At 36.9% G+C, this 72,089-nt stretch overlaps 3 protein-coding genes and 3 pseudogenes across 3 annotated transcripts; all 6 read left to right on the forward strand.

The window, feature by feature from the left end:
• Positions 1 to 9,457: 9,457 nt before the first annotated feature.
• On the forward strand, positions 9,458 to 10,399 carry LOC147358713 (olfactory receptor 8K1). The gene has a single exon (XM_086342123.1). It carries the CDS (start codon positions 9,458 to 9,460, stop codon positions 10,397 to 10,399), a length of 942 nt encoding a protein of 313 aa, XP_086198249.1.
• Positions 10,400 to 29,199: 18,800 nt separating this feature from the next.
• Positions 29,200 to 30,131, forward strand: LOC147358714 (olfactory receptor 8J3-like; annotated as a pseudogene).
• A 6,268-nt stretch (positions 30,132 to 36,399) lies between these two features.
• On the forward strand, positions 36,400 to 38,562 carry LOC147358715 (olfactory receptor 8J3-like). The gene has a single exon (XM_086342124.1). It carries the CDS (start codon positions 36,647 to 36,649, stop codon positions 37,577 to 37,579), a length of 933 nt encoding a protein of 310 aa, XP_086198250.1. The 5' UTR covers positions 36,400 to 36,646; the 3' UTR covers positions 37,580 to 38,562.
• Positions 38,563 to 43,907: 5,345 nt separating this feature from the next.
• On the forward strand, positions 43,908 to 44,696 carry LOC147358716 (olfactory receptor 8J3-like). Its single transcript, XM_086342125.1, has one exon. The coding sequence runs from the start codon at positions 43,923 to 43,925 to the stop codon at positions 44,694 to 44,696; it is 774 nt and encodes a 257-aa protein (XP_086198251.1). The 5' UTR covers positions 43,908 to 43,922.
• Positions 44,697 to 55,796: 11,100 nt separating this feature from the next.
• On the forward strand, positions 55,797 to 56,713 carry LOC147358717 (olfactory receptor 8J3-like; annotated as a pseudogene).
• Positions 56,714 to 71,791: 15,078 nt separating this feature from the next.
• LOC147358718 (olfactory receptor 8J3-like) overlaps positions 71,792 to 72,089 on the forward strand; it is a 1,050-nt pseudogene continuing 752 nt past the window's right edge.

The raw sequence follows: 72,089 nt of genomic DNA on the forward strand, positions 1-72,089 counted from the left end.
AACCCTGACTCCAGGGAACTCCTGACTCCAAGGAACATTAATTGACAGGAGCTCATCAAATGCCTCCATACCTACACTGAAACCAAACACCACACAAGGGCCAACAAGTTCCAGGGCAAGACATACCAAGCAAATTCTCCAGCAACAAAGAAACACAACCCTGAGGTCCAAGATACAGGCTGCCAAAACTCACCCCAAAACCATAGACATCTCATAACTCATTACTGGACACTTCATTGCACTCCAGAGAGAGGAAATACAGCTCCACCCACCAGAACACCGACACAAGCTTCCCTAACCAGGACACCTTGACAAGCCAGCTGTACAAACCCACACACAGTGAGGAAATGCCACAATAAAGAGAACTCCACAAACTGCCAGAATACAGAAAGGACACCCCAAAATCAGCAATTTAAACAAGATGAAGAGACAGAGGAATACCCAGCAGATAAAGGAACAGGATAAATGCGCACCAAACCAAACAAAAGAGGAAGAGTAGGGAATCTACCTAATAAAGAATTCCGAATAATGATAGTGACATTGATCCAAAATCTTGAAATCAAAATGGAATCACAGATAAATAGCCTGGAGACAAAGATTGAGAAGATGCAAGAAAGGTTTAACAAGGACCTAGAAGAAACAAAAGAGAGTCAATATATAATGAATAATGCAATAAATGAAATTAAAGACACTCTGGAGGCAACAAATAGTAGAATAACAGAGGCAGAAGATAGGATTAGTGAATTAGAAGATAGAATGGTAGAAATAAATGAATCAGAGAGGATAAAAGAAAAACGAATTAAAAGAAATGAGGACAATCTCAGAGACCTCCAGGACAATATTAAACGCTACAACATTCGAATCATAGGGGTCCCAGAAGAAGAAGACAAAAAGAACATGAGAAAATACTTGAGGAGATAATAGTTGAAAACTCCCCTAAAATGGGGAAGGAAATAATCACCCAAGTCCAAGAAACCCAGAGAGTCCCAAACAGGATAAACCCAAGGCAAAACACCCCAAGACACATATTAATCATATTAACAAAGATCAAACACAAAGAACAAATATTAAAAGCAGCAAGGGAAACACAACAAATAACACACAAGAGGATTCCCATAAGGATAACAGCCGATCTTTCAATAGAAATGCTTCAAGCCAGGAGGCAATGGCAAGACATACTTAAAATGATGAAAGAAAATAACCTACAGCCCAGATTATTGTACCCAGCAAGGACCTGATTCAAGTATGAAGGAGAAATCAAAAGCTTTTCAAACAAGCAAAAGCTGAGAGAATTCTGCACCACCAAACCAGCTCTCCAACAAATACTAAAGGATATTCTCTAGACAGGAAACACAAAAACAGGATATAAATTCGAACCCAAGACAATAAAGTAAATGGCAACGTGATCATACTTATCAGTAATTACCTTAAACGTAAATGGGTTGAATGCCCCAACCAAAAGACAAAGACTGGCTGAATGGATACAAAAACAAGACCCCTACATATGTTGTCTACAAGAGACCCACCTCAAAACAGGGGACACATACAGACTGAAAGTGAAGGGCTGGAAAAAGATTTTCCATGCAAATAGGGACCAAAAGAAAGCAGGAGTAGCAATACTCATAATAGACAAAATAGATTTTAAAACAAAGGCTGTGAAAAGAGACAAAGAAGGTCACTAGATAAAGATCAAAGGATCAATCCAAGAAGAAGATATAACAATTATAAATATATATGCACCCAACACGGGAGCACCGCAGTATGTAAGACAAATGCTAACAAGTATGAAAGGAGAAATTAACAATAACATAGTGGGAGACTTTAATACCCCACTCACATCTATGGATAGATCAACTAAACATAAAATTAACAAGGAAACACAAACTTTAAATGATACAATAGAGCAGTTAGACTTAATTGATATCTATAGGACATTTTATCCCAAAACAATGAATTTCACCTTTTTCTCAAGCTCACTTGGAACCTTCTCCAGGATAGATCACATCCAGGGCCATAAATCTAGGCTTGGTAAATTCACAAAAATAGAAATCATTCCAAGCATCTTTTCTGACCACAATGCAGTAAGACTGGATCTCAATTACAGGAGAAAAACTATTAAAAATTCCAACATATGGAGGCTGAACAACACGCTGCTGAATAACCAACAAATCACAGAAGAAATCAAAAAAGAAATCAAAATTTGCTTAGAAACGAATGAAAATGAAAACACAACAACCCAAAACCTGTGGGACACTGTAAAAGCAGTCCTAAGGGGAAGGTTCATAGCAATACAGGCATACCTCAAGAAGCAAGAAAAAAGACAAATAAATAACCTAACTCTGCACCTAAAGCAACTAGAAAAGGAAGAAATGAAGAACCCCAGGGTTAGTAGAAGGAAAGAAATCTTAAAAATTAGAGCAGAAATAAATGCAAAAGAAACAAAAGAGACCATAGCAAAAATCAACAAAGCCAAAAGCTGGTTCTTTGAAAGGATGAATAAAATTGACAAACCATTAGCCAGACTCATCAAGAAACCAAGGAGAAAAATCAAATCAATAAAATTTGAAATGAAAATGGAGAGATCACAACAGACAACACAGAAATACAAAGGATCATAAGAGACTACTATCAACAATTATATGGCAATACAATGGACAACGTGGAAGAAATGGACAAATTCTTAGAAAAGTACAACTTTCCAAAACTCGACCAGGAAGAGATAGAAAATCTTAACAGACCCATCACAAGCATGGAAATTGAAATTGTAAACAAAAATCTTCCAGCAAACAAAAGCCCAGGTCCAGACCACTTCACAGCTGAATTCTACCAAAAATTTAGAGAAGAGCTAACACCTATCCTGCTGAAACTCTTCCAGAAAATTGCAGAGGAAGGTAAACTTCCAAACTCATTCTATGAGGTCATCATCACCCTAATACCAAAACCTGACAAAGATCCCACAAAAAAAGAAAACTACAGGCCAACATCACTGATGAACATAGATGCAAAAATCCTTAACAAAATTCTAGCAATCAGAATCCAACAACACATTAAAAAGATCATACACCATGGCCAAGTGGGCTTTATCCCAGGGATGCAAGGATTCTTCAATATCTGCAAATCAATCAATGTAATATACCACATTAACAAATTGAAAAATAAAAACCGTATGATTATCTCAATAGATGCAGAGAAAGCCTTTGACAAAATGCATCATCCATTTATGATAAAAACTCTCCAGAAAGCAGGAATAGAAGGAACATACCTCAACATAATAAAAGCTATATATGACAAACCCACAGCAAACATTATCCTCAATGGTGAAAAATTGAAAGCATTTCCTCTAAAGTCAGGAACAAAACAACGGTGCCCACTCTCACCATTACTACTCAACATAGTTTTGGAAGTTTTGGCCACAGCAATCAGAGCAGAAAAAGAAATAAAAGGAATCCAAATTGGAAAAGAAGAAGTAAAACTCTCACTGTTTGCAGATGACATGATCCTCTACATAGAAAGCCCTAAAGACTCCACCAGAAAATTACCAGAACTAATCAATGATTACAGTAAACTTGCAGGTTATAAAATCAACACACAGAAATCCCTTGCATTCCTATACACTAATAATGAGAAAACAGAAAGAGAAATTAAGGAAACAATTTCATTCACCATTGCAACGACAAGAATAAAATACTTAGGAATATATCTATCTAAAGAAACTAAAGACCTATATATAGAAAACTATTAAACACTGGTGAAAGAAAATCAAAGAGGACACTAATAGATGGAGAAATATACCATGTTCATGGATTGGAAGAATCAATATAGTGAAAATGAGTATACTACCCAAAGCAATCTATAGATTCAATGCAATCCCTATCGAGCTACCAACGGTATTCTTCACAGAGCTAGAACAAATAATTTCACAATTTGTATGGAAATACAAAAAACCTCGAATAGCCAAAGCTATCTTGAGAAAGAAGAATGGAACTGGAGGAATCAACCTACCTGACTTCAGGCTCGACTACAAAGCCACAGTCATCAAGACAGTATGGTACTGACACAAAGACAGAAAGATAGATCAATGGAACAAAATAGAAAGCCCAGAGATAAATCGACGCACATATGGACACCTTATCTTTGACAAAGGAGGCAAGAATATACAATGGATTAAAGACAAACTCTTTAACAAGTGGTGCTGGGAAATCTGGTCAACCACTTGTAAAAGAATGAAACTAGAACACTTTCTAACACCATACACAAAAATAAACTCAAAATGGATTAAAGATCTAAATGTAAGACCAGAAACTATAAAACTCCTAGAGGAGAACTAGGGAAAACACTCTCTGACATACATCACAGCAGGATCCTCTATGACCCACCTCCCAGAATATTGGAAATAAAAGCAAAAATAAACAAATGGGACCTAATTAACCTTAAAAGCTTCTGCACAACAAAGGAAACTATTAGCAAGGTGAAAAGGCAGTCTTCAGAATGGGAGAAAACAATAGCAAATGAAGCAACTGACAAACGACTAATCTCAAAAATATACAAGCAACTCCTACAGCTCAACTCCAGAAAAATAAATGACCCAATCAAAAAATGGGCCAAAGAACTAAATAGGCATTTCTCCAGAGAAGACATACAGATGGCTAACAAACATATGAAAAGATGCTCAACATCACTCATTATCAGAGAAATGCAAATCAAAATCAAAATGAGGTACCATTTCACGCCAGTCAAAATGGCTGCGATCCAAAAGTCTACAAACAATAAATGCTGGAGAGGGTGTGGAGAAAAGTTGGTGGGAATGCAAACTAGTACAGCTACTATGGAGAACAGTGTGCAGATTCCTTAAAAAACTGGAAATAGAACTGCCTTATGATCCAACAATCCCACTGCTGGGCATACACACTGAGGAAATCAGAAGGGAAAGAGACATGTGTACCCCAATGTTCATCGCAGCACTGTTTATAATAGCCAGGACATGAAAGCAACCTAGATGTCCATCAGCAGATTAATGGATAAGAAAGCTTTGGTACATATACACAATGGAGTATTACTCAGCCATTAAAAAGACTACATTTGAAGCAGTTCTAATGAGGTGGATTAAACTGGAGCCTATTATACAGAGTGAAGTAAGCCAGAAAGAAAAACACCAATACAGTATACTAACGCATATATATGGAATTTAGAAAGATGGTAATAACCCGGTGTACGAGACAGCAAAAGAGACACTGATGTATAGAACAGTCTTATGGACTCTGTGGGAGAGGGAGAGGGTGGGAAGATTGGGGAGAATGGCATTGAAACATGTATAATATCATGTATGAAACGAGTTGTCAGTCCAGGTTCAATGCACGATACTGGATGCTTGGGCCTAGTGCACTGGGACGACCCAGAGGGGTGGTATGGGGAGGGAGAAGGGTTCAGGATGGGGAACACATGTATACCTGTGGTGGATTCATTTCGATATTTGGCAAAACTAATACAACATTGTAAAGTTTAAAAATAAAATTAAAATATATATATATATATATATCATTCTTCTTGGCTCCAAAGCAAAAGCTCATTAAAATACACAGAGAAATAGATTGTTTCCTTTGTATTCAGTCCAGTTAATTTTCATACTTTAAATCTCAATGAAATCTCACTTCCCCACATTCCTTGCTGTTGATTCAATGTTTCCTTTAATGATTTCACAGAACCCTGAATCTATCCCAAAGGAAGCTCTTATTAAACTCTACCTAGTAAACTCTGTGGCTGTTTCTGTGAAGCTTTTTGCTTGTTTTCTAGCAAGGTGTCCTTTCAGCCATTTTGCATTGTATTTCCTGAACGTAAATGACTGTGTGCAGATCGAGTGAGTCTCTTACATACAGCAGACATTCGCATCGTGATTAAAAAAATCACTCTACTCATCTCAACCTTTGGGAAATTTAATCCATTTTCATTTGAGATAATTACATTACAAGATTTCCTGGATTGTGAGCTAAACAATCCGAGATCACACAGAACAGGAAGATATCAGTGTTCCAAAAAGCCAGAGAGTGGAATCCTCATTCCACACCTGAGCATCCAGTAGAGATCTCAGAGGTATAATAAAAGCTACTTTAGACTCACGTAGTTTGAAAACAAGTCTCGAAAGGAGCTAGTTGATCCTTGTTTAAAACATTCTTTTAGGAAGACAACAGGAAATTGCAGCACTTATTATTCTGTATTTCTTCACAGTATTTAGCATCTAGTCACAAATACTAGACGAATGTGAAAGCAGGAACATGTGACCCCCACCTAGGACATAATTAAAACAGATCCTGAAATGTCACAGAAGATATAATTAACAGGCAAGGACTTTAAAACGTATTATAAATATGTTCCATATACCAAATCATTTACTAAAAACACTAAACTTAGGAACAAAATATTTACTGAATGAGCATAACAGCATATTGTGTACTGAAAAAGAAATGATGGCTACACTTAAACACATCACAATAATGGTACTCAAAGAGAAAAGCTAAAACACTGAATAAACACCACGAAAATAGTTTCAGTGATCTATAGAACAACAGCAACCTAAGTACTGTATATTTAAGTGTAGGAAAGTGGAAAGAAGAGATTACATATGATTGAAAAATCAAAGAGAGAAATGTTGGCCAAATTTTTTTCCAAACATTAAAAAAGATAATCCTAAAATATAAAGAGCTCAAATAATTCTAAGCAGGATAAACAGAAAGGAAATTACACCAAAGTATGTCATGTTAAGTTTCTGAAAACTGAAGATAAAAGCATTAATAACATAGAAATGAAAGATACAGATGAAGATGAACAGATAAATAAAAGAGTTATCACTGATCTTTTTGCAGAAACAATATGTCATAAAACATTGTTTTGTGTCAACCTACAATTTTATATTCTTCAAAAACATTCTTGGTTAACGAATGCTATGTTATCAAATATTGCATAATCTTTTTCTACAAAGTCATTTTTCACTTACTCATACACCGTGTGCATGTGTAACATATCTAATATGTGCATTAAATTGTGTAACTGAGATGCTGACAAAAGTATATTTATGTTTTCCAATGTTTAGTGATATTGCATAGTTTGTTCAATTAGACCAGGGGATGAAATACTTTTGACTTTTCCTAATGAGACATTTGGAGGATAACTAACAGATATCCAAGGCACTCTCCCTAAGGTAATCATGTTCAATGTTTTTTATTTTTTTAATCTTTGAATCAGATCAAAATTTTAACAAAATGAGTCTCAAAGGGATAGAAAAACACTTAAAACCATTCTGCAATAGACAAGGAGGATTGAAACAGTAGGAAGTCGATGCAAATTCTCCAGTAAGGTAAGTAGAAAACACTGGTCTGCAAGTTTCTCAGGTCATACAGCTCAAACCCAATCATTACCAAAGATTGTGAAGGCATTGTGCTCTGCAAAACTGTTTCTTCCCTTTCAGTATACTTTTCTAATCAACAAGATTAACGTTTGGGACAGACCTTTTGTATGGACTCTGATGCAATGCATTTAGACTATCTTAGCTTTCCAAATGAACTTAAAGCTCTCCCATCTATTTTAACAAGGATGCCTCCCTTTCTCCATTTTCATTGCCTGTGTACTAAGAATGACCATGATAGAACAGAAGAATGCCATGTTTGTGAGAATATATTATGAAGAAAGTTAATTTTATTTGAATCCTAACTCTTCCAGTTATTGTCTGGGCAATCTTGATTAAGCTATTTTATTCTTGACATGTAAATGGACTATGGTCATATAATTGACCCTTGAACAACACGTTTTGGACTATATGGGTCCACTTATATGCAATTTTTTTTTTCCCTCAGCAACTACACCACTATGTTTACCAGTGATGGTTGGCCAAATATACAGATAGAGTATCCCCAGTGGATAAGGAAGGTGGACTATGAGACTTTAGCATCTGTAGATTTTGTTATCTTCAGTGGATGCTGGAACCAATTCCCCACAAGTACCAGGGACAACTGTGCTATTTATTTTCTAGAGTTATTGTGTGGGTCATGTGAATTAATACATGCAAAGTCCCTGGCAAATTATAAGTTCCATATCAGTGCTTGGTATTCATTTGCATTCTTCTTTCCAGTGGATCTATTTACATGGATCTCCATAAATAACCAGATTCATAAATAATCAGAATGATCAACCCTTTATTTTTCAGAAGAGGGATGTGTGATTGGAAGACCATTAGAAGTGATTCAGTTGTCAGAAACAATCAATATGGCAAATGAAGATTAAGATATTAATAGCAAAATTTGAAAATTAAGACATTATAACACTGGATTTTGTATTGGATAAACAAGCTGAGCTTATAATAAATGAGAAACATTGAAATTTATGTTTAATTATCAGATTTTCTACTCACCACATCATTCATCAGTCTACCAACAGAGAATCTTTTTATTATTCCTTGCAACTTTGAACAGATAAGACGATTGTCAATAATATAAGCTTTATTGTCTGAGTGTAGATGTTTGTTTTAAAAATTATCTGAACATTTTATAAAGTTCAAATATAATAGACAGATCTTTTGATATATTTTAAAAGACCATGTGAAAACAAGTAGGCCATAGAAGCTGTATCAAAGCAATCATTTCAAAATGTCTTGTCCCTTTAAAGCAAAATTTCCCAAAGTTTCAATGAATGTGCTTTGTGTTGGTCTCAGCCTGTTGATAGAGATCCTATCAGCGAGGACTTCCTGTGGGCACTCAAGTGGTCCCTATTATTTGTGGTGAGCTGCACAGACATTTCCCTGATTAAAGCCAGTGCTGTGGCTGGAAGATCACTTGTGATTCTTTTATTATTGCAAGATGCATCTCAGCAACAAGTATCAGGTAACTTTGAAAAACAAGCCTTGTTACATTCTGGAGGGTACGTGGCACACCCAAGGCCACAGAGAGAGGTTAAGGAGAGAAAGAGAGAAAGAATGAGAGTAAGAGAAGACAGCATGGTTCTGCCTTTGTTGTGATCAAGGATGGGGTGCCTACATTAAATTTTTGTTGGTTAATTTAAAACATAAGAGCAGGAGTTATAAAATTCAGAAAGGGAAATGTAGGGTCAATCAAGCTGGCAGTTACTTATATCATTCAGGGCTTTCTAAAAGGGAAATTTCATGGATAGGACAGCCCAGCTATTTATCTAAGTGTTTAGCTAGAAATATGTTTATTTGAGATTATATCTTTGAAATCTATTGTCTCAGCAATGAAAAGGTTAATATCAGAACTTACATAACAATTTAAAAAGCTGATCGTTATGCACTTACATTGCAATGTGAATATAGGTAGGTGTAGTCTTGACCTGATGAGAAGATGAATCTGTATTTATAATTTTAGACAAAGAAAAGGACTCACATATAATGTATTAAATTCTCCTAGATGATAGCACTGCAAGTACAAAGTATTGATTTTATACCCAGGTAACCAGGATGGACCCCATGGAGAAACACAATCATACTGCCATGCACAAGGTGACTGAGTTTGTTCTTACGGGGATCACAGACAGTCCTGAGCTGCAGGCGCCTCTCTTTGGGATCTTCCTGGTCATCTACTTGGTCACAGTGACAGGAAATCTGGGTATGGTTATCCTGACCCATTTGGACTCCAAGCTACATACTCCCATGTACTTTTTCCTTAGACATTTGTCAATTACTGATCTTGGTTACTCCACTGTCATTGGCCCAAAAATGATGGTCAACTTTGTGGTGCACAAAAATACAATTTCCTACAATTGGTGTGCCACCCAACTGGCATTCTTTGAGACTTTCATTATCACTGAACTCTTCATTCTATCAGCAATGGCCTATGACCGCTATGTAGCCATCTGCAAACCTCTTCTCTACGTGGTCATCATGGCACAGAAAGTGTGTTGGGCGCTGGTACTTACTCCCTACCTCTACAGCACCTTTGTGTCACTATTTCTCACCCTTAAGTTATTTAAATTGTCCTTCTGTGGCTCTAATGTCATCAGTTATTTTTACTGTGACTCTGTCCCTCTGATATCTCTGCTCTGTTCTGACACACATGAGTTAGAATTGATCATCTTGATCTTTTCAGGCTGCAATTTGCTCTGTTCCCTCTTGATTGTTCTTGTATCCTATATGTTCATTCTGGTGGCCATTCTCAGAATGAACTCAAGCAAGGGGAGGTACAAAGCCTTCTCCACCTGTAGTTCACATCTGACAGCGGTGGTCGTGTTCTATGGGACATTACTGTTTGTGTACCTGCAACCCAAGTCCAGCCATACTTTTGCTGTTGATAAAATGGCCTCTGTCTTTTACACTCTGGTGATCCCTATGCTCAATCCATTGATCTATGGCCTAAGGAACAAAGAAGTAAAAGATGCTCTGAGGAGAACTTTAACCAACTGATGCAAAATTCCCAACTAATATCTTAATACAAGTTGCAAATGTGGGTCCAAAATCCTTGTAGAAAGCTCTATCAGTCCAATGAAAGCATCAAAAATAAAAATGTTTTACCACATTGTTTCATCTTTTTCAGGATAAAATGCTTCCTTTCATATCTCCCAGGACTCTTCTCCACCTCACCTGAATAAACATGGTGTCAGATGATTAAGTCTCAAGTGATTTTCAAGATCATATTGGAACCTATGTTATTTAGAAAGAAGGCAAGTCATGCCAAATTTTTGGTCAAATTCAGACTTGCAGAGGTTAAAAAAGTATTTATCAGTCAAAATAGAGTACAATGGACCAAAAATTAGTGATATATATGTTAAAGCAGGGACTGTACTAAAGGTAAAGAATATTAAACCATGAATAATGTGTAGACTAGACAAGAGGCAAGGAAGTGAATAAGCTTATGATTATAACTGAACAAGTTATTTCAAGAACATATGCAATACAGAAAATAAAGTATACCTCTCAGAATTAAATTTTCAGTCAGATTGAGTTAATATTTTCTATCTCTGGGATACAGTGGAGATTTTGGAAGATATTTAAATTAAGAAACATGAGAAGCCTACTGGCTAACTCTGAGTCTCCCTTGACAGAGTCACATGCTATAGTTAGCTTTGGTTTATGCTAGCTTCCTGATAAACATGTTTATTTAGGATAGCAGATTCAAAAAAAATGAGTTATCCGGTCATTTTCTTGTGGTTGTTGTTGGTTTTCAGTGACTAAGTTGTGTCTGACTCTTTGACACGCCATGGGCTGCAACACACCATACCTCCCTATCCTTCACTGTCTCCCAGAGTTTGCCCAAGTTCATGTCCATTGAGTCAGGAATGCTATCCTACCATCTCATCCTCTGCCACCCTCTTCTCTTTTTGCCCTCAATCTTTCCCAGCATCAGGGTCTTTTCCATTGAGTCTGTTCTTCACATTAGGAGGGCAAAGTATTGGAGCTTCAGCCTCAGCATCAGTCCTTCCACTGAATATTCAGGGTTGGTTTCCTTTAGGATTGACTGGTTTGATCTCCTTGCAGACCAAGGGACACTCAAAAGTCTTCTCCAGCACCACAATCTGAAAGAATCAATTTTTTGGTGCTCAGCCTTCTTTATGGTCCAACTCTAACATCCATACATGACTACTGGAAAAACCACAGCTTTGACTATACAGCCTTTTGTCAGTAAAGTGACATCTTTGATTTTTAATACACTATCTAGGTTTGTCATAGTTTTTCTTGCAAGGAGCAAACATCTTTTAATTTCATGGCTGAAGTCACTGTCTGCAGTGATTCTGGAGCCCAACAAGAGACAATCTGTCACTGTTTCTACTTTTTCTTCTAGTTGCCATGAAGTGATGGTACTGGATGCCATGATATTTGTTTTTTGAATATTGAGTTTTAAACCAGCTTTTTTACTCTCCTCTTTCACCCTCATCAAGAGGCTCTTTAATTCTTCTTTCTGCCATTAGAGTGGTATCTTCTGCTTATCTTATCTGGGGTTGTTGATATTTCTCTCAACAATCTTGATTCCAGCTTGTAACATCCAGCTTGACATTTCACATGATGTGCTCTGCATAGAAGTTAAAAAAAGAGGATGATAATATGCAGCCTTGTCATACTTCTTCCCCAAAATTGATCCAGTCAGTTGTTCCACGTAAGGTTCTAACTGTTGCTTGTTAAATCTTATACAGGTTTCTAAGGAGACTAGTCAGGTGGTCTGGCATTATCATCTCTTTAAAAATTGTCCACAGTTTGTTGCGATCCACACAGTCAAAGGCTTTCAGTTAATCAATGAAGCAGAAAGAGATGTTTTTTCCTGGAATTTCCCTTGGCAATTTGATCTTTTGTTTCTCTGCCTTTTCTAAACCCAGCTTGTAATCTGAACGTTCTTGATTCAAGTACTGCTGAAGCCTAGCTTGAAGGATTGTGTGTATACAGTCATTTACTAAAGTGACATAAATATTTTGCAAATCCATAGCAATGATAACCTAGGTTAGAGACAATTGGTACATTCTAGGGTTAACTGACCTTTCATTGTGTATTTTGCTTTCTTCCTCAGCTTGTATACACAGTTCCAGTATTTTGCATGAACTCTGTGCTAACAAAATGCTTCATCCTTTGTACTTACTCAGGGCTTCCCTGGTAGCTCATGGTAGAGAATCTGCCTGCAATGCGGGAGAACTGGGTTCAATCTCTGGGTGAGGAAAATCCCCTGGAGAAGGGAATGGCTATCCATCCTAGTATTCCTGCCTGGAGAGTTCCATGGACAGAGGAGCCTGGCAGGCTACAGTCCATAGCATGCAAAAAAGTCAGACATGACTGAGCGACTAACACACAGCAAATGAACTGATTCCTTATACATTAGTTGTTTGAATAGACAATTTTTAGATTTTTAAAGGTTATAAACACTACCCCAGTCATTTTGATTCAGTCTAACATTCAAAGTGAAAATTTTGGGTAATTAAATCAAAATATGAACCAGAGTCTCTTTATCTTCAGTTCAGTTCAATCACTCAGTCATGTCCAACTCTGCGACCCCATGAATCACTGCACACCAGGCCTCCCGGTCCATCACCAACTCCTGGAGTTCACTCAAACTCATGTCCATTGAGTCGGTGATGCCATCCAGCCATCTCATCCTCTGTCATCCCCTTCTCCTCCTGCCCCCAATCCCTCCCACCATCAGGGTCTTTTCCAGTGAGTCAACTCTTCACATGAGGTGACCAAAATATTGAAGTTTCAGTTTCAGCATCAGTCCTTCCAGTGAACACCCAGGACTGGTCTCCTTTAGCATGGACTGGTTGGACCTCCTTGCAGTCCAAGGGACTCTCAAGAGTCTTCTCCAACACCACAGTTTAAAAGCACTAATTCTTCGGTGGTCAGCTTTCTTCACAGTCCAACTCTTACATCCATACCTGACCACTGGAAAAACCATAGCCTTGACTAGATGGACCTTTGTTGGCAAAGTAATATCTTTGCTCTTTATCTTAGATGCATGTATTTTATTTATTTTCCCCTTCTTTAATGTACTGCCATTTACTTTATTGTTACCACAAAAGGAAAAAAAAAAAAAGAAAACTATCCCTGTGAGATGGTGGATATGTTAATTAGGTGATTATGATAATATTTCACCTTTATACATGTATATCAGAATATCATATTTGCACACTGGAAATATATACAAATTTTATTTATTAATTTTATCATTATAAAGATAAAATTTTAACTTTTTAAAATGAATCAATGAAATAAAATATAACAAATTAAATTAAAAAGCACACAATTGCATTCTCCAAGAACATCAATTTTACTTGCTACAGTACCTATGGATCCTGTCTGTAAGTATATTTATTGTCATGAATAAATTTTATTTTTTAGAGCAACACTTTATATTGTACTGTAGAGATTTTTGGTCACATATTTTCCCCCAGTTATATCATTTCCTTTACTTTTCACAATCCATAAGTGAAGTTAAATAATATTGAAAGCAACTTTAGTTTCATCCACATAGGAAAGCATTAAAGAAACCATGGTACATCATATTCCCTACAATTTACTTTCCTAATTTGAGAAAGCATCACATTATTCTTAGTTAATAAGAGTTCCTTTTTAAATTTTTTATTGAAAATTAATAAAGTGATTCATGGCAATGAATAAAGTGATACATGATGCAATGCTATTATAATGATATTAAATTAATGCCTTGAATTGACTTCAGCAGGGCAGACTTCAAGAAGAAAGATTTCTACAGCAATACCCTCAGAATAATTATGTTTGTCAGATTATGACACTTTATCACAGCATACAACTGTGGAGTACACATTGATCTCTTTTTATTTGGATATTCTTTGACTGATAGACCTAGTTGTTAGCAGATTTTAATTTCTTTGCCACTATAAAAAGTGCTGTAACAAATAGCTTTGTACTTATAACATGATACACTATTGCTTTTTGTTTATAAAATAGATGCATAAGGATTCTTCCACATTCTAACTGTGTTGTTGGTAAATTATTTACCTATTTGCATAATAATTTAAAATAAAAAATAAAATGCTAATAAAAAGTACTGTGCTTTGTGGTAGAGTGTGAAGCAATTCACTGTAAAGAGACATTGAGGAACATTTCAGGATAGTGGAAATTCTCTCTTATTGGGAGCAGTAGTAGCATGTCATCATTTTTCAAGGTCAGCATACATACTTCACATTTTTTAATATTCTATTGTGCCTAAAATATACATTATTAATGTCTTTATTTTTTTTTATTATTAACAGTGTTTTTATTTACAAAGAATTATTTTTATTTGGCTGTTTGGAAAACCACTAACATTTTTCACTTTTAGAAAACATTAAATAATAAACAAGATGTTATACAGTACTTTGGATAACTTCTTCGATCAGTGTAGTGCAATGTACTATTGGCACCTAAAAGTCAAATTTTCTATTTTCCCCTTTCATCTCCCTTTGTGCAGTTATATGACCAAAAAGGAAATGAATCATTAAAAATGGATCTAAAGCTGTATTTCCTGGCCCCTAACTCAAAGGCTTACTGATTTATATTCCCCCTCCAGCCCTGCCTCCACCAAGTTAAATGATGAAAGATTCTACAGTCCTATTGTTCCAAAAACAATATCATTTTGTGGGGCTTGGAGATTCCAATTGATGAGAGAAACTTCTGCTATTAGGTGAAGGAAAGGTCCTGGCAGTGGTGTTGGGCATGGCACTCTTTTTCAATAGCCAGGTTAAGTTGTCACACACACTGCAGGGAGATTGCACCAGATAAAAATCTCTCTCAAGCTATGTTCTTAGCTATAGTCTCTCTAAAAATTTGAAATATCATCCATTAAGCAAGTGAAAGGGTTATAACTTTACTAAGAAAAAAAATACACACCACCACATTAGGCTGTCACTGAGATACTAAAATATCTGCCCATCATACTCCTTTGGAATAAATAGATTTTACATTTTTTCCTATTTTTTTTTGGGGGGGGTTGTTTTTGTAACACTTCTAGGCTTGCCATAAACAGAGAGGTCTCTGTTTATGGCAAGGTCTCTGTTTATGGCAAAGGTCTCTCTCTCTCTGTTTATTAATGTCTTTAAAATGGAATATGACTTTTTCAATACTATTTTTGCTTTTTTTAGACACTTTTCTAGAATTTTTATATAATCCATATAGACAAAGATTTAAAGGATATATAAAAGTATATTAAATATATATCTATAACTCATTGCACAAACTTCTGAACTATATACATAGCTTGCAATATTTCTCTATACTGATAATACTGTCATGACAATATTAACTTAATACCTTGAACTGACTTCATCAGAACAGTCTTCAAGAAGCAAGGTTTCTATAGCAAGACCCTCAAAATAATTATGTTTTTCAGATTGTGATGCTTTGTCATTATTAGGCCAGGCAGAACCTCTTCTCTTGTTTATTTATTTTTTCTTCCAAGTTGTTGTGGGCAGAAATGTGTCCCACCAAAATTTATGTTGAAGGCTCAATCCACAGTATCTCAGAACCTAGTGTATTCAGAGATAAGGCTTTTTAAAGAAGTAATTAGTTAAAACAAGTTATTAAAGTAAGCTATAATCCAATATCATAAGTGTCCTCATAAGAAGAGGCTAAAACACATAGAGAGACACCAGACACTTCGATGTACCCAAACCGAGTGACAATCACATGAAGATACAGCAAGAAGGGAGCCATCTATGCAAGGAAAGAAGCCAAGGAGAGAGGCCCCAGAAGAAATCAAATCTGTTAATCTCTTACTCATAGACTTTATTTATTTGTTTAAGATTTTTTTGATATGCGTGCTTATTTGCTTAGTTGTGTCTGCCTCTTTGTGACCCTTCGGACGGTAGCCCTCCAGGCTCCTCTGTCTGTGGGATATTTTAGGCAAGAATTCTGCAGTGGGTTGCCATTTTCCTCCTCCAAGAATCTTCTGACCCAGAGATTGAACTCGTACTGGCAAGAGATTCCTTGCCTGCTGAACCATCGCGGAAGCCCTTTTTGATATAAACTGCTTGTAAAGTCTTCACTGAACTCGTCACAGCATTGCTTCTGTTTCATGTTTTCCTTTTTTTGGACCATAGGCATGTGGGATCTCAGCTCCCTGACCGTGGATCAAACCACACCCTCTGTGTGAAGCCTTAACCAGTGGACCATTAGGGAAGTCCCTTGATCATGGGCTTTTAGACTCCAGAACTGAGAACACATATTTCTTTTATTTAAACAAACCTGTTTTTGGTATTTGTTATAGCTGCTCAAGAAAATGAATACGTTTTTCATCTTTATTCATTTACCCCATGAGGTGGGCTTCCCAGTGGCTCAATTGTAAAGAATCCACCTGTAATACAGGAGACACAAGTTTGATCCCTAGGTTGGGAAGATCCCCTGGAGAAGGAAATGGCAACCCAACCCACTCCAGTATTCTTTCTTGGGAAACCCCATGGACAGAGGAGCCTGGCAGGTTCCATGAGGTCGCAAGAGTTGGACATGACTTAGTAACTAAACAACAACAAAACCTTACTAGATAACCATCCCAAAGTATTTAATGTGAAACTACTCCAACTTCCAGCTTTAAATTCAAGGCCTAAAGGGGAAAATAATATGACACACACATACACACAAAATGTTGTTGCAAAGAGAACTTAAGCCCCAAAGCTGATAATTTCTCCAGGGCATTTTTCTTTCCACATGATTCTCTTAGTCTTTAAATGCATGAAAATATATGTCTAAAATATTTAGTGTTTAAAAAAAACTGTGTGAAAGGAAATTTATAGACATTAAATAAAAGTTGTAATTTCAAATATTATATTTGATCCTTGCCTAGAATTTATCTTCTAAATTTTTTCACCTGAAATACATTTATAAAGAGAGGATTAAAATAATATTTTTAATATAGAATATTTTTTGGAGGACATAGCTTCACCTTTAATATCCAGTTTATCCTATTCTTGAAATAATGACTGTGCTAAATTGTATTCTTTGAAGTAAAAGTAGGAAACAAAGAGAAATAGTGTCATATAAAAACAGTGTGTAAATGGAATTTGTTTTTATTTCATTGTTAGTCCATTTGTTTCTAGCTCTTTGGTTTGCATTTTTGCCATAATGAGTCACTGAATGCAACAAAGTTACTTTGATAGATACACTTTAATCAGATGTCATGGAGTTGAACTCATTTCAATAATATATGTCATACTGTCACCAAAAAAAGAAGAAGAAGACTGAAGAGACGTCTGGTTGAACTCCTAGGGGGAGATCTTATCAAACAGCAAATCCCAGATGGCATCTTCCCAAAGGATGCAAAAGACAATTTGTGGATATTAAAATCACCTGGGTTTTAGTTAGGTTCTCAAAGGTTTATAGAGCCCCACCAACTCTCACTGACACAGCCAAGTAGAAATTCTAAGAGGCTGAAACAGATGTGCCTTAGAGGTGGGTAGAAAATATTTATCTTATTTTGGTATAATGGCCTTCCCATGGCAGATGCATGTTGATGTATGGCAAAACCAATACAATATTGTAAAGTAAATAATAATAATAATTTTAAAAATTTTAAAAATAAATAAATAAAATGGACTTCAAAAGATGAAATCTACACCTCAAAGTGCACCATGTCACTTTCATTTTGGAAGGCATCAGACATTATGTATGATCAAATAGTACAATACTTAAGTAAAGGTTGGAGAAAACAAGCTATTAAAAACTATCTACCTGTTTATATTTCAAACTTACAACTGGTATCATTAGATATTATATACTAAAAAAAAAAAGATATTATATACTTATACCACTATTTAAACAATGGATTTTTGCTCACTGAGATTATTTTTATCATACTCTTGTTTCTGCAATACTAACTAGAATGAAAAATTCATCTTTCACACACATACGCAAAAAACCTTGTGAAGGAAAACTGAGTACAGAATGACCCAAACTTTAAATGATGATTCTTTTTGAGAATACAATGATATACCATCAATTTTCTCAAGAAAATTTCCATTAGCTCTGGTAATATAGTCAATACAATAGAGGTGAATATATATATGTGTATATATATATATATATATATATATACATAATATATAACCAATGCTATAATAATGTATATTTAGATAAAACATCTATGTACAATAAAATGAATCTGACAACATTTTACTCAAGAAGTTTTCAGAAAGAAGACTTCAGTTTGAAGAGACAGTGCATAAACAGGATCAAGACATTAAGAACTGCAGACCCCTAAATTTCTGGTTTGATAAGACAAGGCTTTCTGTAACATTCTCAAGGAGAAAATGAAACCCAGGAAGAAAGAGAATGCTCATTTACTGGGATGCTTTTAGTTCAAGTAACCCAAAAAAAAAATCTGAAATAAATTTACTTAAAAAAATACTGGCCTTATAATTTTATAATAAAATAAATTTCTAAGTACGTGGAGAAAATTATTATATATATATATATAAAATTATTATTATTACTCCTCTTTAGTCATAAGCATTGTTGCTAATTTAAAGATAATTCCCCTCTCTTCTACTCATTCCTGTTACTCATTAGTGCTCATAAGAAGATTGAAAATGCCGAGAGTATGATCAGGAATGATATTTTTCAATACCACAAGTTCAAGTTTTGTAACCTCATTTGAGGTTACATTCATTTGCAGTTTCTGGTAGCATGGGGCAACTGCTGCAAATGATGTGCAATCTTTTTTCAGATAATAAGGTACCTCTCACCAATCTATGTATTTGAAAAATCAATATGAATATGGACACAAAATGCCAGAGATCCTAATACAATCCAAATTCCCTACTTTGACACATTATCTTCTGCCAGAAATGCTGTAACCCTGCTTAACTTATTCTTAAAATTTTACTCCTCCCTTCCAATTTCTACCCCTTCCAATCATACAATTTCTATACTTTCCAATAATATAATTAATTATCTTTATAACAGCAAGAATAATATTTTTTTAATTTAAACCTGACCTTATTATTCACCTACATTAAAACCTATCAGTTTTACAATTTACTAGAAAAAAATTCAAACATTTATTGTGACCTAAATTATCTGATTTTACTGATTTTATTTTCAGATTTTCAATGTATCCTGGTATAAGCTAGTAAGACAAGACAAATAATGTGAACCTGATTGTGAAATGTATTGAAAATGAAGCTAAAGATACTTCAGTTATTCTAAAAACCAAAGCTTAGATTGCATGAATTAATAAATCAAAAATTTGGAATCATGACACAGCGACCACTAAGGATAACAGTCAATCACTGTGGTAATGACCCAGGGAAGCCTAGACCTAAGAAAGGAAAAGAGGGGGTGTTTAGGATGGCAAAGTATTACATAAATTGCCAAATACTTCAATGTGGAACCTTGAATAAGAAAACTAGAGGATGAATAGAATGCTTGTGATCTAAAATAGTTGTTTTTTTGAAATGTAATTTTACAATTTAAGATCAAGCATATAACCAGTGAGGCATTAGACTTCAGCAGAAATACAGGAGCTGGTATAACTTGGAAAATTTGTTTGGGCTGATAGTTGATATGTTTGCCAAGAGAGACAATGGAGACACTGACAATTGTAGACAAAACATTAAACATTGTAAACATGGAGAAGACCAAAAAAAAAAGAGGCATGGTGGAGACAGGGGAAACACAGAAGCAATATTCTGTAGCTCAGTGTCTGAGGGGAAAAAAAGCTAGAATCTCAAAATAGAGGATTGTCCACAGTGTATAAGGATGGAGGTTGATTGAGGAACATATTAGGAATTTTTCTTACAACCTTTAACAAATAATTTTGAAATAAATGAAAAAAATATAGTATACCTATCAAGGTAGACATTTTCTTAAGTACCTGTAAGAATAAACACAAGAAATGTGTCCCAGACTTAAATATTAACTTGCCTGAATGTTTTATAAATGTCTCATAAGAACCTAAACTTAATATGTTCAAAGTATCACTTTGATCACTTCATTGTAAATCATATCTTTTAATATTTGAAAAATGTCATGGCCAATGGCCTAACTGTGAAAAGATCACAAAAGTCTTTCCTATTCCTTCAGTTCAGTCATTCAGTCGTGTCTGACTCTTTCTGATCCATGGACTGCAGCATGCCAGGCCTCCCTGTCCATCACCAACTCCTGGAGTTTACCAAAACTCATGTGCATTGAGTGATGCCATCCAACGATCTCATCCTCTGTCGTCCCCTACTCCTCCTGCCTTGAATCTTTCCCAGCATCAGGGTCTTTTCCAATGAGTCAATTCTTCCCATCGGGTGGCTGAAGTATTGGAGCTTCAGTTTCAACACCAGTCCTTCCAATGAATATTCAGGACTGATTTCCTTTAGGATGGACTGGTTGGATATCCTTGCAGTACAAGGAACCCTCAAGCATCTTCAACAACACAGTTCAAAAGCATCAATTCATCGGCACTCAGCTTTTTTTATACTCCAACTCTCATATCCATGCATGACTACTGGAAAAACTGTAACCTTGACTAGATGGACTTTTGTTGGCAAAATAATGTCTCTGCTTTTTAATATGCTGTCTAGGTTGGTCATAACTTTCTTTCCAAGGAGTAAGAGTCTTTTAATTTCATGGCTGCTATCACCATCTGCAGTGACTTTGAAGCTCAAAAAAAAAAAAAAAGTCAGTCACTAATTCTACTGTTTCCCCATCTATTTGCCACTGGAATGCAAAAGTAGAAAGTCAAGAAACACCTGGGATAACAGGAAAATTTGGCCTTGGAATACGGAATGAAGCAAGGAAAATGCTAATTGAGTTTTGCCAAGAGAACGCACTGGTCATAGCAAACACCCTCTTCCAACAATGCAAGAGATGACTTTACACATGGACATCACCAGATGGTCAACACCAAAATCAGATTGATTATATTCTTTGCAGCCAAAAATGGAGAAGCTCTATACAGTCAGCAAAAACAAGACTGGGAGCTGACTGGGGCTCAGATCATGAACTCCTCATTACCAAACTCAGACTTAAATTGAAGAAAGTAGGGAAAACACTAGACCATTCAGGTATGGCTTAAATCAAATTCCCTATGATTTTACAGTGGAAAGTGAGAAATAGATTTAAGGGGCTAGATCTGATTGATAGAGTGACTGATGAACTATGGACAGAGGTTTGTGACATTTTACAGGAGACAGAGAACAAGACCATAGCCACGGAAAAGAAATGCAAAAAAAGCAAAATGGCTGTCTGGGGAGGCCTTACAAATAGCTGTGAAAGAAGAGAAGCGAAAAACAAAGGAGAAAAGGAAAGATATAAGCATCTGAATGCAGAGTTCCAAAGAATAACAAGGAGAGAAAAGAAAGTCTTCCTCGGAGATCAATGCAAAGAAATAGAGGAAAACAACAGAATGGGAAAGACTAGAGATCTCTTCAAGAAAATCAGAGATTCCAAGGGAACATTTCATGCAAAGATGGGCTCGGTAAAGGACAGAAATGGTATGGACCTAAAAAAAGCAGAAGATATTAAGAAAAAGTAGCAAGAATACACAGAAGAATTGTACAAAAAAGATCTTCACAACCCAGATAATCACGATGGTGTGACCACACTCACCTAGAGCCAGACATTCTGGAATATGAAGTCAAGTGGGCCTTAGAAAGCATCACTACGAACAAAGCTAGTGGAAGTGATGGAATTCCAGTTGAGCTATTTCAAATCCTGAAAGATGATGCTGTGAAAGTGTTACATTCAATATGCCAGCAATTTGGAAAACTCAGCAGTGGCCACAGGACTGGAAAAGGTCAGTTTTCATTCCAATCCCAAAGAAAGGCAATACCAAAGAATGCTCAAACTACCGCACAACTTCACTTATCTCACACACTAGTAAAGTAATGCTCAAAATTCTCCAAGCCAAGCTTCAGCAATATGTGAACCGTGAACTTCCTGATGTTCAAGCTGGTTTTAGGAAAGGCAGAGGAACCAGAGATCAAATTGCCAACTTCTGCTGGATCATGGAAAAAGCAAGAGAGTTCCAGAAAAACATCTGTTTCTGCTTTCTTGACTATGCTAAAGCCTTTGACTGTGTAGATCACAATAAACTGTGGAAAATTCTGAAAAGGATGGGACTACCAGACCACCTGACCTGCCTCTTGAGAAACCTATATGCAGGTGAGGAAACAACAGTTAGAACTGGACATGGAACAACAGACTGGTTCCAAATAGGAAAAGGAGTACGTCAAGGCTGCATATTGTCACCCTGCTTATTTAACTTATATGCAGAGTACATCATGAGGAATGCTGGTCTGGAGGAAGCACAAGCTGGAATCAAGCTTGCTGGGAGAAATATCAATAACCTTGGATATGCAGATGACACCACCCTCATGTCAGAAAGTGAAGAGGAACTAAAAAGCCTCTTGATGAAAGTGAAAGAGGAGAGTGAAAAAGTTGGCTTAAAGCTCAACATTCAGAAAACTACGATCATGGCATCTGGTCCCATCACTTCATGGGAAATAGATGGATAAACAGTGGAAACAGTATCAGACTTTATTTTTAGGGGCTCCAAAATCACTGCAGATGGTGATTGCAACCATAAAATTAAAAGACACTTACTCCTTGGAAGGAAAGTTATGACCAACCCAGATAGCATATTCAAAAGCAGAGACATTATGTTGCCAATCAAGGCTCTAGTCAAGGCTATGGTTTTTACTGTGGTCATGTATGGATGTGAAAGTTGGAGTGTGAAGAAAGCTGAGCACTGAAGAATTGATGCTTTTGAACTGTGGTGTTGGAGAAACTCTTGAGAGTCCCTTGGACTGCAAAGAGATCCAACTAGTCCATTCTAAAGGAGATCAGTCCTAGGTGTTCATTGGAAGGACTGATGCTAAAGCTGAAACTCCAATACTTTGGCCACCTCATGTGAAGAGTTGACTCTTTGGGAACGACTCTGATGCTGTGAGTGATGGGGGCAGGAGGAGAAGGGGATGACAGAGGATGAGATGGTTGGATGGCATCACTGATTCGATGGACATGAGTTTAAGTGAACTCCGGGAGTTGGTGATGGACAGGGAGGCCTGGCTTGCTGTGATTCATGGGGTCACAGAGTCAGGCACAACTGAGAGAATGAACTGAACTGAACCAAACTGATGGGACCATATGCCATGATCTTATTTTTCTGAATGTTGAGCTTTAAGCCAACTTTTTCATTCTCCTCTTTCACTTTATCAAGAGACTCTTTAGTTCTTCTTCACTTTCTGCCATTATGGTGGTGTCATCTGTATGTCTGAGGTTGTTGATATTTCTCCTGGAAATCTTAGTTCCAATTTCATCCAGCCCAGCCTTTATCATGATGTACCCCTCATCTAAGTTAAATAAGCAGAGTGACAATATACAACCTTGATGTACTCCTTTTCCTATGTGGAACCAGTCTATTGTTCCATGTCCAGTTTAACTGTTCCTTTCTGACCTGCATACAGATTTCTCAAGAGGCAGGTAAGATGGTCTGGTATTTGAATTTTCCACAGTTTGTTGTGTTCCACACAGTAAAAGGCTTTGGCATAGGCAATAAAGCAGAAGTAAATATTTTTTCTGGAACTCTCTTACTTTTTTGATGATCCAGGGGATGTTGGCAATTTGATCTCTGGTTTCTGTCTTTACTAAAACCAACTTGAACATCTGGAAGTATACGGTTCAGGTACTGTTGAACTTTCTAGCTGCAGCACTGGAATGGCAGCTGCATGGCATGGAGCAGCTGTGAGGACATACTCCACATCCAAGGTCAGAGAAACTCCAGAAAGATGGGGAGAGGTGCAAATTCAGGTTTAGAATCAAACTCCATTACCTCCAGAGATGCTCAGAGGGCTCAAACAAACCTTGTGTGCACCAGGACCCAAAGACCCCACAGAGACTGAGACAGAACTGTGTTTAAGTGTCTCCTGTGGAGGTAAGGGTCAGCAGTGGACTGCTGCAGGGACAGGGACTCTGGGTGCAGCAGATTAAGGTACGGCATAAGCCCTCTTGGAGGAGGTCGCCAGTAACCCTATCAGAGAGCTGCCAGAACTTACACAGGACTGGGAAAAAGACTCATGGTGGGCACAAACAGTTCTGTCCACCAGGACCCAGGAGAAAGGAGTAGTGATCCCACAAGAGACTGACCCAGACTTACCTGTGAGTGTCCAGGAGTCTCCAGCAGAGGCGTGGGTTGGTGGTGGCCAGCTGCAGGATGGGGGGCACTGAGTGTAGCAGTGTCTGCATGGGATCTTTTGAAGGAGGTCACCATTATCTTCATTACCTGCATCACAGTTTGGCCCCAGGTAAATAGCATGCAGGGAACACAGCTCTACCCATAAATAGAAAATTGGATTAAAGATTTACTGAGCCTGGCCCCACCCATCAGAACAAGACTCAGTTTTCCCCTCAGTCATTCTTTCCCATCAGGAAGCCTCCATAAACCTCTTATCCTTCTCCATCAGAGGGCAGACAGGCTGAAAACCACAATCACAGAAAACTAACCAATCTAATCACATGGACCACAGCCTTGTCTAACTCAATGAAACTATGAGCTATGCCCTATAGGGCCACTCAAGACAAACGGGTCATGGTGGAGAGTTCTGACAAAACGTGGTCCACTGGAGAAGGGAATGGCAAACCGCTTCAGTATTCTTGCCTTGAGAACCACATGAACAGTATGAAAAGGCAAAAAGATAGGACACTGAAAGATGAATGCCCCAAGTCAGTAGATGCCCAATATGCTACTGGAGATCAGTGGAGAAATAACTCCAGAAAGAATGAATGGATGGAGCCAAAGCAAAAACAATATCCAGTTGTGGATGTGACAGGTGATAGAAGCAAAGCCTGATGCTGTAAAGAGCAATATTGCATAGGAATCTGGAATGTTAGGTCCATGAATCAAGGCAAATTGGAAGTGGTCAAGCAGGAGATGGCAAGAGTGAATGTTGACATTTTAGCAATGAGTGAAGTGAAATGGACTAGAATGGGTGAATTTAACTCAGATGACCATTATATCTACTACTGTGGGCAAGAATCCCTTAGAAGAAGTGGAGTAGCCATCATAGTCAACAAAAGAGTTCAAAATGCAGTACCTGGATGCAATCTCAAAAATTACAGAATGATCTCTGTTCATTTCTAAGGCAAACCACTCAATATCAAGGTAATCCAAGTCTATGCCCCAACCAGTAATGCTGAAGAAGCTGAATTTGAATGGTTCTATGAAGACCTACAAAACCTTTTATAACTAACACCCCAAAAAAGACGTGCTTTTTATTATAGGGGACTGGAATGAAAAAGTAGGAAGTCAAGAAACATCTGGAGTAACAGGCAAATTTGGCCTTCGAGTACAGAATGAAGAAGAGCAAAGGCTAAGAGAATGCACTGCTTATTGCAAACACCCTTTTCCAACAACACACAAGAAGACTCTACACGTGGACATCACCAGATGGCTAACACTGAAATCAGATTGATTATATTCTTTGCAGCCAAAGATGGAGAAGCTCTATACAGTCAGCACAAAGAAGACCTGGAGCTGACTGTGGCTCAGATCATGAGCTCCTTATTGCCAAATTCGGACTTAAGTTGAAGAAAGTAGAGAATACCACTAGGCCATTCAGGTATGACCTAAATCAAATCCCTTTCCTGTTCCTAATGTAACACAAATTATATCACAGATATTATCTTTTTTCTTCTTCCAATTGTTAAATTTACCTCTTCTCTCTATTGCCAAGTTTTCTACTTTGGCTCATTATCTTCTGCCAGAAATCCTGTAATACTGCTTAGCTCATTGCTAAAATTTTATTCTCCTCTTCAATTTTCTACTCCCTTCCCACATATATTTTCTACCCCCTTCCAACCTATAATTTCTACCCCTTTCCAATCATATAATTCATTATCTTTGTAACTGCAAGATTAATCTTTTTTTTAATATAAATGTAAAGATGACCTTGTTACCCACCTACCCAAAAACCTATCAGTGTTTTACAATTTACTTAGAAAAAAATCCAAATATTTATTGTGACCTACATTATCTGATTTTACTAATACTCACTATTATTCAGTGACTCTGGCCTTAAAGGAAACACTAGCCTCTATTAAGTTCCCATGACACAAACAAACAAAATCAAAAAACACTTTTTTTGTTTTTGGACGAAGGACAGCATCTTTAGGAAATACACTATTCTTATAATTGTGAATGTATCTCTTAAAGATGCCTGGAATCCTGGGATATTCTTCCTGTGATTTATTCAGTACTTGATTACTTCTCATTCTTTAGGTTTTAGTTGAAATTTCACCCACAGAAAGGAATTCTCTTAACAACATCTAATAAGTAATTCTCCCAGGTTATCTTGATAAATCACTTTTGTTTAATTTACTTATGGTATGTAGAACAATCTACAGTTATCTTGTTTATGTTTTTTATTCTAGCCCTGTGTTTCTTTCTCATTATTGGAATAGTAGGTCCAGAGGCTCACAGGACTTCAGACTGGGACTGAATTATACCACTGGCTTTCCTGGCTTTATACCTTGTAGGCAGGAGATTGTGGAATTTCTCAGCCTCCATAAATAGGGAACTAAACTCCTCAAGATAAACCTCCTTTACATATATATAGGCTCCCCTCATAGTTCAGTTGGTAAAGAATCTGCCTGCAATGCAGGAGACCCAGGTTTGATTCCTGGGTCAGGAAGATCCCCTGGAGATGGAAATGGCAACCCAGTCCAGTATTCTTGCCTGGAGAATCCCATGGGCAAAGCAGCCTGGCAGGCTAAAGTCCATGGGGTCACAAGAATTGGACACGACACAGTGACTAAACCAACCAACCAACCAACCAGGTCCAGAGGTAAGGGGCAAATAAAGTAACTGAAACTTTAATATCTCTTGGCACAAGTAGGAAACAAATAAGATTATATTGTTGTTGTCCAGCTCTTTGTGACCCCATGAACTGCAGCATGCCAGGCTTCCCTCTCCTTCACTATCTCCCAGAATTTGCTTAAACTCATGTCCATTGAGTCAGTGATGCCATCCAACCATCTCATCCTCTGTCACCCCCTCTTTCCCCTTCCCTCAATCTTTCCCAGCATCAGGTTCTTTATCAATGAGTCAACTCTTTGCACCAGATGGCCAAAGTATTGGAGCTTCAGCAACAGCCCTTTCAACGAATATTCAGAGTTGATTTCTTTTAAGATCGACTGGTTTGATCTCCTTGCTGTCCAAGGGACTCTTACAAGTCTTCTGCAGCACCACAGTTCAAAAGCGTCAATTCTTGGACACTCAGCCTTCTAGTATGACTCAAAGTGCTAAGAGAAAGAATGATTTGGAGTCAGAAACGACTAATATCAAATACTCAAAACTGTTTGGCGTTATTACCACCTTATTTCTTCATTTGTTTTATATCACTGCTTCACTTTTTATTTCATTGCAGAATTTTTTTTTAATCGTCTTTAGGAGAAGAGATATCAAATCTCTTCTTTAGAAGAAGAGATATCAATAACTTTTATTGGTCAGGCAATTATGATACATATCTTAAAAATCACTTTACTGAGTTATGTTTGACATAAAAGAGCTGTATGTGGTTAATGCATACAATTTGATGAATTTGAAGATAAGTATATATTAGTGATAGAGTTACCAAAAATCTATGCTGTAAACATATCCACCATTCCCAAAAGTATCATCTTGCCCATTTTATTATGATTATTTTATACATATATATAATTAAATTTTTGTTAAAGGGTAGATCTTATGTTAAATGATGAAATAGTGTTGATTCTTTGGATCTAAATTTTACCTTTTTGTATAAGAGACTGTGATAGAATATTTAAGACCACAGACTATTACTGAGATCAATTAAAAGTGAGAAGGGACTATAATTGGCTTATTTAGTAACAGGAAGCTATCTTTCAAACAGATATTTCTAGGAAAATATTATATCATAATTCCATGCTGATTCTTTGGCAACTATATATGATGTAATTTTCAGAGAAGCCTTATGAAAATAAAATGTTTAGCATTATTACAGCAATAAAAATTATCAAAAGTGTAAAAATGACAGAATTTGCAATTTCAGTCTACATTGACTAAATGTTAGTACAAGGATGGAATAAAGAAAAGAGGGCAGAATGGTGATTGGATCAGTGGTACAGTGGTGAAGAATCCAACTGCCAAAGCAAGAGATGTTGGTTTGATCCGTGGATCAGGAAGATCCTCTGGAGGAAGAAATAGCAACCCACATTAGTATTCTTGCCTGGAAAATCACAGGGACAGAGGAGCCTGACAATCTACAGTCCATGGGGTCACAAAAAAAGAGTTGGACATGATTTAGCAACTAAATAATATTTTAAAATGACTAGATCATGCATTATTCAGAAGAAGCAAATATTTTCAAATTAGAGATTACAAGGAATATTGAATTATTTGGATGCACACAATTACTCAAGAGTTTCTCACACTCAGTGCAGAAGATATCAATATGATGTCATGGCATGAATCATGGCTTTAAATATTTTGAAGCTAATAAGATATCCATAACTTAATAAAATTCAATGGATTGGATCTTTGAAATATTCATAATGTTGGATCATCTATTTAATTTGCTACACTTGAATGTTATTTTTAATAGATGATTTCAAATATGATTTAATACCTAGAAACATGAGTTCAATAAATTCTTTGAGGAAATCTCATCCAAGGGATGCTTTTGCCATCTATTGACAGTCCTAGAAGATAATTCCTTAATTTCTAACCAAGTCTCTTTTTCTTCCATATAGATGACTTTCCAAACTCATAGATGGCTAACGGAAATTTCACCCGAGTCACTGAGTTTATTCTCATAGGAGTCTCAGAAAGTTCAGACCTCCAGATCCCACTCTTCTTTGTCTTCCTGGTCATCTATGGACTGACCGTGACAGGGAACCTAAGCATCATCACCCTCACCAGTGTGGACTCTCGACTTCAGACTCCCATGTATTTCTTCCTCAGGCACTTGGCTATCATCAATATTGGCAATTCAACTGTCATTGCCCCTAAAATGCTGATAAACTTCTTAGTAAAAAAGCATACCACCTCCTTTTATGAATGTGCCACCCAACTAGGAGGGTTCTTGGATTTCATTGTAGCTGAAATTTTCATGTTAGCTGTGATGGCCTATGACCACTATGTGGCCATTTGTAACCCCCTGCTCTACATGGTGGTGGTGTCTCGACAGGCCTGCTTTCTGCTAGTTTCCCTCACATACCTCTATAGCTTTTCCACAACTGTTGTAGTTTCATGTTGTGTATTCTCTATGTCTTATTGCTCTTCCAATGTAATCAATCATTTTTACTGTGATACCGTCCCTCTGTTAGCATTGTCTTGCTCTGATGCTTCCTTTCCAGAAACAGTAGTATTCATATCTGCATCTACAAACTTGATGTTTTTCATAACTGTGGTTGTAGCATCTTATTTCAACATCATTGTGTCCATTATAAGGATACGCTCATCAGAAGGAAGGAAAAGAGCCTTCTCTACATGCGCTTCACATATGACAGCAGTGTCAGTCTTCTATGGAACTCTGCTTTTCATGTATTTGCAGCCTCGAAATAATCATTCACTGGATACTGATAAAATGGCCTCCGTGTTTTATATACTGGTGATTCCCATGCTGAATCCCATGATTTACAGCCTGAGGAACAAGGAAGTGAAGGCTGCCTTGAGGAAATTTCTGACCAATTATTAATGTAGTGTTAGAAGTCTATAGGTCACTGAAGAGAGAGTTAAGATAGGCTACCACTGTGTGGAATATAGTCTGAACAACATTAGAAGCTAAAGGAATGGATGATTTTCTGATTTTACAATTTCTGTTTTGTTTTTTGTTTTTTGCTTTTAAAGTTTTATTTTGATATTATTGACATATACCACATGTATTTAAATTGGACAGCTTGGTAAGGTTTGAAATAAATATATACACATAAATGAAACCATTACTATAACTAGGATAATGAACATATCATATCCATCACCTTCAAAGTTTCCTTATATTCTTTTGTAATTCTCCCTTCCTGATGTTCAGTGTCTTAAAACCATTGTTTCATACATTTTGACTGAGTGGGGCTTTTACCTTGGTTATTTCAGGTGACAGCATAAATCTGGTCTCTGTTTCTCTACATTTTTGCAGAAGCAGAAGTTGATTTTTTACTATATATATTTTAGTTCTTTTCTTACTGATTTATCTAGGGATTATAATATGTACCTTATCACAGTGTACTTCACACTAATAAAAACTTAACTCTGGTAAAATGCAGAACCTTTACTGTACTCTCCATTTGTGCTATTACTATATCTACATATGTTATAAAACCAACATTATAGTTTTAAATAGTGCTTCATATAACCTAATGCATTCAAAGAATTTAAGAAAAGTAAGGTCCTAGTCCACATCTTTCAAACAGAAATCTTAAATACAAGCCCTTTTTTCTAATCTAAAAAGTGAAAAGTTTGAGACAACAGCCACAGAAATTTTGGGGATAAACAGCTAGTGAAAGTCAGATCCATATTATTTGTACAAAATCTGTGCAATTCACTGGTCTCGAGGCATGTAGGTGTGGAGACTTTAGTATCCCAGGAAAGGTTGTGTGTGCGTGTGTGTGTGCATGCATGTGCCCAGTCATGTCTGACACTTTGAGACCCCATGGACTAGCCCACTAGGTTCCTCTGTCCATTGAATTTTCCAAGCAAGAATATTCAAATGGGTTGCCATTTCTTCCTCCAGGAGATCTTCCTGATCCAGGGATAAAACCCACGTCTCCTGAGTCTCCTGCAGGTTTTTACCTGCATTCTCCTGCATTCTTTACCACTGAACTACCCAGGAATCCCAGACAAGGCTAAAAATATAAAGACATATTTATGTAACCACTCATGAGACAGAGTTTGTAGTCTGACACAACCTTGTTAATTTTTTCCAAAATAAAAAAGGAAAGGAACAAATAAAATAAACTCTCTTAAGATTATAACAATATTTAAAAATGTTCGTAATATGATGTCCCCATGTCCAACACAGACTCCAAGTCCCCTGAACATCAATGTTTTCAAGAAAATTAGCGTAATCCTTGAAGTGACAACAGAGAGTGATTCTGTGTGCTCCTGCTCCCTTCTCAGGCTTCAGTGTCAGTCTGTGTATCTTAGGTTGGGAATTTTTCAGCTTTATGTCCTCTCCTGCCCACTTCATCATCTTCATCCCAATCTATTTTGTACACATAGAACTGTTTGGTGGGAGAGACTGTTCTGTCTTTTTCAGTGGTAGCAAAACTCTTCTTTGTAAAACTTCAAGATCATGGGTCAAAGTGCTAAAGAGAAAAATCAAAAAGTAAAACTTCTCAAATAAAATTTGAAAAAGTAATTTTATCTATCACAATTATAAAAATTCTAAAAATCAATGAAAAGAAAAATCAATTAAAATGAACAAAATTTAGACATTTAAGATGGAGATATATGAATGAACAATAAGTATATAGAAAATTGTTCAGTATAATTAATCAAGTAAGTGAAAATCAAATTCACAATATTATTTTTTATCCCAGTTTCAATTTATAAGTCTTTTTTTTTTAATTTTGACTTCAAGTATTGGCAAGTATGTGGGGAAAGTATGAATTTTCATACATGGTTTTAGGTAATGCAAATGCAACAGTTAGCTTAGAAATCTGCAGTTTGTTATAAAGTTAAATATATAGTTATCTATGTTCCAGTAACTTCCCTCATAGATCTATTGCTATGGAAATTAATACCTCTTTACACATGCATGACTGAGCGACTGATCTGATCTGATCTGATCTGATACACATGCATGCTAAGTCACTTTAGTTGCACCCGACTCTTTGTGACACTATGGACTCCTCTGTCCATGGAATTCACTAGGCAAGAATACTGGAGCGGGTTGCACGCCCTCTTCCAGAGGATCTTTCCAACCCAGGGATGGAAACTGCATCTCATCTCATGTCTCCTTCATTGGCAGGCAGGTTCTTTACCCTCTGGGAAGCCCCACATATCTGCACATATACAGTTATATAGGAGTGTTAACACTAGACTTATTACAACAAGCCAAAATTCAAATACCCATCAATAAGAGGAGAACAGTTAAAGATGGGATATATGCATATAGTCAATTATTATGTATCTGTATAAATGCAGCACAAATAAATTTCAAAATCACTATGCTGAGTGAAAGACTGCTTATTTGAGACTATTTATTGTGTGATTCCACTTATATGAAATTCAGAAACAGGGAAAATAAGCTTATAGCAGCAATAAGTAGAAGTTGGGGGATGTTGTTCATCATTATAATGGGAGTAGCCTGGGGTGTAGGGATATTCTGGGGGCATTTAAAATATCAGGGACCATTTTTGGTGTTGATAATGTTCTATATCTTGAATAGGTATTAGGATCAAATGGCACATTTATTAAAACATACCCATTTTTACATTTTAGATCCATCTTTAACTATATTGAATTCCCCTCAATTCTACATGAGGAGTTAATAGAGGAAGAGAGCATGGCTAAATGTTATGATAGGGAATATATTACCTTCTGTTATATTTTAATATCTATGAAGTTGTGCTGAACATTATGCAAGAATGATGAGATAGCTCAGAAAACACTACCATTTAGACTATTATAACACATTTCACAGCAAGAATTATGTGTTTGTCGTGTTAAAGGCCAATGTATGTATATCACTCAAAGATGAAGTTTTAATTGCAAATCTTCTAGTCACAAATTACACGTTTTTGATCAAATGAAATAGTTTGTCTTAGCTCGGAGTCCTCTTGGGATGTGGGGATAGTAATATCTATATCATATAGGTCAAATGCTATATTTTTAACCCAGGGCCTACTACTTATTTTACTAGGAAAAAAAAAAAAAACAAACCTCTATGCAGTGATGATGATTCATTTACAGTTTTATCATGACTTTTCAAACTGTTCCAGTTTTGCTGAAATAGAACTCATACAGTAATGCTTTTATTGTTATTTAAATCACTGACTCTGTGAGTAAGTACTTTATGACATGTAGGTCTCCGTGGAACTCTACAGATCATTTACGCTGCTTTCTTCCTTTCCTTAAATTATTCCTTACAATTTTTCCACTAGAGAATATGCAAAATATCCTGGAGAATTAGCAGGCACCACAGGCAATTTCTTTGCTAAATCTCTCAGATGATTTAAATTCCATACTACTTCCTCAGGGACATTACAAAGAAAGAGGAAAAGCATATATTCTCTCTACCCAAAGAAATATCAGGAGGACAGAAGAGCAGAAAATCCAGTTCTTCATAAAGGTGAGCACATAGAAAATATTGATTTTGATAACAACTCTGGTGTTGGTAATTTCCCTTGATTCTTAGATTCTGACTAAGGACACTATCATGGTCACTGACTGCTTATTCTTTACACCACAAACATTTCATTATTTCCTTTGCTAACTGGTTTCCCTGGAATAGGATGGTAGTGTTAAAGGCATTAATCATATGACTTGACTACATGTCATTTATCCTTCGATTTGTAAAAGTCAAAAGTGGTATTTGGATATTGCAAGTGAAGAAGTTACAGGTACCTGAAAATAATCATCACCAATGCAATCTAAGAGAATCCATTTATGTTAGGATTTCCAGATAAAATACAGGCTCCTCAGTGGCATTTAAACTTCAGATCAATAACAAATACTTTTTAGTATTTATTTAATATAATATTTGTTTTTTGTATATATACCCAATGCAATATTTGAAAAATAATAATTTACATATTATTCATGAAACATATATACCTAAAATATTTTTTTAACTTTTATTTTATTTTATTTTTTAACTTTACAATATTGTATTGGTTTTGCCATATATCAAAATGAATCTGCCACATTGACCCTGAAGTGAAGTGAAGTGAAAGTTGCTCAGTCGTGTTCAACTCTTTGTGACCCCATGGACTGAATTCTCCAGGCCAGAATATTGTGGGTATGACAGAGTGAGTAGCTGTTCCCATCTCCAGGGGATCTTCCCAACCCAGGGATTGAACCCAGGTCTCCCACATTTCAGGGGAATTCTCTACCAGCTGAACCACCAAGGAAGCCCCCAAATAATTTTAATATATAGATATGCATATTCTTCAGTATGAAAATAACTCCCATGCATAAACTTGGATAATTTTTACTTGTTTGTTTTCCTTGCTGTTTTCTTAGCATTTGTTTGTTTGTTTTTCAGAAAGGATTTTACAAACTTAGTGAGTAGACTGGTAAAAAAGTATAATGATTTATTAAGAGCTATAAGAAAGTCATGAACCCTACATAACTCCTAACTGCTATCACCAGGACTGAAGATTGAAAAGTCAGTCTTCCCACTGCATATTTTTGTATTCTGTCTATTCTAAATATTAGTCCTCAATGGAAGGATATAAAATGTTGCAGTAGAATATTTTAAAAATGACCAGAAATACCGTTTCCCAAATAAGAAGAATCGGCAGGGTATCCCTATCTATTTAAGATACTGAAGCAGTTTTTTTGGATAAATAACCAGAAGTTGTAAGTTGAATTACATGGGGAATTGCTAATCAACAAACATAGTTTCATTTACCTAAGATTGAATAAGATATAGAGATCCACTGTACAATATAGTAACTTTAATTAACAATACTGTACAATTGACCCATAAGTCATTTAATGGGGCAGATTACATGCTATATATTCTTAAAGCAGAAAATTAAAATCAAAATTAAAAAAAGAATGGACAAGGTAAAAGAATCTGAAATTTCAGAAAGAGATAATTACTGACACTGAACATGGAGATACCCTCAGTAAGCATTTGAATAATCCTAGCACAGCTGACTGAGAAGGCAGTGGCACCCCACTCCAGCACTCTTGCCTGGAAAATCCCATGGACGGAGGAGCCTGGTGCGCTGCAGTCCATGGGGTCGCTAAGAGTCGGACACGACTGACCGACTTCACTTTCACTTTTCACTTTCATGCATTGGAGACGGAAATGGCAACCCACTCCAGTGTTCTTGCCTGGAGAATCCCAGGGACGGGGGAGCCTGGTGCGCTGCCGTCTATGGGGTCGCACAGAGTCGGACATGACTGAAGCTACTTAGCAGCAGCAGCAGCAGCACAGCTGAAGACTTCAGAGTTGTAGCACTGATACTAGAAATCTGAATTCCTTTGCTTAATCCAATGTGTCTCTCTTTGTCCAGTGAAACCCATGAGAGCAGACCAGGCAACACCTGGTCCTTATCTGTGTGTGAGGGAGGAGCCTGAAAGCAGAGTCGGACTCGGTAGAGAAACAGCCATCTCCTTCTCCAGGGGATCTTCCAGGGATCAAACCTGGGTCTCCTGCATTGCATGCAGACTCTTTACCACCTGGGCCACCACGGAAGCCTAGAGAAACAGCAGAAAATACTATGTAGGAAAGAGGAATAGAACTGGCTCAGCAACCTTCAGGATTGCCTTTCTTTCTCAATCCCACTCCTTGGATTGGACTAGATTCCTGGTTTGATAAACCAGAACCTCTGCAGCTCATAAGAGAAAATAACAGTAAGAATAAAAGGTTTATATTCTAGGTTGTGTGCTCTTAGTGCAACTGGTCCTTTTGAATGTCAGCAGGGAAACAGAAAGACTGAGATGAAAATTTAGAGTTCAAAAAGCCTGGTCTGATGTGATATGAATAGAAAAAATGATATGCATCTGATTATGGAATGCATTGAAAACAAGGCTAAAGCTTTTTTTCAATTATTCTAAAAATATCTCAGATTACATGCCACCCCAAAATTTTAATGACTGCTATCTGCCTATCAGCTAATATGAATCATGATGTGGAGACCAGAAGGATACAATAGTCCATGACAGTGTTAATACAAGCTTGATCTCAGGAGGTAGGTGAGGGGATGCTTAGAATGGCAAATATCATGAAAATTGGCAAAAAAAAAAAAAAATACAATGTGGAACTCTGACAGAGAAAATTAGAGGATGGATACAATGTTTGTGCTTTACAGTGGCTGCTTTTTCACATTTATTTTTTTCCATTTAGGAAAGCTATATAAGCTGGAGTACACTAGAGTTCAGCAGAAGTAGAGGAGCTGATGTAATTTGGAAACATGATTTCAGGAAACCCCGCCCCAAGAACTGCCCTTGTCATCTAATGACAATCCATGAAAATAATTACTTGGAAGTTTGTAACCACATTTTCTTTTCTTCCCCAAATAGATTAATTTCAAAACCGTTACATGGCTAATGGAAATTTCACCCGAGTCACTGAGTTTATTCTCATAGGAGTTTCAGAACGTCTAGACCTCCAGATCCCACTCTTCTTTGTCTTCCTGGTCATCTATGGACTGACCGTGACAGGGAACCTAAGCATCATCACCCTCACCAGTGTGGACTCTCGGCTTCAGACCCCCATGTATTTCTTCCTCAGGCACTTGGCCATCATCAATCTTGGCAATTCAACTGTCATTGCCCCTAAAATGCTGATCAACTTCTTAGTAAAGAAACACACCACCTCCTTCTATGAATGTGCCATTCAGCTAGGCGGGTTCTTGGTTTTCATTGTAGCCGAAATTTTCGTTTTAGCTGTGATGGCCTATGACCGCTATGTGGCCATTTGTAACCCCCTGCTCTACATGGCAGTTGTATCTCGGCGGATCTGTCTTCTGCTAGTTTCCCTCACATACCTCTATAGCTTTTCCACATCGATTGTGACTTCCTTTTCTGTATTTTCAATGGCTTATTGCTCTTTCAATGTAATCAATCATTTTTACTGTGATATTGTCCCTCTCTTAGCATTGTCCTGCTCCAATACTTCCTTTCCAGAAACAGTAGTCTTCATATCTGCATCTACAAACTTGATGTTTTCCATAACTGTAGTTGTAGCATCTTATTTCAACATCATTGTGTCCATTCTAAGGATACGCTCATCAGAAGGAAGGAAAAGAGCCTTCTCCACATGCGCTTCACATATGACAGCAGTGTCAGTCTTCTATGGAACTCTGCTTTTCATGTATTTACAGCCTCGAAATAACCATTCATTAGAAACCGATAAAATGGCTTCAGTGTTTTATACACTGGTGATTCCCATGCTGAACCCCATGATCTACAGCCTGAGGAACAAGGACGTGAAGGCTGCCTTGAAGAGATTTCTGACAAATTCGTGCTGTTGATGTCTTTTTGAACTCTATAGATCAATGAAGAGATGGTTAAGGTAGGGTGCCATTGTGTGGAGAAGATTCTTACAGCATTAGAAGTCAAAGGAATGGATTATTTTCCCATTTTGCAATTTCTGTTTTGAGGAAAGGTCCTAGTTTGCACCATTCAAATAGAAATCTTGAATACAACCCAGGTTTTCTGATCTAAATAATAAAAATGTTTGAGTCAATAGTCACAGAATTTGGGGGCTGAATTGAAGGGAAAAAAAGAGCCAATGAAAGTCAGATCCTTATTCTTTGTATGAATTTTCCAGTTCACTTATCCTGATGCATGTGGCTGTAGGGGACAATTCCAGTACCCCAGACAATGCTAAAATATGAACTAGTATTTATGAAATCACCCATGAGGCAGAGTCTGTAGTTTAACACAAACCTTGTTAATTTTAAACAAGAAAAAGAAAAAATAAAATCAACTCACTTAAGAAGATGACAATATTCAGATATCTTCAGAGCAGAGTGTCACCATGTCCAAAATAGACTCCAGATTTCCTAACACAGCAGTATATTCAATGCAACACAATTAGAGTAATGTTTGAAGTGATAGGGCTTCTCTGGTGGCTCAGATGGTAAAGAATCTGCCTGCAATGTGAGAGATCTGAGTTTGATCCATGGGTTGGGAAGATCCCCTGGAGGAGGGCAGGGCAATCCACTCCAGTATTCTTGGGGCTTCCCTGGTGTCTCAGAGGGTAAAGTATCTGCCTGCAATGCGGGAGACCCGGGTTCAATCTCTGGGTCAGGAAGATCCCCTGGAGAAGGAAATGGCAACCCACTCCAGTCCTCTTGCCTGGAGAATCCCATGGACGGAGGAGCCTGGTAGGCTACAGTCCACAGGATCGCAAAGACTTGAACATGACTGAGCAACTACACTTTTTTTCTTTTTAAGTGATGACAGAGAGAGATTCCCAGTTTTCCTGCTTCCTTTCCTGTCTTCAGAATGTTTCTCTATGTGCCTTGGCTTGCAGTTTTATCAGTTTTATGGCCTCTCCTACCCACTTTATCTCCTGTATCCGAAACTGCTTTGTTTGAAACTTTTTGGTGCGAGAGGGTTTTCTGCCCTTCCTACTGGCCGCACAACTCTGAGTTGTATCACTGTAGCAACTTGAGACAGAACTAAACAGAAACATCAGAAGCAAGAAAGCCTAGGAAATAAAAAAAAAACTGAAAATGTAGTTTTATCTAGCAAACTTTTAGTATTCAAAAAATCAATAAAAAGAAGAAAACAATTAAAATGGGCAAATTTTAGAACTGTAAGAAGTGGGTATATGAATAACCAAGTACATAGAAAAATGTCCACTTTCACTAGCCACCAAGTAAATGAAAATTCAACTCACAATGAGATTATTTTATCCCAATTCCATTTATAAGTTATTTTTAAAATGTCTACATCAAATATTGCCAAGGTGATGGGGCAAATAGAATTCTCATACATGGCTTTGGTAATGTAAAATGTTACCATAAGTTCAGAAAGTTAGCAGGTTCTTATAAAGTTAAAAATGCAGATGTTTATGTTACAGTAATTACCTCTTAGATCTATAACTAGTAAAAATAATACATATATATACACACATATGCTTTTATAAGGGTGTTTATACAAGATATTTTATAATAAACCAAAACTCAAATATCTATTGGTAAAAGAACGAGTAAGATGGGATATATGTATGCAGAGGACTATGTGCATCCACATAAACTCAGCACAGCTGAATTTCAAAACAATTAAGCTGAGTGCAAGATACAGATTAAGAATATTTATTGTGTGGTTTCACTTACGTGAAATTCAGAAACAGGGAAAATGAGATTAGGGACAGAAACCAGAGCAGCATTTGCTCTAGGTGAGAGCGTGCTGTTTGGGAAGTTAAGGTCTGAGGGAAATTGCCTTTATGATGGGAGTAGCCAAGAAGCAGGTGTTATAAAGTATCAGGGAAATGTCTGTGGTGTTGAAATGTTATCTTGATTCAGGTATTAGGAACAAATGGCACATTTTCCAAAACTTAACCATTTGTACAATTTAACGCCATCTTTTACTGTATGCAAATTTTCCTCAATTCTAAAGCAAAAGGAATTCATAGAAGAAGAGAATATAGGTTAAATGTTATGAGAGGGAATGTATTTCCTTATATTAGATTTTTTTAAATTACTTTATTTTTTAACTTTACAATATTGTATTGGTTTTTCCATATATCAAAATGAATCCGCCACAGGTATACACGTGTTCCCCATCCTGAACCCTCTTCCCTCCTCCCTCCCCGTACCATCCCTCTGGGTCATCCCAGTGCACTAGCCCCAAGCATCCAGTATCGTGCATCAAACCTTGACTGGCGACTCGTTTCATACATGATATTATACATGTTTCAATGCCATTCTCCCAAATCATCCCACCCACTCCCTCTCCCACAGAGTCCAAAAGACTGTTCTATACATCAGTGTCTCTTTTGCTGTCTCGTATACAGGGTTATTGTTACCATCTTTCTAAATTCCATATATATGCATTAGTATACTGTATTGGTGTTTTTCTTTCTGGCTTACTTCACTCTGTATAATAGGCTCCAGTTTCATCCACCTCATTAGAACTTATTCAAATGTTCTATGAGACTATGTGAACATCATGCAAAAGTGGTAGATCTCAGCTCAGGAAACACTATGATTTAGACAACTATTATTGCAACACATGGCATTACCATAATTGTTATGTGTTTGTCATATGAAAAGGAAATGCACAACAATGAAAAAGACTAACGTGCTTTATTGCAGCAAAATTGGAACAGTTTCAATAGTCATGATAAAATTGCAAATTAATCACCACCATTGCATATAATTTTTTATTTAAATGTATTATTCCAGTAAAAATATGTCATAGATGCTGCATTAAAAATATACCATTTAACCTACATGAGGTGGATATTACTATTCCCAGATTCAGAGGACACTAATCTCATATAAACTATGTGATTTGACCAAAGGTGTGTAATTGGTGACTAGAAGATTTGAAATTAAAGCCTTTTTCTGCAGGTATATGAAAAGGCTTTAATTTCAAATCTTCTAGTCACCAATTACACACCTTTGGTCAAATCACATAGTTTATCTGAGATTAGTGTCCTCTGAATCTGGGAATAGTGATATCCACCTCATTTAGGTTAAATGGTATATTTTTAATGCAGCATCTATGACATATTTTTACTGGAATAATACATTTAAATAAAAAATTATATGCAATGGTGGTGATTAATTTGCAATTTTATCATGACTATTGAAACTGTTCCAATTTTGCTGCAATAAAGCACGTTAGTCTTTTTCATTGTTGTTCTGATCATTGACTCTGTGTCAGCGATTGAGAACTTTTGTCACGTGGGTCTCTGTAGAACTGTAAGGACCATTATGCTCTTTTCTGCCTTTCTTTAAATTATTCCTTACAGCTGTTCACTAGAGACTAGGCCAGATATCCCTGAGGATAGGTAGGCACACAGGGAATTGTTTTTAAATCTCTAAGAAGATTTAAGAGAAATCATTTGAATAACTCAAATGCTATTAATACTTTCTCAGGAAACATCACAAAGAGATACAAAAAGCATAAATTCTCCCTACTCAAAGAAAAGTCAGAGAAATTTGAGAGGAGAAAATCCAATTCTTCATTAACGTGAGTAGACAGAAATTGTTGATTTTGATTATCACGTTGACATTGGTAATTTCCCTTGTTTCTTAGATTCTGACTATGAACACTTTTATAGACACTGACAGATATTCTTAACCACAAAAACTCCATTATTATTAATTTTTTTTGTTGTTATTAACTTGTTTCCCTGGAATACTGTGGTAGTGTCAGGGAATTACCTATTAATTGACTAGAAGCCATATATCTATTTTATTTATGAAAGCTGAAAGTCAGATGTGCATATTGTAAGTGCAGAGGGAGTTAGATATATCTGAAAAAATCATGAGCAATCTAATCTATTAAAGTCCAGTAAGATTAGAATTTCCAGATAAAATATAAGATGTTCAGTTGCATTTAAATTTCAGATCAATGACAAATACTTTTTAGTACCTGTCTCATATAATATTTGAATTTTCTATAAATATATCCAATGTAATATTTGAAAAATACTTTAAGATATGTATTACCCATGAAACATTTTATAAACTGAAAATAATCTTAATATAAGGATATGTATATTCTTCTATACGAGAATCAATTCCCACACATGAACTTGGAGAATTTTTAGTTGTTTGTTTTCCCTAACAGTTGCTTACTTTTTTTTTTCTTCAGGAATGACTTTGCTAACTGATTGAGTAAACTAGTAGATGAATAGAAAACATTTTTAAGAGTTAAGGAGAAAGCCATGAACCTCAAGTAGTTCCTAACTCTTACCACCAGGTCTGAAGATTGAAATATCAGTTATATCTTTGCATATTTTTTATATCCTGTGTGCTCTAATATTAGCCCTAAATAGAAGCATATAAATGTTGCATCAGAATGGTCAAAAATGATCAAAGATATCGTTCACAAAATAAGAAGAATGGGCAGAGTATCATTACCTCTTTAAGATTCTTATAGCAATTCTTTTTGATAAGTAACCAGAAGTTGTAAGTTGGACCATATGAGGAATTGCTAATCAACAGATATCAAATTTCAGTACTGGAAGATGAATAAGTTCTAGAGAGGAACAGCATTGTACCTATAATTAAGAATGCTAGTCTATTCAACCTTAAATCTTTTAATGGAACAGATCTCATGTTATATATTCTTAAGGAGAAAATTAAAATTAAAAATGAATGTGTAGGGTAAAACAATCTGGAAATTTAGAAGAAAACAATAAAAGAAACTGAAAATGAAGATACCCTCAATAAACACTAGACTAATCCTTAGCAGAACTGAAGATTTCAAACTGGTAAGATTGGTAGCAGATGTCTGAACTCCTTTGCCTAATTCAGTGTGTCTGACAAGAAAACCCACGATAGCAGACCAGGCAATACATGGTTCTTCTCTGTGAAAGAGGAAAGAGCCTGAAAGCCGAATGGGACACAATAGAGAAACAGCAGACAGTGTCATCTAGGAAAAAGCAGTAGAATTGGCTCCACAAAGCCCAGGGTCGCCTTCCATCCTTAAACCCACTTTTGCATCAAGCTAGTTTCTTGATTTCGGAGAAGGCAATGGCAACCCACTCCAGTACTCTTGCCTGGAAAATCCCATGGGTGGAGGAGCCTGGTTGGCTGCGTTCTGTGGGGTCGCGAAGAGTCGGACACGACTGAGTGACTTCACTTTCACTTTTCACTTTCATACATTGGAGAAGGAAATGGCAACCCACTCCAGTGTTCTTGCCTGGAGAATCCCAGGGATGGGGGAGCCTGGTGGGCTGCCGTCTATGGGGTCGCACAGAGTCGGACACGACTGAAGCGACTTAGCAGCAGCAGCAGCAGTTTCTTGATTTAACAAGACAGAAACTCTGTAGTATCTTAATAAGGAAATAAAACCTAGGAAGAAATGTTTATTTTCTAGGTTGCTCTTAGGTCAACTGGTATTTTTGAATATCAATAAAGACACAGAGGGCAAGAGAAAAAAATGTAGGGCTGAGTGTATGCTGAGTGAGGTGATGTGAGTAGAAAGACGATACAGACCTGAATGTCAAATGCATTGAATATGAGGCTAAAGCTTATTCTTCAATTATTCTAAAAACAATCTCAGATTACAAATTTGACTACTCAAAAAGTATTAAAGACTGTTATTTGTCTATCAGCCAAACTGAGAGAATCATGACATGGAGATCAAAATGATACAGTCATCAATGATAGCATTAATTAAAGCTTGACCTAAGGAAGTAGGAGTGTGTAGAATGGCAAAGTATTATTGACACTGGCAAATAATAAAATGTGGGACATGTGGGACTTTAAAAGAGAAATTTAGAGGATGGGTACAATATTTGTGATTTAAAGTGGTTCCTTTAAATTTTTTATTTTTGTCATTTAAAAAGTGTTTGTAGCCAGCAACACACTAAATTTCAGCAGAAATAGAGGAGGGTATAATTTGGAAGCGTGATTCCAGGAAATCTCACCCTAGGCATTGCCTGTGCCATCTAATACAGTTTTTTTTAAACTGTAACCATTTCTCCTTTCTTGCTCAAACTGATGACTCTCCAAACTCTACCATGGCTCATGAAAATTTCACCCGAGTCATTGACTTTATTCTCACAGGAGTCTCAGAACGCCCAGACCTCCAGATCCCACTCTTCTTTGTCTTCCTGGTCATCTATGGACTGACCTAAGCATCACCACCCTCACCAGTGTGGACTCTCGGCTTCAGACTCCCATGTATTTCTTCCTCAGGCACTTGGCCATCATCAGTCTTGGCAATTCAACTGTCATTGCCCCTAAAATGCTGATCAACTTCTTAGTAAAGAAACACACCACCTTCTTCTATGAATGTGCCACCCAACTAGGAGGGTTCTTGGTTTTCATTGTAGCTGAAATTTTCGTTTTAGCTGTGATGGCCTATGACCACTATGTGGCCATTTGTAACCCCCTGCTCTACATGGCAGTGGTGTCTCGGCGGATCTGTCTTCTGTTAGTTTCCCTCACATACCTCTATAGCTTTTCCGCAGCTATTGTGGCTTCATCTTCTGTATTTTCTATGTCTTATTGCTCTTCCAATGTAATCCATCATTTTTACTGTGATATCGTCCCTCTGATAGCATTGTCCTACTCTGATATTTCCTTTCCAGAAACAGTAGTATTTGTATTTGCATCTACAAATTTGGTGTTTTCCATAATTACCATGGTAGCATCTTATTTCAACATTGTTCCATCCATTCTAAGGATACGTTCATCAGAAGGAAGAAAAAGAGCCTTCTCCACATGCACTTCCCATGTGACAGCTGTGTCAGTCTTCTATGGAACTCCGTTTTTCATGTATTTGCAGCCTCAAACTAACCATTCTATGGGTGCTGATAAAATGGCTTCAGTGTTTTATACACTGGTGATCCCCATGCTGAATCCTATGATCTACAGCCTGAGGAACAAGGACGTGAAGGCTGCCTTGAAGAGATTTCTGACAAATTCATGCTGTTCTTTTAAGCTGATGTAATTTTTAACTCTAAGGTAAATGAGGAGATGGTTAAGAAAGGTGTATTGTGTGGAGGAGATTCCCAACAGCATTAGAAGCTAACAGAATGGGTGTTTTCCCAATTTTATTTATTTTGAGGCAAGGCTCTAGTCTGCATCATACAAATAGAAATCTTAAAAATAACCTAGTTTTTTTTCTGATCTAAAGAACAAAAAGTCAGAATTTAGACAATAGTCTCAGAATTTTGGCAATGAATTGCAGAAAGGAAACAGTGTATGAAAATGAGATCCCCATTCTTTGTAAAAGCTGCCCAGTTCACTTATCCTGAGCCAAGTTTATTTATCCTACTGAGCCATGTAGGTTACTGTAAGATTTCAGTTGTCCCAGACCAAACAAACAAAAAGCAAAAAAAAAAAATGAACTAATATTTATGAAATCACCCGTGAGGCAGACTTTGTAGTTTGCCACAAACCTTGTTAATTTCCTGCTCTAATTAAAAAAGATCAAATAAATCAACCTTCTTAAGAAGAAGATAACAATATTCACATGTCTTCACAGCACAATATAACCATGTTCAAGACAGATTCTAAGTTCCTGACAAACCAATATAGTCAATAGAAGAAAATTAGAGTAATCCTTCAAGTGACATCAGAGAGTGGCTCTCAGTTCTCCTGCTCCCTTCTCAGCCTTCAGATCTTCAGAGGATTAGTCTGTACCTTTGTTTGAGACTTTGTCAACTTCATGGCCTCTTCTACCCACTTCTTCTCCTGCATTCCAATCTGTTTTGTACTTGTGGAATTTTTCTTGTGGGAGATAACTTTTTGCTCTCCCTAATGATAGCAAAAATCTCTTTGGTAATACAATAAGATATTGGGACATAGAACAAAACAGAAATATCAAAATATAAAACATCCGGGAGAAAATATGCAAAAATTTTTTTATCTAGCACATGTAAAAATTCAAAAAATCAAGTAAAATTTAAATTTCAATGGGCAAAATTTAGACAACATAAGATGTAGATTTGAACACAGACTGGTTCCAAATAGGGAAAGGAGTACATCAAGGCTGAATACTGTCACCCTGCTTATTTAACTTATATGCAGAGTATATCATGAGAATCGCTGGGCTGGATGAAGCACAAGTTGGAATCAAGACTGCTGGGAGAAATATCAATAACCTCAGATATGCAGATGACAACACCCTTATGGCAGAAAGTGATGAAGAATTAAAGAGCCTCTTGATGAAAGCGAAAGAGGAGAGTGAAAGGGTTTACTTAAAACTCAACATTCAGAAAACGAAGATCATGGCATCCAGTCCCATCACTTCACAGCAAATAGATGGGAAAGAATGGAAACAGAGACAGACTTTATTTTGGGGGGCCTTCAAAATCACTGCAGATGGTGACTGCAGCTATGAAATTAAAATATGCTTGCTCCTTGGATTGAACCCAGGTCTCCCACATTGCAGGCACCAAGGAATAGAATTATTTTATCCCTTTTTTTTTTTTTTTAATTTTTTTTTAAAAAAAAATCACATGCTCCCCATCCTGAACCCTCCTCCCTCCCAACCTCCCCATACCATCCCCCTGGGCCTTCCCAGCGCACCAGCCCCAAGCATCCAGCATCGTGCACTGAACCTGGACTGGCATCTCGTTTCATACATGACATTTCACATGTTTCAATGACATTCTCCCAAATCCATTTATATTTATGTGCGTGTATTAATTTTTACATCAAATATTGGTAAGAATATGGTGAAAATGAAATTCTCATGCACGGCTTTTGCTAATGTAAAATGCTACAGTAAGTTTGGTAATCTTGCAGTTTCATGTAAAGTTAACTATACAGTGACCTATGTCCTAGTTATTCTAAGATCCCTAACTAGGAGAAAGTAATGGATATATACTCACACATACACTTATATAGGATTCTTTATGCTAGAATTTTTAATAGCACAGCACAAACACAATATCCATCAATATTTTAAGAGTTGTGACACTCACATGCAGTGGGATGTCATATAGTTATAAAATCACACATGGATAAATTTCAAAATCACTATGCTGAGTGAAAGATACCAGACTGAGAATATTGTGTTATTCCATGTACATGAAATTCAAAAGCAGGATAATAAGTTTAGGGATAGAAAACAGACAAGTAGTTGCTAGAGTTGTGAGAATGTTGGTGGAGTTAAATGAGGGAAATTTCCATTATTCTTGGAGAGGTGAAGGGTGGAGGGGTTATAAAGCACTGGAGAGGTTTCTGTGGTGCTGAAAACATTCTATATCTTGATTTAGTTATTAAGAACAAATGACACATTTTCCAAAACTTACCCATCTATGCAATTTAGATCCATCTTTAGCTGTTTATGATTTTTACTCAATTCTAATACATAAGGATGAGTGTATAGGTAAAATGTTATGAGAGAGCATGTACTGTCTTATATGAAATTTTACCTTCCGTGAGGTTGTACTGAACATTATCCAAGTGTGTTGGTGTCTCAGCTCAGGAAGCACTATAGTTTAAACACACACTGCATTTCAATAATTGTTATGGATTTGTCATATTAAAGGTCAGGGTATGTATACCACCACTCACTTAAAGATGAGGCTTTAATTTCCTCATGGCTTTGGTCAGATTACATAATTTATCTGAGCTTGGTTTTCCTCTGTTTATTGTTATAGTCCATATTTATATCATATAGGTTAAATAATATATTTTCACCCCAGTGCCAACTACATATTTTTTACTGGAATTATAAATTCAAAAAATTCTATGCAATGATGATGATGATTCATTTACAATTATATCACAACTTTTGGAACTGTTTCAGTTTTGCTGAGTTAAAGCCCATACAGTAGCATTTTCATTGTTACTATAATCATTGACTCTGTGTAAATGAATGAGCACATAAAACAGGCTGTAGGTCTCAATGGAACTGTGCAGATCATTTATGCTGTTTTCTTCCTTTCCTTAAATTGCCCCTTACACTTTTTCACTAGGGAATATGAAGAATATCTTGGATAATTAGCAGAAACTACAGGCAATTTTTTTAATCTCTCAGATGATTTAAACAAAAATGTCTGAACAAATACCATACTACTTCCTCAAGGAACATCAGGAAGAGAGAAGAAAAGCATCAATTCTCATTACTCAGAAAAGTCAGAGAAACTTGAGAGCAGAAAACTGCAATTATTCTTTAAATGTGAGTAGATAAACATTGCTGTTGATTTTGATGATCACCTAATGTTGGTAATTCACTTTGATTTTTAGATTCTGACTCAAGACACTTTTATGGTCACTGACAGATCATTCTTTATGTCACAGGAATTTCATTATTTCCTTTTTTAACTGGTTTCCCTGGAATAGTATGGTTTTTAAGGTGTTAAAATCCCATAAACTGATAACATGTTCTATATCTATTTGACTTGTGAAAGTTGAAAGCTGCATTTGGATATTACAAGTGCAAAAAGAGTGCACAGATCATCACCAATCTAACTATTACAATCCAGTAAGGTTAGAATTTGCAGATAAAATACAGAATATTCAGCCGCATTTAAATTTCAGATCAATAACAAATATTTTTAGTATCTGCCTCATGCAACATTTGGCTTTTTTGTTAATGTAACCAATTCAATATTTTAAAATACTGTGTCACCCATTAAATATTTTATAAATTGAAAATAATTTAACTTAAAGATATTCATATTCTTATATATAAGATCAACTCCCATGCATAAACTTGGAGATTTTTTATTCCTTTGTTTTCTCTCAGTTCAGTTCAGTTCAGTTGCTCAGTCGTGTCCAACTCTTGTTTTCTGTACAAGTTGATAACTTGCTAACTATGTAGTCCATTTTTTTTTCTTTTTTTTATAAAGAAAAGACTTTACAAATTGAGCAAGTAGACTGGTAAATAGAGGGTGATTTTTTAAGAGTTTTGAAGAAAGACTTTAAGCCCAAATAATTCCTAACTGCCATCAGCAAATCTGAAGATTCAAAGTGCAGTCATCCCTTTGTATACATTTTGTATCTTGTCCGCTTTAATGCACACAAGCATGCTCAGTTGTGTCCAACTCTTTGGGACCCCATGAACTGTAGCCCCTGTGGGATTGTCCAGGCCAGAATACTGGAGTGGGTTGTTATTTCCTCATCCAGGGCATCTTTCTGACCCTATAGGAATAGAAACTGCATCTATAACCAGACATATCCCTTCCTTAAAAAAAAAAAAGACACCAACTTGGCAGGGTATCAGTTCAGTCTAGTCACTCAGTCGTGTCTGACTCTTTGCGACCCCATGAACTCCAGCAAGCCAGGCCTCCCTGTCCATCACCAACTCCTGGAGTCCACCCAAACCCATGTCCATTGAGTCAGTGATGCCATCCAACCATCTCATCCTCTGTCATCCCTTTCTCCTCCTGCCCTCAATCCCTCCCAGCATCAGGGTCTTTTCAAATGAGTCAGCTCTTTACAGCAGGTGGCCAAAGTATCGGAGTTTCAACTTCAACATCAGTCCTTCCAATGAACATGCAGGACTGATTTCCTTTAGGATGGGCGGATTGGATCTCCTTGCAGTCCAAGGGACTGTCAAGAGTCCTCTCCAACACCACAGTTCGAAAGAATCAATTCTTCAGCTCTCAGCTTTCTTTCCAACTCTCACATCCATACATGACTACTGGAAAAACCATAGGCTTGACTGGATGGACCTTTGTTGACAAAGTAATGTCTCTGCTTTTTAATATATTGTCTAGGTTGGTCATAACTTTCCTTCCAAGGAGTAAGTGTCTTTTAATTTCATGGCTGCAATCACCATCTGCAGTGATTTGGGAGCCCAAAAAAATAAAGTCTGACACTGTTTCCACTGTTCCCCATCCATTTGCCATGAAGACATGGGACCGGATGACATGATCTTAGTTTTTTGAATGTTAAGCTTTAAGCCAACTTTTTCACTCCCCACTTTCACTTTCATCAAGAGGCTTTTTAGTTCTTCACTTTCTGCAAGAAGGGTGGTGTCATCTGCATATCTGAGGTTACTGATATTTCTCCTGGCAATCTTGATTCCAGCTTGTGCTTCTTCCAGCCCAGTGTTTCTCATAATATACACTGCGTATAAGTTAAATAAGCAGGGTGACAATATACAGCCTTGACGTACTCTTTTTCCTATTTGGAACCAGTCTGTTGTTCCATGGCCAGTTCTAACTGTTGCTTCCTGACCTGCATACAGGTTTCTCAAGAGGCAGGTTAGGTGGTCTGGTATTCCCATCTCTTTCAGGATTTTCCGCAGTTTATTGTGATCCACACAGTCAAAGGCTTTGGATAGTCAATAAAGCAGAAATAGATGTTTTTCTGGAACTCTCTTGCTTTTTCCATGACCCAGCGGAAGTTGGCAATTTGATCTCTGGTTTCTCTGCCTTTTCTAAAACCAGCTTGAACATCTGAAGTTCATGGTTCACATATTGCTGAAGCCTGGCTTGAAGAATTTTGAACATTGCTTTACTAGCGTGTGAGATGAGTGCAATTGTATGGTAGTTTGAGCATTCTTTGACATTGCCTTTCTTTGGGATTGGAATGAAAACTGAACTTTTCCAGTCCTGTGATCACTGCTGAGTTTTCCAAATTTGCTAGCATATTGAGGGCAGCATTTTCATAACATCATCATTTAGGATTTGAAATAGATCAACTGGAATTCCATCACCTCCACTAGCTTTGTTAGTAGTGATGCTTTCTAAGGCTCACTTGACTTCACATTCCAGGATATCTGGCTCTAGGTGAATTATCACACCATTGTGATTATCTGAATTGTGAAGATCTTTTTGTACAGTTCTTCTGTGTATTCTTGCCATCTCTTCTTAATATCTTCAGCTTCTGTTAGGTCCCTACCATTTCTGTCCTTTATTGAGTCCATATTTGCATGAAATGCTCCCTTGGAATGTCTAGTGTTCTTGAAGAGATCTCTAGTCTTTCCCATTCTATTGTTTTCCTCTATTTCTTTGCACTGATTACTGAGGAAGGCTTTCTTATCTCTCCTTGCTATTCTTTGAAATTCTGCATTCAAATCGGTATATCTCTCCTTTTCTCCTTTGCTTTTCACTTCCCTTCTTTTAACAGCTATTTAAGGTCTCCTCAGACAGCCATTTTGCTTTTTTGAATTTGTTTTTCTTAGGAATGGTCTTGATTCCTGTCTCCTATACGAACCTCTGTCCATAGTTCATCAGGCACTATCTATCAGATCTAGTCCCTTAAAGCTATTTCTCACTTCCACTGTATAGTCATAAGGGATTTGATATAGGTCATATCTGAATGGTCTAATGGTTTTCTCCACTTTCTTCTATTTCAATCTGAATTTGGCATTAAGGAGTTTTCATGATCTGAACCACAGTCAGCTTCCTGTCTTGTTTTTGCTGACTGTATAGAACTTCTCCATCTTTGACTGCAAAGAATATAATCAATCTGATATCAGTGTTAGCCATCTGGTGATGTCCATGTGTAGAGTCTTCTTCTGTGTTGTTAGAAGATGGTGTTTGCTATGACAAGTGTGTTCTCTTGGCAAAACTCTATTAGCCTTTGCCTTGCTTCATTCTGTATTCCAAGGCCAAATTTGTCTGTTACACCAGGTGTTTCTTGACTTCCTACTTTTTATCCCAGTCCCCTTTAATGAAAAGGACATCTTTTTGGGGTGTTAGTTCTAGAAGATCTTGTAGGTCTTCACAGAACTGTTCAACTTCAGCTTCTTCAGTGTTACTGTTCAGGGCATAGACTTGGATCACCATGATGTTGAATGGTTTGCCTTGAAAACGAACAGAGATCATTCTGTCGTTTTTGAAATTGCAACCAAGTACTGCATTTCAGACTCTTTTGTTGACTATGATGGCTACTCCATTTCTTCAAAAGGATTCCTACCCACAGTAGTAGATATATTGGTCATCTGAGTTAAATTCACCCATTGCAGTCCATCTTAGTTCACTGATTCCTAGAATGTCGACATTCACTCTTGCCATCTCCTGTTTGACCACTTCTAATGTGCCTTGATTCATGGACCTGACATTCCAGGTTCCTATGCAATATTGCTCTTTACAGCATCGGACCTTGCTTCTATCACCTGTCCCATCCACAACTGGGTGGTGTTTTTGCTTTGGCTCAACCCCTTCATTCTTTCTGGAGTTATTTCTCCACTGATCTCCAGTAGCATCAGATCAGATCAGTCGCTCAGTCGTGTCCGACTCTTTGCGACCCCATGAATCGCAGCACGCCAGGCCTCCCTGTCCATCACCAACTCCCAGAGTTCACTGAGACTCATGTCCATCGAGTCAGTGATGCCATCCAGCCATCTCATCCTCTGCCGTCCCCTTCTCCTCCTACCCCTAATCCCTCCCAGCATCAGAGTCTTTTTCAATGAGTCAACTGTGGCATATTGGACACCTACTGACCTGGGGAGTTCATCTTTCAGTGTCCTATCTTTTTGCCTTTTCATACTGTTCATGGGGTTCTCAAGGCATGAATACTGAAGTGGTTTGCCATTCCCTTCTCCAGTGGACCACATTCTGTCAGACCTCTCCACCATGACCCTTCCATCTTGGGTGGAAATTATTTTCAATAAATGCCCAGAAGTCATAAGTTGGACTATACAGGGAGTTGCTAATCAACAGGTATATAAAGTTTCAGTTAAGGAAGGTGAATAAAATCTAGAGATCTACTCTATAGCATTTAACTGTAATTTACCATACTGTACTGTTCACTCATAAATTATTTAATGGGGCAGATCTCATATTATGTATTTTATCACATTAAACCAAAATTTAAAAAGTAGACAAGGTCCATGGAATTTCCCAAGCAAAAATACTAGAGTGGGTTGCCATTTCCTACTCCAGGGGATCTCCCCAATCCAGAGATCAAACAACTCAAGTCACCCACATTGGTAGGCAGATTCTTTACCACTGTGCCACCTGGGAAGCCCAAATCAACTATACTTCAATAAATTTTTCTTTTTTCTTGGGGAAAAAAAACAGGCATCAGAGACACAGAATCAACATCCTGTAGTGCAGTGTTACAGGACAAAAGAAAAACTAAAGTCTCAAAAGAGAGGGTTGTCCTCAGTGCAAAAGGAGGCAGGTAGATTGAAAAACCTATTGGGAAGTTATGCTACAATTAAAAAAAAAAAAAAAAACGAAGCAGATGAAAAAATCTTGAACTAGATGAAAAAATATCATATGATCATTAGGGCTCATTTCCTAAATATCCGCAAGTCTAACTTACATAGTAGCTTGCCTAAATTAATATTTAAATGTCTCATAAACACTTAAAATTTAATAAGTTCATAATATCACTTTCATCACTCCATCTTAAATCATAACCCCAAATATTTGAAAAACCATATCTGATTTAGTCACACAAAAAAAAAAAATCACAAAAGTATTTTTTGTTCCTAATCTCAGTGTCATTCCTTCATCTCTTTCTCATAGAGCCCACACCATGAATTATGTTGCTGATGCTTTCTTGTTTCTGCTCTCAACTGTTATTGTACCATCTTCTCTCTATTTCCATTTCTCTACTTTGGCTTATTATCTTCCATCAGGAATCCTATAGCAACTGTTTAACTCACTTTTAAATTTTTACTCATGATTTCTACCTCCTTTCAATTATGTAATTATTATCTTCATAACAGTAGGAATTATCTTTTTAAAGTTTAAAACTGGCCATGTTCCTTATCTACCTTCAAACTCATCAATACTTTAGAATTCACTTAAAATAAAATCCAACTATTTACTGTGACCTATATCATATGATTCTGCTGTCCCCATTTCCTCATTATTATTTAGTCACACTGGCTCCATTAAGTTTTCCTATAAAAACTGACAGGAAAAAGAATAGTTATTTTCTACCCCAAAACAGCATCTTCAAGAAATTGGAATCCTGGAATGTTCTTCCAGTGGTTCATTCAAAAGTTGGTTCTGCCTCACTCTTCAGTTTTAGTTCAAATGTCATGTCTCAAAAAGGTCTTCTCTTAACATCTTGTGTGAAAGAATTCTCCCAGGTTATCCTAATGTGTATTTTGTTACTTGTTCTTATTAAAATTAATATACTCTACAATTACCTTGTGCTTATATTTTTTTACCAGCCCTTTCTCTCTTCCCTATTACTGGAATAGAATGTCCCTGAGGTAAGGGACAAGTCATTCAACTGAAGCTTGGCTATTTCCTGACAAAAGTAGAAAATCAACAAATACCTGGTAATTAAGTAAGAAAATGATTCAAGGGACCAAAGAGAATGTTTGGTGTCAGAAACAAACTAGTATAAAATATTCAACAATATTAGAAGTAATTTTGGTCTTATATCTCTGATTCTTTTTTATTGTAATAACTCTTTTTTTTTTCTTTCTTACTGTAGAATTTTTGTTTTAATTTTGTTTAGAAGAGAAACGTCAGTTCTGGTCTTTGAAAAGTCACATATTTATGATATATAGATTTAAAAGACACTTTATTGAATTATGATTGACATGCAAAAACTCTACATGTTTAATGTATGCAACTTGATGAGATTGGAGATGTATGTGTATCAGTGAAATCATCACCACAATCTATGCCATAAGCAGAGTCACCATCTACAAAAGTTTCTTCCTGCTCACTTTATTAATTATTGTTAATATATTGCATATGCATATATATATGTTAATTGTTGCTACAGGGTAAATCTTATGTTAACTGATCATGTAGCTTTGACTCTCTACAACTTCTCTCTAAGTCCTTGGATTAGAGGCTATGAACAGGCTTCTCTGTGTCAGGTGCCCCCAGCTAGACATCAACTGTTATTGAGAAAAAACTCAACTTAGTGAAGTCAAATATCACCTTTCAAATATCTCTAGCAAAATATTCAGTTGTATTATAATCTAATGTAGACCCTTTAGAAAATATATGTAATGAAATTACGATAGAAGTTCTATAAAAGGATGTTTAATATTATTGCATTGATGAAAACTATCAAAAATCTGATAAAATATCAGTAAAGTGATGAACTAAAATTGAGGTCAGAAGTATTTCATAATTCAAAAAATAACATTATAAAATTGTAAAAATAAAAAAAAATAATGGTTAAAATAAAAGCACATTGAAATAATATGAGGAATTGCATCAACTTGTGGGCAAGAAGGAAAAGAGCTATGAAAGTGAGGAAAACACTTTCAAAGAGAAAAATTTTTTTTAAAGCTGAAAAGAGAATAGTTGATGTAAAAAGTATATCTGAGAACTTGTCTCCATATATTTTTTTCTGGTAATAAAGTGGAAAATGATCAAAGAGGTTATCAGAAATAGATGGTCAAATTTGCAAGTTCAACATATACTGAATAGAAGCTATAGAAATACAGTATAAATGAAAAGGGGTAGAGCATTGGCTAAATTATCTATTCTTAAGAAAAAGCAAGAAATCTCACATTAAGAAATTAAGAACAGACGCCAAAGTCTTTGTGTGCTTAGTCACTCAGTCATGTCCGACTCTGTGACCCCCATCAGGACTTTCACCCACCAGGGTCTTCTGTCCATGGAATTTTCCAGGCAAGACTATTGGAACAGGTTGCATTTCCTATTCCCAGAGATCTTCCCAACCCATGGATAGAACCTCTGTCTCTTGCATATCCTGCATTGGCAGGCAGATTTTTTACCATTAAGCCACTTGGGAAATCTTGAATTCTTAGGGAACTTGCAGTTCCTCATGTCTTCCTCACAGTTTGTGCAAGAGGCATCAGATTGGAGTCTCCATTCTATTTTTTAATATAAATTTATTTATTTTAATTGGAGGTTAATTACTTTACAATACTGTATTGGTTCTGCCATACATCAACATGAATCCGCCACAGACTAAAACAGTCATAATTTAATAAGATTATGAGAAAATAAATTTTCAAAATATACATTACACTGGATTGTCTGTTTAAATTGCTATACCTGTTTCATCTCTTCAGTAAATGATTGTAAAGTTGGTTTACTAGACCTAGAACTGAGTTTAATAACTGAGACCAATAGGAAATCTCATCAAAGGATTGCTTTTGACATCTAATAACAGTCCTGGAAAATAATTTCATAAAGTCTGTGACTACTTCTTTTTTCTTCAAACAGATGACTTTCCAAACTGTTACATGGCTAATGGAAATTTCACTCAGGTCACTGAGTTTATTCTCACAGGAGTCTCAGAATGTCCAGTCCTCCAGATCCCACTCTTCTTTGTCTTCCTGGTCATCTATGGACTGACCGTGACAGGGAACCTAAGCATCATCACCCTCACCAATGTGGACTCTCACCTTCAGACCCCCATGTATTTCTTCCTCCAGCACTTGGCTATCATCAATCTTGGCAATTCAACTGTCATTGCCCCTAAAATGCTGATCAATTTCTTAGTAAAGAAACACACCACCTCCTACTATGAACGTGCCACCCAACTGGGAGGGTTCTTGGTTTTCATTGTAGCTGAGGTGCTCCTGTTAGTTGTGATGGCCTATGACCGCTATGTGGCCATTTGTAACCCCCTGCTCTACATGGTGGTGGTGTCTCAGATGATCTGTCTTCCACTAGTTTCCCTCACATACCTCTATAGCTTTTGTACATCAATTGTGACTTCATCGTCTGTATTCTCTATGACTTACTGCTCTTCCAATGTAATCAATCACTTTTACTGTGATACCGTCCCTCTGTTAGCGTTGTCTTGCTCCGATACTTCAGTTCCAGAAGCAGTAATATATATATCTGCATCTACAAATTTGATGTTTTCCATCATTACTGTCATAGCGTGTTATTTCAACATTGTTCTGTCCATTCTAAAGATACGTTCATCAGAAGGAAAGAAAAGAGCCTTTTCCACATGTGCCTCACATATTACAGCAGTGTCAGTCTTCTATGGAACTCTAATTTTTATGTATATGCAGCCTCAAACTAACCATTCTATGGGTGCTGATAAAATGGCTTCAGTGTTCCATACACTGGTGATTCCCATGCTGAACCCCATGATCTACAGCCTGAGGAACAAGGACATGAAAGCTGCATTGAAGAGATTTATTAGAAATCCATGCTGTTTTTAGAGTCATTCTAGTTTTAAAACTCTGTAGATAAATGAAGATAGGCTGCCATTGGTTGGAGAAAGCTGAGATTAGATGTCTGGTTTATAGGTTCTCAAGTAACCCTGGAAATTAAATAGAATTATGTTTCTAGGAAATGGTGATTTTAAAAATAACCTGACTCTCCTGGAATTCTCAGATAAATACAGAAATGAAGCATATTCACTAACTTTGCTAAGTGTTCAGTTATCTAGATTGAAAGAAATGTTTCCAGGAGTCAGGAGAGATATGTTAAGAAATAAGTAAAATAGAACAGAGCAATATCTATAAATGAAACAAGCAAGCTGATCTTTCTTATTATTTTGTTTCTTTTTCTTTTTATCCTGGATATGTATGGGTATAGTAGATAACTACATCTTGAAGAATTGTAATTAGAGATGGCTAAAATCCTTTTTACTCTTTCTAGCAAAATTATGCCAGTTATCTTTAAAGTAAAACTCCCTACTCTTTCTTAATATTGTTTGTTTGATAAAATATATAGTAGGAGTGAATTTATATTCTGAATGTCAACCAAAATATGACTATTTTATTCTATTAATATATTTTATATATTTTGAATTTGTTATAAATGTATATAATTTATACATCAACATAAAAACATAGTCAATTTTTTAATATGCTCTCATTTTATTCATGAGCTTAGTGGATACCGTTAAGATTTTCCTTTCTCCTTACTAAGTATATTCCTCTTTACTGCGTTTAATACATGGACTTTATTGTGAGACAATGGACATTCAATGAACAATCAGAGTTCTTTATACCATTACCAAAACAATTTGTTTTCAAAAAATATTCTGTTATGTTTTCTGATAGTTTTTTTATCAGTGAGCTTACACTAAAATCTGTTCTCCAACTGTGAATGGATGGGGGTGACCAGACCATATCACAGACTTATTAAATCAGATCACCAAATAAAGATTACTAAAACCATATTTTAAGAAAAGTTGAAAGAAGTTGAGGTTACAAAAATATTCAGAGATAAGATTGTAGAGACTCATATTCACATATAAGTTTTCAAATACAATCCACACTTTATTTTTAATGCAATATAAAATGGGTTTTATGTCCAAATATCAGAAGTTTATGTTTTGAAAGGACTGAAAAGCAATTGAGAGGAAATGAAATCAGGAAAATAAGGGAAATTTAGATACACTTTATCACGAAGTGTTGTTGATGTACAATATTATATTAGTTTTAGGTATAGTTGAACATTACACATGTGAAATAAAAAAATAAATAAAACACACTAATGACTGTAACAAAATAGAAATAGATTCATAGGAACAAAGAGCAGACTAGTGGGGAAAGGGAAGAGGAGAGAGATAAGATAGTGGCAAAGGAAGAGGTACAATCCACTGTGTGCAAAATTACTGGAAAATTGGCGAACAGAGAGGACACATATGTAATGAGTGTTTTCAGATATCTGACAATTGGCAGCACAGGACTGTGATGTCAGTAAAGGGTACAGTTAACTGTCCTTCACATGGGGTGATGGTGAGCATGAAGAGAACACAGTACTCAGGTAAAGTTGAAGACACAGTCAGACCAGAAGGGCCGAAGCACCTGGGATATGTGAGTTGGGAACTGGAGTGGAGACACCTAAGCAGACACAGTGACTACCCAGCAGCCTGAATTCTGCTTGAGAGGTCCAGCGACTTCTGAATCATACCTATTAAGGTGAGATTCCATAAGGCCAGGTCAAGAACAGCTACCAGGGAGTGAGAAATGGCTGGAGGTCTGGATGGTGAAGACTACCACTTCACACAGGATTGAAACACATCACAATTCTGTCAAACTCTAGTGAGAAAACTCACTGAATGCCTAGGGCTCTGTCCAACTCAAACCTGAGCCATGCGGGTGGGGGAAAGGTTGAAGACTCCAGACAAAGCTAAAAATGTACACGAACATTTATATTACCATCCACGAGGCAGAGTTTGCAGTTTGACACAAACTTTGTTAATTTCCTGCAAAAATAAGTAACTACAAGAACAAATAAATTCAGCCCTCTTAAGAAAAATATAGCAGTATTTAGATATCATCACAGCATCCTATCACAATTTCCAATTCGACTACAAAGTTCTCTAACACAGCAGAATCCTTGAATTGATAACAGAGAGTGGTTTCTAGTTTTCCTTCTCGCTTCTCAGTCTTCAGAGTGTTAGTCTGTGTACCTTGAGATGGGACTTTATCAGCTTTATGGCCTCTTCTACCCACTCCATCTCCTGCATCCCAATCCGTTCTGTACATGAGAAGCTGTCTGAGAGGAGAAGATTTTTTGCCCTCCCTGCTGCTGCGGCTGCTGCTGCTAAGTCGCTTCAGTCGTGTCCGACTCTGTGTGACCCCATAGACGGCAGCCCACCAGGCTCCCCTGTCCCTTGGATTCTCCAGGCAAGAACACTGGAGTGGGTTGCCATTTCCTTTTCCAATGCATGAAAGTGAAAAGTGAAAGTGAAGCCACTCAGTCGTGTCCAACTCTTCATAACCGCATGGACTGCAGCCTGCCAGGTTCCTCCGTCCATGGGATTTTCCAGGCGAGAGTACTGGAGTGGGTTGTCATTGCCTTCTCCATCCCTACTGGTGCATTTTTTTGCTTTGTATCAATGCAGGATTTTGAGCCAAAGAATTAAACAGAGACATCAAAATAATAAAACCTCTGTGTGTTTATTGGCCATCTGGATGTCTTCTTTGGACAAATCTCTATTTAGATCTTCTGCTTATTTTCTTGATTAGTTTGTTTGTTTTCCTAATATTGAGCTATACCAGCTGCTTATATATTTTGGAGATTAATACTTTGTCAGTTGTTTCATTTGGAATTATTTTCTCCCATTCTGAGGACTGTCTTTTTATCTTGTTTATTGTTTTCTTTGCTGTGCAAAACTTTTAAGTTTAAATAGGTTCCATTTGTATATTTTTGTTTTTATTTCCAATACTCTAGTAGGTGTGTCAAAGAGGACCTTGCTGTAACTTATATCAAAGAGTGTTCTGTCTATATTTTCTTTCAGAATGTTATAGCTTCTGGTCTTATATTTAGTTTAGTTTTGTTTTTTAATTCACTTTGAGTTTATCTTTGTGTATGGTGGTAGGAACTGTTCTAATTTCATTCTTTTACACATATTTGTCCAATTTTCCCAGCACCACATATTGAAGAAACTATCTTTTCTCCATTGTATATCATTGCTTTCTTTGTCAAAAATGAGATGTCCATAGGTGTGCAGGTTTATCTCTGGACTTTCTATCTTATCCCATTGGTCTATATTTCTGTTTTTGTGCCAACCCCCCAAAAATGGGCAGAAGACCTAAGTAGACAGTTCTTCAAAGAAGACATACAGATTACAAATAAACACATGGATAAAAAGAATGCTTAGCATTGCTTATTGCTAGAGAAATGTAAATCAAAACCACAATGAGGTATCACCTCACACAGCTCACAATGGTCATCATTAAAAAATCTACAAATAATAAATCCTGGAGAGAATGTGGGAGAAATGGGAATCCAATTGCACTGTTGGTGGGAATGTAAATTTATACAGCCACCATGGAGAACAGTATGGAGACTCCTTAAAAACACTAGGCATAAAACTACCATATGACCCAGTGATCCCACTACTGGGTATATACCCTGAGAAAAACAATTGGAAAAGACACACGTGCCCCAATGTTCATAGTGGCATTATGTACAATAGCTACAATGTTGAAGCAACTTAGATGTCCATTGACAGAAGAATGGATAAAAAAATGTCATACAAATATACAATGGAATATTCAGTTCAGTTCAGTCACTCAGTCGTGTCTGATTCTTTTTGACCCCAGGAATCGCAGTACACAAGGCCTCCCTGTCCATCACCAACTCCCGGAGTTCACCAGACTCACGTCCATTGAGTCAGTGATGCTATCCAGCCATCTCATCCTCTGTCGTCCCCTTCTCCTCCTGCCCCCAACCCCTCACAGCATCAGAGTCTTTTCCAATGAGTCAACTCTTCGCATGAGGTGGCCAAAGTACTGGAGTTTCAGCTTTAGCATCATTCCTTCCAAAGAAATCCCAGGGCTGATCTCCTTCAGAATGGACTGGTTGGATCTCCTTGCAGTCCAAGGGACTCTCAAGAGTCTTCTCCAACCACAGTTCAAAAGCATCAATTCTTCAGCACTCAGCCTTCTTCACAGTCCAACTCTCACATCCATACATGACCACTGGAAAAACCATAGCTTTGACTAGACGGACCTTTGTTGGCAAAGTAATGTCTCTGCTTTTGAATATGCTATCTAGGTTGGTCATAACTTTCCTTCCAAGGAGTAAGTGTCTTTTAATTTCGTGGCTGCAATCACCATCTGCAGTGATTTTGGAGCCCAGAATAATAAAGTCTGACACTGTTTCCACTGTTTCCCCATCTATTTCCCATGAAGTGATGGGACCAGATGCCATGATCTTTGTTTTCTGAATGTTGAGCTTTAAGCCAACTTTTTCACTCTCCTCTTTCACTTTCATCAAGAGGCTGTTGAGTTCCTCTTCACTTTCTGCCATAAGGGTGGTGTCATCTGCATATCTGCGTTATTGATATTTCTCCCGGCAATCTTGATTCCAGCTTGTGCTTCTTCCAGTCCAGCGTTTCTCATGATGTACTCTGCATATAAGTTAAATAAGCAGGGTGACAATATACAGCCTTGACGTATTCCTTTTCCTATTTGGAACCAGTCTGTTGTTCCATGTCCAGTTCTAACTGTTGCTTCCTGACCTGAATACAAATTTCTCAAGAGGCAGATCAGATGGTCTGATATTCCCATCTCTTTCATAATTTTCCATAGTTTATTGTGATCCACACACTCAAAGGCTTTGGTATAGTCAATACAGCAGAAATAGATGTTTTTCTGGAACTCTCTTACTTTTTCCATGATCCAGCAGATGTTGGCAATTTGATCTTTGGTTTCTCTGCCTTTTCGAAAACCAGCTTGAACATCAGGAAGTTCACGGTTCACATATTGCTGAAGCCTGGCTTGAAGAATTTTGAGCATTACTTTACTAGCATGTGAGATGAGTGCAATTGTGCGGTAGTTTGAGCATTCTTTGGCATTGCCTTTCTTTGGGATTGGAATGAAAACTGACCTTTTCCAGTCCTATGGCCACTGCTGAGTTTTCCAAATTTGCTGGCATATTGAATGTAGCACTTTCACAGCCTCATCTTTCAGGATTTGAAAGAGCTCAACTGGAATTCCATCACCTCCACTAGCTTTGTTCATAGTGATGCTTTCTAAGGCCCACTTGACTTCACGTTCCAGGATGTCTGGCTCTATGTCAGTGATCACACCATCGTGATTATCTGGGTCATGAAGAACTTTTTTGTACAGTTCTTCTGTGTATTCTTGCCATCTCTTCTTAATATCTTCTGCTTCTGTTAGGTCCATACCATTTCTGTCCTTTATTGAGCCCATCTTTGCCTGAAATGTTCCCTTGGTATCTCTAATTTTCTTGAAGAGATCTCTAGTCACCAGATGGTCAACACCGAAATCAGATTGATTATATTCTTTGCAGCCAAAGATGGAGAAGCTCTATACAGTCAACAAAAACAAGACCAGGAGCTGACTGTGGCTCAGATCATGAACTCCTTATTGCCAAATTCAGACTGAAATTGAAGAAAGTAGGGAAAACCACTAGACCATTCAGGTATGTCCTAAATCAAATCCCTTATGATTATACAGTGGAAGTGAGAAATAGATTTAAGGGCCTAGATCTGATAGATAGAGTGCCTGATGAACTATGGAATGAGGTTCATGACATTGTAAAGGAGACAGGGATCAAGACCATCCCCATGGAAAAGAAATGCAGAAAAGAAAAATGGCTGTCTGGGGAGGCCTTAAAAATACCTGTGAAAAGAAGAGAAGCAAAAAGCAAAGGAGAAAAGGAAAGATATAAGCATCTGAATGCAGAGTTCTGAAGAACAGCAAGAAGAGATAAGAAAGCCTTCTTCAGTGATCAATGCAAAGAAATAGAGGAAAACAACAGAATGGGAAAGACTAGAGATCTCTTCAAGAAAATTAGAGATACCAAGGGAACATTTCATGCAAAGATGGGCTCGATAAAGGACAGAAATGGTATTACTCAGCCTCAAAAAGAATGGATTTAACTCCATTCTAGGGATGTGGATGAAATTACAACCTGTTATATAGAATGAAGTAAGTAATAAAGAGAAAAACAAATGTTGCCTATTAACATACACACACACAAACACACACACACACATATATATAGAGAGAGAGAGTGAATCTAGAAAAAAATGGTATTGATGAATCTATTTGCAGAAAAGGAATGGAAACTCAGATATAGAGAATGGACTTGTGGATACAGTGGAGGAAAAGGAGAACACGATGAATGGAGAAAGTAGCACTGACGTATATACACCTCCACATGTAAAACAGATAGCTGGTGAGAAGTTGCTATATAACACAGGGGCCCAGACTGGCACTTTGTCATGACTTAGAGGGGTGGAATAGGTGGAGGGGAGGGAAACCTCAGCGGGATGTGGTACATGTATAATTATGGCTGATTTGCATTGCTATATGGCAGAAAATAACAAAACACTGTAAAGCAAATTTCCCTCAATATGAAATAAAATAAGAAAACTTCTAGAAAATCTCCAAAAGCAGTTTCATCTAACACACTTATAAAAAGTCCAAAAAAATCAATAAAAGATTGATTAAAATGGACAAAATTTAGACACTTTAAAATGTATATATATATGAATGACCAGCAAATACATTGACAAATGTCCAATGTCATTAGTGATTAAGTAAATGAAAATTAAACTCACAATGAGATAATTTCATCTCTATTTCCATTTATAAGTGGATTCATTTTGATATATGGCAAAACCAATACAATATTGTAAAGTTAAAATAAAATAAAGTAAAAAAAATCCTATCCAATGATGATTTGCTTGCAATTTTATCATAACTTCTGAAACAGTTGTAATTTTACTGTGAGAAAGCACATCCATCTTTTTCATTGTTACTGTAATAGCTGTCTTTAAGTAAGTGTCTCCCTGCAACTGTACAGATAAATTATACTGTGTTCTTCCTTTCCTTAAACTGTTCCTTACAATTTTTCGCTAGGGAATATGCAGGTTATCCTAGGTAATTCAAAGACATCACAGGCAATTAAAAAAAAAAAAAACTCATATAATTTGGGGAGAATCATCTGAATAAATTTCATACTACTTCCTCAGGGAACATCACAAGGAGAGAGGGAACATATAAATTGCCCCTACCCAAAGACAAGTCAGAGTAATCTGAGAGCAGAAATTCGAATTCTTCATTAAAGGTGAGTAAATAAGAATTGTAGATGTTGCTTAACACCACGATTTTGGTAATTTCACTTAATTCTTAACTATGGATACTCTTTCAGTCACTGACAGCTTATTCTTTACATCACAAAAATTTCATTATCTCTTTTGTTAACTGGTTTCCCTGGAAAAGCATGGCAGTTTTAGGATATTAAATCCTATGAATTGACTAGAGGTCATATATTCATTTGGTTTGTGAAAATGAAAATTGGTAGTTGGATATTGCAAGTGAAGAAGTAATTAGGAATATCTGAAAATCATCAGCAAATTAATCTGTTAAAATTAGTAAAGTTAAGATTTCCAGATAAAATACAGGATGTTCAGTTGAATTTAAATTTCAGGTAAATAATAACTATGTTTTAATATCTGGCTCATTTGGAGAAGGAAATGGCAACCCACTCCAGTATTCTTGCCTGAAGAATCGCAGGGACAGGGGAGCCTGGTGGGATGCCATCTATGTGGCCACACAGAGTCAGACACGACTGAAGTGACTTAGCAGTAGCAGCCTGTAATATTTGACTTTTTTCCTATAAATATACCCAACACAGGTCTTCTTTGGTGGATCAGTGGTAAAGAATTCCCCTACCAATGCAGGAGACTTAGATTTGATCCCTGGTCTGGGAAGATCCCCTGGAGAAGGAAATGGCAACCCTCTCCAGTATTATTTCCTGGAAAATCCCATGGATGGAGGAGCTTGGTGGTCTACAATCCATGGGGTTGCCAGGGGTTGAACATGACTTAGCGACTGAACAACAACAAAAACAAACAGCCAGTGCAATCTTAGAAAAATAATATTTTAAGATATGTGTTACTCATGAATCATTTTATGAACTGAATAATTTTACTATATTATTCCATATATATGTGAATAAACTCCCATGCTTAAATTGAGAGATGTTTTAGTTGTTTTCCCTACTGATTGCTTATGCTTATGTTTGTTCATATGTTTGTTTCTTTTCAGACAAATATTTACAAACTGAGTGAATAGACTGGCAAATGAATAGAATTAAAAAAATGTTATGGAGTTACGGAGTTTTTTTTAAGAGTTATGGAGAAAGCTATGAACCTCAAATAATTCCTAACTGCTATCACCAAGTCTGAAGATTGAAAAGTCAGTCATCCCATTGCATAATTTTGTACTCTGTGATTTAATGTCTAAGTCGTGTCTGACTCTTACGAACCCATGGACTGCAGCCCACCAGGCTCCTCTACCTGTGGGATTGTCCTCTAATGGTTAGCCCTAAATGAAAGTATATAAAATGTTTAATCAGGATATTAGAAAATGACCAGAAATATCATTTCCCAAATTAGCAGAATGGGTAGGGTTTCACTTTCTCTTAAACATCCTGATAGCAATTCCTTTTGATAAATACCTGGAAGTTGTAAGCTGGACCATATAGACAGTTGCTAATCAACAAGTATAAAGTTTCAGTTACATGAGGTGAATAAGATCTAGAGATCTGCTGCACGGCATTGTGTCTGTATTTAACAATACTGTTCTGTTCAGCCATAAATCTCTTAACAGGGCATATTTCAAGTTATGTATTCTTACCACATTGTTTAAAATAAAAATTTTTTTAAATGGGCAAGGTGCAAGGATCTGGAAATGTAGAAGAATGTAATAGCTGACACTGAAAATGAAGACATGTCTAATAAACATAAGGATGATTCTTAGTAGAAATGAAGACTTCAAAGTGGTAAAACTGATACTATAAATCTGAATTCCATTGCTTAATCCAATGTGTTTCTCTTTCTATTTAAAAAAAAAAAAAAAAGATAGCAAGCCATGTTACCCCTGTAAATCAGAGTGCGACTCAGTAGAGAAACAGCTGCTGCTGCTGCTGCTAAGTCGCTTCAGTCGTGTCCGACTCTGTGCGACCCCATAGACGGTAGCCCACCAGGCTCCCCCATTCTGGGATTCTCCAGGCAAGAACAGTGGAGTGGGTTGCCATTTCCTTCTCCAATGCATGAAAGTGAGAAGTGAAAGTGAAGTCGCTCAGTCGTGTCCGACTCTTAGCGACCCCATGGACTGCAGCCCACCAGGCTCCTCTGTCCATGGGATTTTCCAGGCAAGAGTACTGGAGTGGGGTGACATTACCTTCTCCAGAGAAACAGCAGACAACACCATCTAGAAAGAAGGAATAGAATTGGCTCAGCAATCTCCAGCACTGTCTTTCCTTCTCAACTCCACTCCTTGGATCAGACCAGATTTCTGGTTTGTGAAGTCAGAACCTCTGTAGTCTCTTAAAGAGAAAAGAAAATCTGAGGGGAAAAAATGTTTATTTTCTAGATTGCTTGTCTTTACTCAACTGGTATCTTTTAATATCAGTAGGGAAACAGAGGGACTAGTGTTGAGTGTATGTCTGGTGGAACGATATGACTAGAAAAGTGATACAGACCTGAGTGTGGAATGCATTGAATATGAGACCAAGGCTTTTTCAATTATTCTTAAAGATATCTCAGATTACATGTTTGATTAATCAGAAAGTTTTAATGACTCCTACTTACTTATCAACAAATCTGAGAGAATGGTAGCCTAAAGAAGAGAAGGATACAGTAGTCCATGAAAGTGTTAATGACAGCTTGACCTAAAGAAGGAGGAGAGGGGGTGCTTAAGATGGCAAAGAAATATGGAAATTGGCAAAAAATACAACGTGGAGCTTTAAAAGAAACTTAGAGGAAAAATATAATATCTGTGATTTAAGTGATAGCTTTTCAACATTTACTTTTGCAATTTCTCAAGCGCACATGGAACCTTCTCCAGGATAGATCACATCCTGGGCCATAAATCTAGCCTTGGTAAATTCAAAAAAATAGAAATCATTCCAAGCATCATTTTTGACCACAATGCAGTAAGATTAGCTCTCAATTACAGGAGAAAAACTATTAAAAATTCCAACATATGGAGGCTGAACAAAACGCTGCTCAATAACCAACAAATCAGAGAAGATATCTAAATTCCCATAGAAACGAATGAAAATGAAAACACAACAACCCAAAACCTGTGGGACACTGTAAAAGCAGTCCTAAGGGGAAAGTTCATAGCAATACAGGCATACCTCAAGAAACAAGAAAAAAGTCAAATAAATAACCTAACTCTACACCTAAAGCAACTAGAAAAGGAAGAAATGAAGAACCCCAGGGTTAGTAGAAGGAAAGAAATCTTAAAAATTAGAGCAGAAATAAATGCAAAAGAAACAAAAGAGACCATAGCAAAAATCAACAAAGCCAAAAGCTGGTTCTTTGAAAGGATAAACAAAATTGACAAACCATTAGCCAGACTCATCAAGAAACAAAGGGAGAAAAATCAAATCAATAAAATTATAAATGAAAATGGAGAGATCACAACAGATAACACAGAAATACAAAGAATCATAAGAGACTACTATCAACAATTATATGCCAATAAAATGGACAACATAGAAGAAATGGACAAATTCTTAGAAATGTCCAACTTTCCAAAACTGGACCAGGAAGAAATAGAAAATCTTAACAGACCCATCACAAACACGGAAATTGAAACTGTAATCAAAAATCTTCCAGCAAACAAAAGCCCATGTCCAGACAGCTTCACAGCTGAATTCTACCAAAAATTTAGAGAAGAGCTAACACCTATCCTACTCAAACTCTTTTGGAAAATTGCAGAGGAAGGTAAACTTCCAAACTCATTCTATGAAGCCATCACCCTAATACCAAACCTGACAAAGATCCCACAAAAAAAGAAAACTACAGGCCAATATCACTGATGAACATAGATGCAAAAATCCTTAACAAAATTCTAGCAATCAGAATCCAACAACACATTAAAAAGATCATACACCATGACCAAGTGGGCTTTATCCCAGGGATGCAAGGATTCTTCAATATCCACAAATCAATCAAGGTAATACACCACATTAACAAATTGAAAAAAAAAATGATTATCTCAATAGATGCAGAGAAAGGCTTTGACAAAATTCAACATCCATTTCGGATAAAAACTCTCCAGAAAGCAGGAATAGAAGGAACATACCTCAACATAATAAAAGCTATATATGACAAACTCACAGCAAACATTATCCTCAATGGTGAAAAATTGAAAGCATTTCCTCTAAAGTCAGGAACAAGACAAGGGTGCCCACTTTCACCATTACTATTCAACATAGTTTTGGAAGTTTTGGCCACAGCAATCAGAGCAGAAAAAGAAATAAAAGGAATCCAAATTGGAAAAGAAGAAGTAAAACTCTCACTATTTGCAGATGACATGATCCTCTACATAGAAAACCCTAAAGACTCCACCAGAAAATTACTAGAACTAATCAATGATTATAGTAAAGGTGCAGGATACAAAATCAACACACAGAAATCCCTTACATTCCTATACACTAATAATGAGAAAACAGAGAAATTAAGGAAACAATTCCATTCACCATTGCAATGACAAGAATAAAATACTTAGGAATATATCTACCTAAAGAAACCAAAGACCTATATATAGAAAACTATAAAACACTAGTGAAAGAAATCAAAGAGGACACTAATAGATGGAGAAATATACCATGTTCATGGATTGGAAGAATCAATATAGTGAAAATGAGTATACTACCCAAAGCAATTTATAGATTCAATGCAATCCCTATCAAGCTACCAACGGTATTCTTCACAGAGCTAGAACACATAATTTCACAATTTGTATGGAAATACAAAAAACCTCGAATAGCCAAAGCTATCTTGAGAAAGAGGAATGGAACTGGAGGGATCAACCTGCCTGACTTCAGGCTCCACTACAAAGCCACAGTCATCAAGACAGTATGGTACTGGCACAAAGACAGAAATATAGATCAATGGAACAAAATAGAAAGCCCAGAGATAAATCCACACACATATGGACACTTTATCTTTGACAAAGGAGGCAAGAATATACAATGGATTAAAGACAATCTCTTTAACAAGCAGTGCTGGGAAAACTGGTCAACCACTTGTAAAAGAATGAAACTAGAACACTTTCTAACACCATACACAAAAATAAACTCAAAATGGATTAAAGATCTAAACGTAAGACCAGAAACTATAAAACTCCTAGAGGAGAACATAGGCAAAACACTCTCCGACATACATCACAGCAAGATCCTCTATGACCCACCTCCCAGAATATGGGAAATAAAAGCAAAAATAAACAAATGGTACCTAATTAAACTTAAAAGCTTCTGCACAACAAAGGAAACTATTAGCAAGGTGAAAATGCAGCCTTCAGAATGGGAGAAAATAATAACAAATGAAGCAACTGACAAACAACTAATCTCAAAAATATACAAGCAACTCCTACAGCTCAACTCCAGAAAAATAAATAACCCAATCAAAAAATGGGCCAAAGAACTAAATAGACATTTCTCGAAAGAAGACATACAGATGGCTAACAAACACATGAAAAGATGCTCAACATCACTCTTTATCAGAGAAATACAAATCAAAACCACTATGAGGTACCATTTCATGCCAGTCAGAATGGCTGTGATCCAAAAGTCTACAAGCAATAAATGCTGGAGAGGGTGTGGAGAAAAGGGAACCCTATTACACTGTTGGTGGGAATGCAAAGTAGTACAGCCACTATGGAGAACAGTGTGGAGATTCCTTAAGAATCTGGAAATAGAACTGCCTTATGATCCAGCAATCACACTGCTGGGCATACACACTGAGGAAACCAGAAGGGAAAGAGACACGTGTACCCCAATGTTCATCGCAGCACTGTTTATAATAGCCAGGACATGGAAGCAACCTAGATGTCCATCAGCAAATTAATGGATAAGAAAGCAGTGGTACATATACACAATGGAGTATTACTCAGCCATTAAAAAGAATACATTTGAATTGGTTCTAATGAGGTGGATCAAACTGGAACCTATTATACAGAGTGAAGTAAGTCAGAAAGAAAAACACCAATACAGTATACTAACGCATATATATGGAATTTATTCAGCAGAGTGTTGTTCAGCCTCCATATGTTGGAATTTCTAATAGTTTTTCTCCTGTAATTGAGATCTAATCTTACTGCATTGTGGTCAGAAAAGATGCTTGGAATGATTTCTATTTTTTTGAATTTACCAAGGCTAGATTTATGGCCCAGGATGTGATCTGTCCTGGAGAAGGTTCCATGTGCGCTTGAGAAAAAGGTGAAATTCATTGTTTTGGGATGAAATGTCCTATAGATATCAATTAGGTCTAACTGGTCTATTGTATCATTTAAAGTTTGTGTTTCCTTGTTAATTTTCTGTTTAGTTGATCTATCCATAGGTGTGAGTGGGGTATTAAAGTCTCCCACTCTTATTGTGTTATTGTTAATTTCTCCTTTCATACTTGTTAGCATTTGTCTTACATACTGCGGTGCTCCTGTGTTGGGTGCATATATATTTATAATTGTTATATCTTCTTCTTGGATTGATCCTTTGATCATTATGTAGTGACCTTCTTTGTCTCTTTTCACGGCCTTTGTTTTAAAGTCTATTTTATCTGATATGAGTATTGCTACTCCTGCTTTCTTTTGGTCCCTATTTGCATGGAAAACCTTTTTCCAGCCCTTCACTTTCAGTCTTTATGTGTCCCCTGTTTTGAGGTGGGTCTCTTGTAGACAACATATATAGGGGTCTTGTTTTTATATCCATTCAGCCAGTCTTTGTCTTTTGCCTCGGGCATTCAACCCATTTAGGTTTAAGGTAATTACTGATAAGTATGATCTCGTTGCCATTTACTTTATTGTTTTGGGTTTGAATTTATACACCGTTTTTGTGTTTCCTGTCTAGAGAATATCCTTTAGTATTTGTTGGAGAGCTGGTTTGGTGGTGCAGAATTCTCTCAGCTTTTGCTTGTCTGGGAATTTAGAAAGATGGTAACAATAACCCTGTGTACAAGACAGCAAAAGAGACACTGATGTATAGAACAGTCTTATGGACTCTATGGGAGAGGGAGAGGGTGGGAAGATTTGGGAGAATGGCATTGAAACATGTATATATCATGTATGAAACGAGTCACCAGTCCAGGTTCTATGAATGATACTTGATGCTTGGGGCTGGTGCACTGGGATGACCCAGAGGGATGGTAATGGGAGGGAGGAGGGAGGAGGGTTCAGGATGGGGAACACATGTATACCTGTGGCGGATTCATTTCGATATTTGGCAAAACGAATACAATATTGTAAAGTTTAAAAATTAAAAAAAAAAAAAGAGTATATAACCAGCCTGCGTGTGCTCAGTCACTCACTCATGTCCAACTTTTTGCAACGCCATGGACTGTAGACCACCAGGCTCCTCTGTCCATGGGATTCTCCAGGCGAGAATACTGGAGTAGGTAGCCATTCCCTCCTCCAGGTGATTTTCCTGATCCAGGGATTGAACCCATGTGTCCTGCATTGGCAGATAGACTGTACTACTGCACCCTCTGGGAAGTTATAAACCATCAGGACACTTGATTTTAGCAGAAGTAAGGGAACTGATGGGCTTCACTGGTGACTCAAACGGTAAAGAATCTGTCAGCAATGAGGGAGACCTGAGTCCTATCTGTGGGTTGGGAAGATCCCCTGGAGAAAGCAACAGCTACCCACTCCAGTATTCTGACCTGGTAAATTCCATGGACTGTAAGGTCCATGGGGTCACAAATAGTCAGACACAACTGAGTGACTTTCACTTACTCAAGGGAATGGATATATTTTCAAAGTATAATTCCAGGAAATCTTACCCCAGAAATTGCCCTTGCCATATAACAACAGTCCTGGAAATTTTTAAAAACTGTAATCACTCTCATTTCTTTCCCAGATGACTTTCTACACTCTTACATGGCTAATGGAAATTTCACCCGAGTCATTGAATTTATTCTCACAGGAGTCTCAGAACATCCAGACCTCCAGATCCCACTCTTCTTTGTCTTCCTGGTCATCTATGGACTGACCGTGACAGGGAACCTAAGTATCATCACCCTCACCAGTGTGGACTCTCGGCTTCAGACCCCCATGTATTTCTTC

Source organism: Bos grunniens, chromosome 15 (genome assembly GCF_055505025.1).
Source record: "Bos grunniens cultivar Pamir isolate PY7600 chromosome 15, Bosgru_T2T1.0, whole genome shotgun sequence".
Taxonomy (NCBI): Eukaryota; Metazoa; Chordata; class Mammalia; order Artiodactyla; family Bovidae; genus Bos; species Bos grunniens.

Excerpts from the sequence above, each read along its gene's own strand:
- LOC147358715 (XM_086342124.1), top strand. The coding sequence starts at position 36,647 with ATGGCTAATGGAAATTTCACCCGAGTCACTGAGTTTATTCTCATAGGA.
- LOC147358716 (XM_086342125.1), top strand. The coding sequence starts at position 43,923 with ATGTATTTCTTCCTCAGGCACTTGGCCATCATCAGTCTTGGCAATTCA.
- LOC147358713 (XM_086342123.1), top strand. The coding sequence starts at position 9,458 with ATGGACCCCATGGAGAAACACAATCATACTGCCATGCACAAGGTGACT.